Below are 72,089 nucleotides of genomic sequence, written 5' to 3' on the forward strand. Positions count from 1 at the left end.
AAAACATGATTGTGCTTTGAAGACGGGGACATAGGAAGGACAGACACCACAGAGTGCTAACTTTCAACTGATTTAATTCAAGAACCTCAGCGTAGAAACACAATGCGTCACCGCACCACATCTCAACCAATCCGTGGCCCTGCCACGGACCGCAAGTACGCCAACTCCTTATCCGCCAAGTCAATTGACGCCGCACTGACACAACACATGCCGGAACTATTTATAGCATCAGCCTCCATAATCTCTCTAACAGTCATATCTTTGTGCCTAGCAAGAACAGTAGACTGAGCAAATAATGGTTTGCACTCGCAGTCATGATCTGTCGTGTCACTGTCATGACTGCGGGTGCAAACCATTATTTGCTTCGTCTACTGTTCTTGAGAGGCACAAAGATAGGACTGTTAGCGAGATTATGGAGGCTGATGCTATAAATAGTTCCGGCACAAGTTGTGTCAGTGTGGCGTCAATTGACTTGGCGGATAAGGAGTTGGCGTACTTGCGGTCCGTGGCAGGGCCACGGATTGGTTGAGATGTGGTGCGGTGACACAGTCCGTTTCTACGCTGAGGTTCTTGAATTAAATCAGTTGAAAGTTAGCGCTCTGTTGTGTCTGTCCTTCCTATGTCCCCGTCTTCAAAGCACAATCATGTTTTCTACCGCACTTTTTAACACTAATAGAAAGCCTGTAGTGGGCCACAACTTAAGCAGTTTTCACTTCATTATAAAGAGCAATCACACATATGTGAACCATGAATATAGGCCTGCACTAAATTTTTTTCTTAAACTGAACGTGCTATGCTCTGTTTACTATATAAATCTTTGCAGAGCTTACAATGTGCAAGTTCCTGTTTTTTTATATTTCACATGTCCCGACTGGTGGGTGTGGTAGGGACATAAGATTGATGACACCAACAAAACACAATGATTATTTTAAGAATTTGTTTGGGTATAGCACGAGCAAGGCGATCTGCGGGAAGTTATTTCTGTGACACCGTCGAACCTACATCTGCGGGCTTTAAGGTCACATGATAATCATGTCTGCAGACTCCTTTTTGTAATTGGAATTTCATCCAACCCAAGATTTGAATATGTTTTTTTTGCATTTTAGGCTTAGTAGTGCTTTTACTGTTCTATTAATAGGTAAGAAAAATGCTTATTTCAAGTGGCATACCTAACACCTGGTGGCACGAGGACTCCCCTGTCGTGACGCTGATCGAAAGTCACAGCCAGGGAGATACTGCGATGCTCTTGTTGCTGGGATTACCTCCACCATGGTCCTGGCCAGACCACAGAAAAAGATTGAGTCCAAGCTTGTGACCACTAGGATCTCCAGATCTTGAGGCACCCAAGTAGCTGAAAATAAAAACAAATCACAATCAAGTACTTGGCAGAGCTACATTAGAATGGCTAGCATATTCTTTCGTGATCAGCACATAGATCCTCTTATTTTAGTCATAGTCACCCACCAGGACAAGGCTACGTAGGCGTTAAAATGATGGGTACCGAATTTAGGCGAATGATCAAATGCATTCATTTAACCCCCTTTCGCCCCAACCTGAGAGACTTCTGTCAAATATTCACATTCAACTGTAAAGACTACAAATAAAACTACTACTGCAATGCAAAGCCGTATAGTGGGAGAGTTTAGCCAGCGGGTGTGGCAACGAAGGCGCCGGAGAGGAGGAAAGGGAGGACAACGCCGAAGGAGGGATAGAGAAGGCAGCAAAGAGGCAAAGAGATGACCGCCATTTTGACGCAAAGCTGTCGGCACGGAGCACTGTTGAGGCTATGAGTCGTCTGCTACGGGCTTATTTATTTTTTTTGTCTAAATAAAACTGCGTTCAAACATAGAGGAACTTCTTTCTTTAGGTTTTTAAGCCACCGAGGAATAACACTATATCATTTTATTGCCAGAGCCTGCCAAATAAAAGGAAAGAACCGAAATTTGAATATCGATCCCATGCCGGGCGAATGAATGAAAATGGCGGCCCTCCCCGCTCAGCTGGGAGCAGCCTAGAGTTCACGCGCATGCGCTCACACCTCTTGCTCTGTGCCGCGGGCTGATCAGCTCACTCGGAAGGAAGACGTTACGGCAGCGAAATCATATAGACCTTTTCATTTTAGTAGTTGCCTCACCGGCGGATAGAGGGCGCTGACGCACTCGGCGCCATTAGGTTGCTTCAATTTGGTTGGTTTCGGTTTCAACGTGAACGCGGCTACGTTACTGTTTTACGTTGTTTTGCTTAATTTTGTGATATGAATATTTTTCCTGTAGCACAGACCCAATGAAACACAGGTATTGAGCCACTTTGAGGACTACGAGGTGTATTTTAGCCTAAATTGCGGGCTTTTTTTGACGAGCTCCTTTGATGTATCTCATTATGGTCGGTTGCGAAACGCCTGACTGGTGTACAGGGGAGATTACCACCGTCTACGGCGGTACCCGATGACAACAGTGTCCAGAAAAACAAACTAATGAAGAGACGAACACGTGAATGTAAAGAACCATATCGACAGCTTGATTAGCAACGTGCTGAATAGACCAGTACAGATGAACTCGAGAATTTACTACTCACTGTTTTTTTTTTCCGTGGGCACGCAACCTTTAGTTAACTTCAAAGGCTAAAACGTATCGTGTAATGACGCAGATAATTGATATAAACAAGCAGTATCGTCTCGACCTCTTTTTTTAAATTTTTATTCAGTACTTGAGCATGGTTTTGAGAACCCGAGTAGGAAATCTCTTAAATTATCAATCATGCTAAAGTATTCATAAGCAGATAATTGATATAAACAAGCAGTATCGTCTCGACCTCTTTTTTTTAATTTTTAATCATTTTTTTAATTTTTATTTTTTAATTTTTAATTTTTAATTTAAAATTGGCCATATAAAATTAAAGGGCGCAAGAGGAGAAATACCTCGGAAAGTTTGGGTGAATTCTAGCGCTAGGCACCACTTCACGGACCTGTGTGAACAAATATTTATTTGTTTGAACGGATCCGCTTTGTAAATTTCGGCGTCGCCAGCCACGAAAAGTAAACCTCTATTCACCATCGACAATCCTGGACTCAAGTAATTGTTATGCAGACGGCTTTTTTTTTTCGGCGTCAAATATTGCGATTTTAGATACTGCTAAAAATTAGAACAGCATTTGCAAAAAAAAAAAAAAAAAGAAGAAGAAAGCTCGTCATTATTGCGCATGCGCCGCACCCAAACCGCGTTTTGGATTTGCAAATAGAAACGACGTTATTTTTTTGTGCACGCTATTCTAAAATTAGCTACTGCTAAGTGTCTGTGGCAGTTTCTTACACCGAAAGTCCCAACCTTTGTGTTAAAATAAACTAAGTGGATGGCACTGGCTATCTAATCAATAAATCGCTTAAATTACTGTCGAAATGGCAACGAGCACGGTAAAAATTTCTTAAACTCATAAGTAACCAACCAACCAAATGTTTACGTCGCAAAAAAAAAAGATTGAGAACCTCATACACATGTAGGTGTGATATTATGAACAAACAAATCACCTGATGTTGACGTGCCATTACTTCCCTCAAATAAAATACAAGTTAAACGTTCGTTGTCTATCTACTCCACGAGTTTCCTCACATAATCAAAAGAATCTGTTTTCGATATATTATGAATACAAAGAACGAAACGATACTTTCAGGAAATAAAGATAGTCTTCATTGCGCTTGACGCCTTACGATTCTAAATATACACGATTCTTATTGCGAATGTTCCGCCACTATTAGCAAAGAAACCTGAGTTTTCATGAGGAGCTTTGAACCCTCGTGTTGTCTTAGTGGTCGAGTAGACATATCGGACAATAGTTTCCGACGTAAGGCAAGAAAGCGCGGTGAAACGCGACGCACAAATACAACGCATCCGCCAAGGCGCGGAGGGGAGAGCGGAACAAGCTGAAGCAACCTAATGGCTGCTGCGTCACGTGATTCCAAGATGGCAGCGCCCATGCGGGGGAGAATGAAACGGTCTATACTGCCAGACTCTCCCCATATATGGCTCTGCTGCAATGGAAAGATCTTCCTACCCTCGTGCTCAGCGAGTGTCGACTGTGGATACAACTCCAGTTCATACACTCGCTGAACATGAGGGTAGAGTGTACCAGCAGAGGGCAGGTGTCTGTATACAAAGAGTTTAGTTGGCACACCAAGAGGCTAACGAATAAGAATGGGTACTACTCTGAGCGAAATGCCAAAAAAGCGTGGATCTCGGCTTGACACTAACAGCGGCACACAGTATCTATTTTACTGACAAAGGGGTACTAAATCATTACTTTCAGCTACCTAACTAAACTAAATATTCTTCCCGGCTTGCTTTTTAGGAAAATCTCTAAATTTACAAGAACAACTAAGACAACGGCTAAAAAAAAAAAAAGCAATGGCAAAACCAGCAATCGAATTCACCTGCTCTCCAGTAGCACGACATCTAAGGCAGGCAGACCTGCAGAATGAGCAAGCAGTTTAAAAAACAGAGTATGTCCTATGTATAATTTTTTTCTTTGCTGTAAAGCAAGCGCTGGAAGGAGGTTTCACGACATTAACGAAATTTCTTGCAATCAGTTGAGAACAAATTACAGCAGTGAACTTGTCCTTGCTTCTGGCATAACGTTTTAGTGTTGCCCATGGAAACTTACATAAATTTGTAAATAAAAACAAAAAAGACTAACCTTAATAAAAAAATCTTTAACTTTGGCAAAGAAAAGTTACCTTGAACAAAATATGTACAATACAGTTGTACAGCGTCCATTTGTGTGCTTAACCAATTTTGAGGCAAATCGGCGACAATGAAAAGAAGACGTTTGAGTACAATTAAGGGAAAGACAGAAAGGATGCTTACCTACAACAAAAAAAATTTAGAACGACCACGGGCAGGAAACTCTGGTGAGGCTCTCGGAGCGACTCCCTGATATGGGCCTGCGCAGACCAGAGAACAAGATCGGTCAGAGCTTGCAGCCGTAAGGTGCTTCATACCATGAAGTTACAGAAGCGGGTGCAATTGGAAGCAAAGTGCATTTCATTTCTCCGAAAAACGAAAAGTTTAATAGCTCGTATGCATTCATAAGGTGATACAGTCATGAATGCACAGACTTTTCAATGCAGCGCTATATCATCAACTTGTTAACCATGCCGGGCAACACTAAAAACTGAGAGCATTATTTTAAAGTATCTCAGCTTAAAGTTAACCACGACAGTAGCTTCAAGCCATCCTTGCAAATTCAGTGCACAAAGCAAGCCATGTGACCTTCTAGTTGGACGCCATGGTACGTCTAGCTTATAATCATGTGTCATGCTGTTTTAGCTGCAATGGCTTGTAGTGTCAAAAGTGGTCCAGCTTAAAGAGACTAAAAGTATAGACGTTTATGAGTGGGGCCCTCACCTAGTCTGCAGCTACATTGCGAAATAGGACGTTCCAACCGGGATGTTTGCTGCCTGTAACCACACGATCAGCTTGTGCCCAGCGATTGTTCCGAGCTGAATAGATATCCTCGACAGTGCCATTATTTGACAAGCATTTCTATGAATGTTAAACATGATTGACTTACAGAGAGACTCCACCTCAACGACTAATGACTTGGGATACCTAACTGAATACTGATATATCAACTAAATGCAAAACAATTACCTGAAGCATTAAATTTTTCGAGAGGCTGGGTCGACTCTGCATTAAGTTGAAGGAGTCGATGTGTAATAGGACAATACCAACAAAAATATGCCTTAGAATTCCTTTTGCACCCCCAAAATAATGTGTTTTTGAAGGTAAGGTACACAATGTTCTTGATTTAGAAAGTGCCTCAGCTGTACAAATGCATATGCAATAAGGGCACTTGCCAAGCCTATTCTACTCAGCTCTGTGCAGGTTAAGCTAAGTTAGAGTATAGAAGTACACGCTCACTGACACCATCAGAAAGGCAGGGAGAAGTCTCCGTTGTTCCACCTCCAGCCCGTCCGCTACCTTCGATGACGTTTCAGCGCCTGATGAGCCTGGAGCGAGCACATCTGTCCAAAGCGGGGTGAAAAGCACAAGCACGTGCTGGAGGACGCCCAGCCATTCTCTTTTTGTCATCGGCTATACTACATATTTTTAGTAAGACATATTTTTAAGTGAGGAAAAGTACTGCAAATATGCAGTCCACCTTAAAGATAACAACAGTTGCCATTCACCATTTTCCAAATAAGTGCTCCCACCTATCGTAACATCTACACATATGGTACGTGAGTAGGTTCAGGACTGAGAGGCTAGAAAACGAAGCACTCACAAGGCTTGTCTGGCCCTTCCAACCATGCGGGTATATTCGTTGCAAGTTCCCGATTTGTAGACAAAATGATTTAGAATGAGCAAATCTTGTCTACGCCCGAGGTAGAACATTGAATTGCGATTCCCCCATATTGTGCAAACCATCCTTCAAACTGCGGTACCACCTGCAAATGAACTATGTTGTGCTGCGGCACGCGTCCATGCTGCCTGCTTCAGAGGAAAACCACTGCTCCTGTTGAAGACGACATCCCACAGTATACAGGCAACAATGTTTAACGAACTAAAACAAAATTGATATCATTCAATAGACACAGATAGGCTCACAAAGTGTCGACACCATGATTGTTGTTGTTGGTTTTACTCTTGCATACAAACAAAAGTGACTTCCTCTCTCCTCCGATGTACAGTAAAACCCCCTTATCTTGGTGGCCCCTATTTCTTCTCGAATCGGTCACAGAGGACATAATCGCAGCCACTGAATTCCGCAAAATTACAGGCCACGAAAATTAAAGGGTCGCCAACATTAAGGGGTTTACTGTTCTTCTGAGTGTCACATGATGTTAACATTTCAAGGAGGCTGAAGGTATTGCTTTAAGAAAAAATTGACCTATGAAAAAAAATGCCCTTCTCCAGGTTAGGCACACCGAGGTTCTTTTGCACTACCTATAAGGCCGCAAGTTTGTTTCGGCAGAGCTTTTGGTAAAACGGAGTCACAAAAGCAGCTATACTTGGCGTCAACTATTTTGTGCTGCATTATTTAGCTAGAGTAAATTCCACAGTGTTTCGGCACACCGCTGTTTGTTGCGAGAGCACATGTGGTTTATTGCTGCATCCCATTTGCATGATCTAGAGAGACTAGCGCTGACAGAGTTGGAGCACTCTAAATATTAACAGCCGACTGTAAATCATTGAGAGATGCACACATGCGAACTGTGCATTACTTAAAGGTGGATTCGAGCAAAGGTAAAAACAATATCTATACTTACGGTGGCCATACTTGCCTTTCCCAAGCACGACCACTTTTCCCTCGGTAGCACCATCCAGTAAGAAGCACCAGCAACACGCCCATGAGACGCCGCCGACTCCTGGATTGAATGACGACCCGCCTGAGGTCTTGGAAGGAGATCCGGAACACTGCTTTAGGTCAGATGTTGTATCTGGTGGGGCAGGGACTAAAAGTAAAAATTAACAAATTTATCTGAAGCGCTACATTCCTATAGGATGGCAGTATTTCTTTTAGGCCAGTGATGCGCTTTAATCATACACAAATGGTTGGTTTATATGATGAACCAGCAGCCCCTATTTTGCTTAAGTGTAACGCAGTGTCTAACGTTACGTCCGACGGAACCCGAAATAAAAATTAAAGTTACGCCCAACGTAACTGTCAAGCATTCGAGTTACGTCCGACGTAACCCAAAATAAAAATTAAAGTTGACATATTTACTCGAAAATAGGTCGAAGCCTATTTGTTGGACCCACCGAAAATAAAAAAAATAAATAGTTCAAATATATGTCGACTTTTTTTTATTTTTAAAAACGGGGGAAATTTTGGGCAAAAGAAACAAACCTTTATTTACATCACTCTCAGCTAAATCACGGGGCGATGCCAAAAACTTAATCACCGTCAGAACTTCTGGACATGTCATCGTCGTCCGAAGCTTCGTCAGCTTGGTAGGCATCCTCGCAAATTCGCAACAATACTTCACTGACACCGTGGTAAAATGACGACAAGAAGAAACGAAACAAGGTGCGACGCGACGAAAGACGAACTACAAAGACGCAAGCAAAGCCGCCGTGTCGCCATGAGCAACACGCGAGCCGAGCCGCCTCAAACAACAAACAAAAGTAAATTTTTTTTTTTTTTTTTTGTGCGCGTTTGCGAGGATGGAGGGCAAAGTGCATGGCGCATCGCGTTTCTTTCCTTCCCCGTTGCCCAGCAAGGGGAACGGTAGTGGCTAGAGGCGCGATGGCGTAACCAGGTGCCCGAGAGGCGCGCGATAGCGGCACCTGCCACCGCGGTTGTTTTCGTGCACCAAAAGCGTTTTGAAACAAGAAGCGGCGCGGCTCTACGGCAACTCCGGCTCGGTGACTCGATAGCTCCATGCCTCCGGTAGGATCGCAAAATTTGGTCGCGAATGTAGGTCAAAAGTCTTTAATCGCAATTTCCGAAAAAAAAATAATGGTCGATTTATACTTGAATGAACACGGTAGTCAGCCGCGCGACCAGACACACATTATGAAAGCGATTGGTGCGAGCGACCAAGGCGATGAGCGACGTTTTGAGAAGCCCAAGAACCGAGCGGCGCAAGCAGCGAGAGTGAGAAATCTTCGTCGCTCGGCGCCGGCACTCGTAGCTTCTCGCCGTCGCTCGTCTCGTTGATCGCTATATTGCTTACATGCCGTTCAGAAAGGCGCTCTAAGTGCTTATCATTGCATTGGGACCAGCGTCGCATCCAACCGTAACCAGTCTTGACTTTTTTTCAAAGCCGCCGAGGTAGAAGTTAACATCGTACATGCATCGTTTTCAAGCATGGCTCCTCGTTCATTGCTCGATTTATATTTTCCGTAAATGACAAACCGCAATGAAGCACAATTATTCTAGTTCAAAATTGTTACGAACACTTGGCACGCATGCTTACACTGTAGCGCACCTAACGTAATTTAAAAGTAGAACGAAAACGGGACGAGATTCGCTTACCGCTTCACGGAGACGGACGTCTTCGGATCCTAGGCCTCACGGCCGAACTGGGAAGTCGCCTGCGGTCCGGCGATCGGACGAGTCGAGCCGGCCTGACACAGGTTGACCACGCCTGGTTGAACTATGAGAGGCGCCGTCGAGTTGAGAGCCAGAGACGCAGTAGAAACGGACCGTAAAACATCTGTCCCCCAAAACGCAGAACGAGCCAGCGATGCCAAAACCGCCAAAACCACTACGTCGCCATCTCCGCGACGACCGGAAGCGTGGAAGCCGGGAAGTCAGAAAAGGCGCGACAGCGGAAGCCACTGGGCGGAAGCTTTACGTTTCGGTTTCGCTTTTCTCCGACGCCGGGTTTGCGGCTGGTAGCGACGACGCGAGGGGCCACGAAAAGACGCCGAGTTGGCCGAGTACGAGTCACGGCCCACGATATGAGCAACGGGCCGTTTGCCGCTGTCGACCGGTGATGCGGTACCCGCGGCTTGGTGTCACGATCGGTTTGTTGCCGTACACGCTGACTCAAAGCTCGAAGTTACGCAGTTCCGTTCCGGCACCAGCCGCACCACGTTTTCCGGTGCATCGCACGTGGAGGCCTTTCGACGCATTTAGTGACCGTAAAGATGGTGCCCGTTGTCTTCGGTGCTGTAGAAGAAGTTGCGAGACGGAAGAAGCATCGAAACCAAGGCGTTTAGGACTCCAGGCCGGGCCGCCGGTTCACTCTGAACGAGAGGCGACATGTGTGTGCACGCTTTGAGGAAGCCTCGGTTCGCCGCGCCAGAACTCGCCGATCGCGACCGGACCAACCGGACCCCGAGTCCGAGAGGCTCTTGCGCAGCCGGGAACGGCACCGAGGTAGGAGCTGCTCGTTCTGCGCTACCATGCAGTGCGCAACAGTGCTCGGGGCTCTCGGTGTCGTTCGTGCTTGCACCGATGTCTTTGTGACTCCTTCGGACACGCAAGTCGTACTTCGCAAAGGTTTGGACGGGGCCGCCCACACCGAGCAGCTCCGCTATATTCCGCTTAGTTATGATCACAATAAAAGCTTGCGTTTGTTCTCGGGAAAAAAATTGCGGGACCGCTCTCCGCGCCGCCGACGAGATTGGACGCCTCCATGTTCTCAGCTGTTCACTCGCTCCCGCAGCGAGCGCCTTCCGATAATCCTCCCCGTTCCAAAATGCGATGCGATCTCCGTTTACATGGGCTGAATGAATGCGCACTCGACATCTCGATCCACCTCTGTCTAGCGACTTTAATGCGATGCGCTTTGCGCATTATGCCGTTTACATGACCGCATATGGAATGCGGCAACTGGATTCAATACGACTAAGTCGCATTCATGTAAACGCGGCTTATGTTCTTTTTCGACATGTATGGTGTATGTAACGATACCGGTGGTAAACGATGGACGTTATGTTGGAAGATGGCGGTCGTCTTTCTGCATGTATGATTTGGATATAACGGTGGTGGTGTGGTATAAGCGTTTTTTGTTGGAAAGATTGCGGTCGCCTACGTCATCGGCCGCAAAATCATGCCAGCACACCGAATCATATCGGCAAGCAAACTGGCTGCCAGTATAGACAGACCCGGAGCCATAGCGGTGCCGGTATCTCCAGTTATGCAGAAAGCCGAACCAAAGTAGCTGCATATATAATAACAAGAAATTACGTTGGTGTCATACCCGAACTGTACAAGCAGCAGGTTTGTTTCTTGTACGTTTTTCCAATAGGGACTAACACCTTTATGCGCATGTAAAGAAATATTTAGGCCCCAATATGTAACATTATTAGAATTTTTTTTTCAGTAAGGCAGGAGCAGGGGGGAAAAATCACCTGACCTTATATAAAGCCACGCAATGTGTGCAAACAAGTTACTCAACTTTTACCAAAGATGTTGATTGACAAAACATGCGAGTACGACCAAGGTGTTTACTCTAAGTTACTGTAAATTATTGAAGGCCCAGTATTTTTGTCACTCGAAATGTTCTCGTTTAAAAAAAAAAAAAACAGAAACCGCACGGGGGGGAAGGCAATCACTGCCAGTGCGCCAACATAAATCCATCATTTCACTACACAGTACACAGGGACCGAGCAAAGAATGCACAATTCTTTGCTCGCCGAACATAATGTGGTCGCCGCGCGAGACAGAGAGTCATCACCTAAATGTATTTCTTCCACCGTGTTCCAGACAGATTGGGGAGATCTGTGGCCGAGTGAGCTAGTGCACACCAGCTCGGACTACGTAGTGCGAAAGCTGGCGCTGCAGAACCAAGGAATCCTGGGTTTGAGCCGCACCCCTGCCCATTTCGATATGGATGAGCATATACCGGCGCGCGGTTGTGTATCACTACTGCGTGGTGCACGTTAAAGACCCCCGGCTAGTGGTTGTACTGCACTGGCTAAATTGCTCATATACAGCTGGGAGACAAGTCGCCCGTTGAGGCAGGCCTAGTTCTAGGATGTATAAACATACACACACCCCAATTTGTTTCCAGACAGGTAAGTACGTAGCATCGCTTCATTCCACCCTGTCATAGTAAGATCACTGTTGAAAGAGGTGTTTATAAGGGACAATAGCATAGTGAACTCCCGAGGTTACTTATCAAGACACTAAATTTATATAGAGGTTTATTTGATTTTTAAAAAGAAACGTACGCCTCACCTTAGGTAGAAACGTAATTTCTACCTATTGATGGCCCGTTTGGTTTTCTTAGTAATCCGCAAAACGGGAAGTGTTAAATTTAGAAAAAAAGCACCTGTTTGTTGGTTAATAAAATATATTGTAATTGTTCAAAATAATAGAAATCATGCTTCTTTTTTTTTTGTTTTTCATATCCCCTAGCCACCAAACAAAGTCTACAGGGAATGAAAATATCTGAAATAATGTTTCATAAAATGAATATAATTCGGAATATGTATTTTAGCCTTCTTTGCAACTCATTCAACCATTTTTTTATTTTTTTTTTAATTTCCACATACATATTAGTAAGGTGCCTTCATGTGTGCTTTGCTTAGGGTGAATACATCTGGCCTAATCTGGCCATTTTGTCCCACACTTTTATTTTTCTTTCTTTGTTCAGAAGCGCGTGAAAGAGCGTGTCCGGGCACGCGTGTGTGGTGCTGACTGTGCTATGGCGACATTTTGTTTTTGTCAATTTATTCGTGTTTTAGCCGTGAGCGCGTGCTATCGGCATCAGATACTACAAAGGGTGGCATCACAATAAGCAGAAGGACATTGAGGCACCATACATATTAGAATATCTCTGTTCAACCCTGAACGATTTTAGGGTTATAACGAGCCACGCTTCTAGCGTATGCAAGCGTTTGACCATGCGCGCTGACATAGCACACACAAAAAAAAAATCATCAAAAGTATTGCCTTCAGAGCCTTATCAGGCCTTTCGTTATGAGTCTGCTAATGACTAGTTACACTTTTTTGCAACGTTCAAAAAATGCCGACCAACGGAGTCATCAAGTGTAATTCGGTTGTGTCTATGTTTATACAGCGGGAAGTTAGCCAGCCCCGAGGGCGTCTGATGTCTTCGTTGGAGTTGAAAGGCAGTGCAGTATACCGCTGCTTCTCTGACGACTTTAACGTGCATCACGCAATAGTGATACATAACAGCGCGCCGGTACGATGCTCATCCAGATTGAAACGGGCAGAGGCGGTGGATTGAATCCACGATCAGTGAGCTTTACAGCGTGAGCTTTCGCTACACGTGCTACCGATCCACGAGCAACGAGACATCGCGGTGGAATTCGAGCTCGAGACAAAAAAAAAAAAAAAACAGCAAGAAAATCTCCGGTTTGAGGCATTTAGTACTAGTGTCGCCATCTCGTTTAACAAGTTGGAAATAAAATTGACAAGGTGATTTTATTTACACAAATAAGCAAATACAACAATTGTTTGCACTCTCGTCATGGTCTTAAAACGTACGGCCAAGCGTTTTGTCACGTTTCACTTCTAAATAATTGTATTTTCAAAAATACCTCAGAACGCGCTAAAAACAGTCAAAACGGTCATATTTCTGGATTTTATTAAAAATCTCCAGAGCTCTAAAAGAAAAAGCCAAGGGCCGTACAACCTTGATTACGTTATCATAAGTAGCCTCCAAAAGAATGAATACTATCGTGCATTTCTGAAACTCAGGTTTGTGTAGCGAAATTTGCCCATTGAGTGACAAGCGGTTGGGTCCCCCTTAAAGAGCACAAATTTACACTCCTTGCCTTTCCTGATTTTTCTTACTATGTGATAAACACCACAATGAATATCCAATTACAACTTTGATGTGTTATTGAGAACAGCCCGAGAAAACCGCGGAGACACGAAAGATCCCTGCGGCGGGACCGCCTCGTTCAGTTATGGTTGCCTTGCGTCGAACCCACCGAGCTACACGCTCCTACCCTCTTCGTCCCGGATAGGGTCGGACGGAGGCCGGGGTCCTCTTCCCCGCAGGTCCTTCCTGGGTTGTTCGCTTGGCGGTGCCCAGCTTTATTTTTACCATACTTAGTCCCCAATTGGCTTTTTCCTGAAAACTCACTCTTCTTCGTATGATCCAATTAATTTTTATTAAATTAGCTTTCAGTTGCAGTGCCTCAGACGAGAACGGACGCAGCAGACAGTTATTTTACAGTCTTTTGTATGGAGCCCCGACCTCAAAATATGTCCAAACTTGGCCCCGTTAAGGGGGAATCAACCGCTCGTCACTCAATAGGCAAATTTCCTTACACAAACTCGAGTTTCAGGAATCCACGATAGTATTCATTCTTTTAGAGGTTACTTATAATAACGTAATGAAGGTTGTACGCCCCTCAGATTTTTATTTTAGTGCGCTGAAGATTTTTAATAAAATCCAGAAATATGACCGTTTTGACTGTTTTTAGAGCGTTTGGAGGCATTTTTTGAAAATACAATTATTTAGAAGACAAACGTGACAAAACGCTTGGCTTTATGTAGTAGGGATGCCTCTAATCGTAATTTTAAGTCCATGAGGAGAAAGCAAAATATTGTTGTATTTGCGTATTTGTGTAAATAGAATCACCCTGTTAATTTTATTTCCAACTTGTTAAACGAGGTGGATACACTAGTACTAAATGCATCAAACTTGAGATTTTCTTGCTGTTGCTGTTGTTTTTCTCTCGAGCTCGAATTCGACCGCGATGCTGGATAGTGCTTAGTGCTTTCCGAGCCCGGCGCAAGTGAAGCCACCGGAAGTTCGGTGCTTGTCCCGGAAGTCGGGCGTGCGCTGGGCTTCCTAGTGCATTCAGTCGATATTTTGGGACTTATTCACAATTTGATCAACTAGAATCTCAAAATGTTTACATTGCATGGCTTCCCATGATACTTCTGGGGTCCGCATGCGCTCTTACTGCGCAACAAGCAGGCTTTCTTAAGGGAACAAGCGAAAATCCAGCGCCCTCGACACTTTTCGAACCAGCACTCGAAAGGGTGCCAAGCGCTCACTTCCGGGACAAGCCGCTCACTTCCGGTGGCTTCATACCTGTTTGCTTAATGTAGAGTGCCTTCATACACACGCGCTTTTGCTTGAGTGGTGACATCTCAGCCATTTTTCCGCTCAATTGTTTTTTTCATGCCTTTTGAAGTGCGCGCAATCCGGTGTCACTCAGCTCGAGCGCGTAGCTTTGGCTAATGCATAGACGCCACTTTACCGCCCAAGTCATGCACCGAGTGCGCGAGAGCGTCACGGGCTGGCACATTCAGTGCAACAATGGATGTCTTCACCCTGAGACAGACAGACATGCAGGCACCCTAGCTTAATGTAGAGTGCCTTCATACACACGCGCGCTCTTGCTTGAGTGGTGACATCTCAGCCATTTTTCCGCCCAATCTTTTTTTATGCATTTTGAAGTGCGGGCAATCTGGTGTCACTCAGCTTGAGCGCGTAGCTTTGGCTAATGCATAGGCACCATTTTACCGCCCGAGTCACGCACCGAGTGCGCGAGAGCGTCACGCGCTGGCACACTCAGGGCAACATGGATGTTTTCACCCTGAGACAGACAGACATGTAGGCACCCTAGCTTAATGTAAAGCCCCTCGATGTGTTTGCGCTTGTCTTGCAAGTAGCGTCAAATGCGCGAGTGCATGAGGCCCATGTCTCGAGCGGCCCTTGGAAGCAAATGGCGGCGCAGCACTGAAATGAGCGGGCCTTGGAAGCGAATGGCGGCGGAGCACCCGCTCATGGCACGTCTCTCGAGCGCTTCCACAACAATGGTTGGCGGTACTTGTAAAAAACGCTTTTATCAAGGGGCTTTAGCTTAATGTAGAGTGCCTTCATACACACGCGCGCTTTTGCTTGAGTGGTGACATCTCAGCCATTTTTCCGCCCAATCTTTTTCTTTATGCATTTCGAAGTGCGCGCATACCAGTGTCACTCAGCTCGAGCGCGTAGCTTTGGCTAATGCATAGACGCCATTTTACCGCCCAAGTCATGCACCGAGTGCGCGAGAGCGTCACGCGCTGGCAGATTCAGGACAACAATGGATGTCTTCACCCTGAGACAGACAAACATGTAGGCACCCTAGCTTAATGCGCCATCCAGCCCCCTCTAGTGGAGATCAGTGACCGCGATGTCTCGTTTCTCGTGGATCGGTAGCATGTGTAGCGAAAGCTCACGCTGTAAAGCTCACTGATCGTGGATTCATTCCACCGCCTCTGCTCGCTTTAGTCTGGATGAGCATCGTACCGGCGGGCTGTCATGTATCACTATTGCGTGATGCACGTTAAAGTCGTCAGACAATCAGCGGTATACTGCACTGTCTTTCATCTCCAACGAAGACACCAGATGCCCTCAGAGCTAACTTCCCGCTGTATAGACATAGTCACAACAGAATTACAATGATGGCTCCGTTGGTCGACACTTTTTGAACGTTGCAAAAAAGTGTAACTAGTCATCAGCAGACTCCTAGCGAAAGGCTTGATAAGGCTCTGAAGGCGATAGTTTTGTTGATTCTATTTTTTTGTGTGTGTGTGTGATATGTCAGCGCGCGTGGTCAAACGCTGGCATACGCTACAAGCGTGGCTCGTAAGCACCCTAAGATCGTGCAGGGTTGAACAGAGATATCCTAATATGTAGGGTGCCTCAATGTCCTTCTGCTTATAGGAAGTAATCACTTTCGGCCATAGCTGTGTGCGCGACTGCCGAGCGCGTGCTGATGACGAGCTTCCACAGTTCTCTTGTAACGTGCATTCCGCACCCTCAAGATTGCCGGTCTCAGCAGCCTATTAATGGGCTCGTTCTGAGCATGCGCTCTAGACAGCACCCAAAAATATGGCGCCCAGTGAATACTCCTTATAGGGTGATGCCACCTTTTGTATACTCTGTTTCACCTTGTGTTGTACCGCAGGAAAGGCTACAAGCGCGAGCTCCTTGCTCTAGGGCACATCTCGGCGGCACAAGCTCTCGTGCACCTAGGGCAGCTGCCAATGCTATGAGCTCGCGCTTCTAGCCTTCGCAGCGGTACAATGTAAGGTAAAACGGAGTATAGTACCAATAGTACCCGATGCCGACAGCATGGGCTCAAGGGTAAAATACAAATGAATCAACAAAAACAAAATGTCGCCATAGCAAAGTCAGCACCACAAACGCGTGCCGGGAGACGCTCTTTCACGCGCTTCTGAACAAAAAAATAAAAATAAAAGTGTGGGACAAAATTGCAGATATGTCTCCACCCTAAGCAAAGCGCACATGGAGGGACACTACTAATATGTATTTGGAAATAAAAAAAAGAGTTGAATGAGTTGCAAAGAACGATAAAGTACTTATTCCGAACAACATTTATTTTATGAAACATTATTTCATTTATTTTCATTCTCTGTACACCTTATTTGGTGGCTAGTGGATATAAAAAAAAAAGAAAAAAAAGAAGCATGACTTCTGTTATTTTGAACAATTACAATATATTTTCTGAACCAACAAACAGGTGCTTACTCCGAGATGCAAATTGAATTTCGACGTTAGCGTTTGGCGCCCGAAACAATTTTTTTTCTAAATTTAACACTTCGCGTTTTGCGGATTATTAAGAAAACCAAACGGGCCATCAATAAGTAGAAAATACGTTTCTACCTAAAGTGAGGCGTACGTTTCTTTCTTTTTAGGGGCGAAGCTCCTTGGGGGCTATACTCCGTTTAACCTTATGTTGTATACCCCAGCGAAGGCTAGACGCGCGAGCTCATAGCATTTGCGGCTGCCCTTAATGCGCGAGAGCTTGTGCGACGAGATGTGCCCTGAGCAAGGAGCTCGCGCTTGTAGCCTGTCCTGCGATACATCATAAGGTGAAACAGAGTATAGCCATGTCCGTATGTCCGTCCGCCGTCCGGCGTACCCCTACTCGTGCGCTCACGAGCAGGAGCTTCTGCTCGGGAGTTCAGCAACGAGAGCAAGAAAAAAAAAATAGGGGGCTCTGAGATGCCATCTTATCTGTTTTCTGTAAAAAAGAAAGAAAAGAAAACCACACATTCTTCTACTGACATGAGTGAAAACGGCACCATCAGCACCTATGACCAAAATCAGTATCACGAAAAAGAAGAAAAAAAAGAGTAGGGTGTTCTGAGTTGCCATCCCATCTGTCTTCTTAAAAAACGAGAAAGATGAAAACCACACATTCTGTCTAGTTTCAAGGGCGACAGGCATCCCCTACCCTCGGTTCCACAAATAAAACATTTTCTCTCTTTTACTGACATGAATGAAAACGGCACCATCAGCACTACCTACGACCAAAATCAGTATCATCAGCACCACCCGAGCTTCGCCCCAATCAACACCATTCAGTACGTGGAGATGCGGTCATATTTTTTTCTCTCTTCACCTTTCTAATTTTTAGGTAAAATCAAATAAACCTCTAAATAACTTAAGTGTCTTCATAAATAACCTCGGGAATTCACTATTCTATTGTCCGTTATGATTACCTCTTTCAACATTGATCTTACTTTGTCACGGTGGAATGAAGCGGTGCTACCTTACTAGAGCCACTAAATGAGCTGCGCTTAGAGTATCGGCACTCGGTTCCCCGACATTGTTGTGGGCGCCGCCATCTTGGGGCTTGTGTAGAGCCGACTCAACTACCGATCCTCATGATTTAAAAGGTACGACTTTCTCAGCATTAAATTCGGTGTTAGGAAGCTCATGTAATATTGCTTTGCTTTTTCGCGAACTGCTTAAACATTTTTGAAGGACGGAAAAGCGCTTCTTGTGATTTCAGATACAGCTTCAGATAACTGGCAACATGATTTTAAGCCACAATATGGCAAAGTGTTGTTACTCTGAAGCGTAGCTTATTTAGTGGCACTATACCTTACCTGTCTGGAAACAAATTGGGGTGTGTGTATGTTTATACAGCCTAGAACATAGTTGCCTCAACGGGCTGCCTGTCTCGCAGCTGTAGGTGAGCAATTTAGCCAGTGCAGTACAACCGGTAGCCTGGGGTCTTTAACGTGCATCACGCCGAAGTGATACACGACCGCACGCCGGTACGATGCTCATCCAGATCGAAACGGGCAGGCGTGGGGATCGCATGTTATACAGGATCGCATGTTATACAACGCGAGCTTTCGCTCCACGTGCTCCGAACTGGTGTGCTCTAGCCTACTCAGCCATCGATCTTTTTTTTTTTTTTCTTTATTGCACTTGGCCACCGATCCCGCTTTGGCTGTCTGGACTAAAGCCCTTCGATGTGTTCGCGTTTGTCTTGCAAGTGGCGTCAAATGCGCCAGTGCGCGAGGCCCGTTTCTCGACAGGCCCTTGGAAGGAGTTGTCGGCGCAGTACTGGAATGAGCGGCCCTTGAGGGGATTGGTGGCCGAGTGGGCTAGCACACACCAGCTCGGAGCACGTAGAGCGAAAGCTCGCGCTGCAGAACCCAGGGATCCTGGGCTTAATCCCCACCCCTGCGCGTTTCGATCTGGATGAGCGTCGTACCGGCGCGCAGCCGTGTATCACTACTGTGTGGTGCACGTTAAAGACCCCAGGCTAGCGGTTGTACTGCACTGGCTAAATTGCTCGTCTACAGCTGGGAGACTCGTCGCCCGTTGACGCAGATCAAGTTCTAGGCTGTATAAATATCCACACAACCCAATTTTTTTTGAGCGGCCCTTGGAAGCGAATGGCAGCGGAGCACCCGCTCCTCGCACGTGTCTTGCGCGTTTCCACAACAATGGTTGGCGGTACTTGTAAGCGTGAATTTTATCAAATGAATTTAGTCTGCACTTGCCGGCAGCGCTTTCAACTTATGGAATTTACGAGGATAACTCGAGTGCAACATGGCTTTGTGTATTTGAGTGGTTCTTTATCGCTGACAGGCAGGCAGACGCAACGTGTCCTTTCTTGCCATATCCGTTGCCAGTCTTGTCAGCTGATGTGCACTTGGCGCGCAATTGTGGACGACTAGTCTGTAGTGCCGCGCCACTTGCTTGGACAGAGAGCTCCTTGGTAGAGTTCACGGCTGGGAAACGGTTGCTTCTAGTTTCTTTGGACTCGAAGCGCAGAAGTGGACCTCTTCGACGAACTCCACACCTCTGGACATGAAGACGTGTGGACCTCGCCGCGCAGAAGTGTGGACCTCGCCACTAAATGAGCTATGCTTAGGGTCGGTGGTCTGTTCCCCAATATTGCTGTGGGCGCTTACATCTTGGTGCTTGTACAGAGCAGACGCAACTGCCAATCGTCATGATTCGAAAGTGTGACTTCCTCGGCATTTGATTCGGTGTTAGGAATCTCGTGTAGCATTGCTTTGCTCTGTCGCGAAGTGTTTAAACATTTCTGGAGGACGTAAAAGCGTTTCCTGTGATTTCAGATAAATATTTAGATAACTCGCAGCAATGATTTTAAGCCACAATGTGAACAAGTGCCGTTACCCTGACGTATAGCTTATTTAGTGGAACTAGGGAAGATCATGGCGGAACAGCGCAGCACTGAGCTAGATTTCAGACACCATGTTCTTCTATATATAGTGCCACTAAATAAGCTACCCTTCAGGGTAACGAAACATCTAGTTCTTCCCAGGAGTGGCGCGCGGCACGTGTCTCGAGCATTTCCACAAAAAATGATTGGCGCCACTTTTCTCAGGAGTGAGGAGCTTTAAGGCCGGTTCTCACATGCAGCGAAGCGCTGATGTAGCGCTCCTCACGTGCCGTCAGCTACTTATCGTCTGCCATGAGCAACAGTTTTGACGGTGCGATACAAAGCTGGTGAATGCTCCCATCAGCACGCGCTGAGCGTGAGGTCAGCGCTATGCTTGTAGCGCTCCACTGCATGTGTGAACAGGCCTTCACTCCACACAACCTGAGAGCGGATTTTCAAACCAGTATTCAGATGAAGAGCAGGCCGATATAGGACATAGGAAGTGCAAAACTGCGACTTTATTTTCTTTTTGTTTTCTAACTTTAAATTAAGCTCCTAAACATTTTTTTTTTTTTTTTTTGCAAATCGGCATTGGTGTCAAATGCGCTGGTCCAAACGGCCGCACCGCCGTACCCTGAACTTTCGATAATTTGGAACGTGGTTGGAACCTCGAATCCAGCCGGAAATCGGAGCTTATTCTACGTTATGTAAGCCACTATAATCTACATCTATGCTGGCTCGTATCTCGCGCCGCCCGTTGGCCGCTTCCGGCAACGGCGTACGCAGGGCGAAGAAGATCTAGCTCGAGATCGGCGGCGAACAGCCCGTGTTCCGAGCCCACCTCGAGCGCCCGACATGCAACTCGTTTGTTCCGGAAAATTTCTGAGCCATCTATGAGGAAAAGGGTACAAATAAATAGCGGTTAAATCCCCCTTAATATCCAGTCAATTGTCCAGCTAAAGCGCCGGGCTTCTCTGTCTGACCGCCGCCAGTGAACGGCGCGACGCGCGGCTCGCCCGTCGACTTTGGCTGGAACGAGGACGTCGCTGCTAACCAACCTGGTTGTAGTGGTCGCGTGGGGCCATTACGGGTGGGTGGTAAGAGACAGGGAAAGCTAGGATAAAGACAGCGCCCCGAAAGGCCTGTAGAGATGCTGGAAAGGCTTACATTGCCGTGGCGCGTGGGACGCGAGATGGTCGGTGGCCGAGGACCAAGCGGGCACACCGGTAAAGGAAGACACGACACGCCAGCTCGGAGTTTCGATCAAGACTGCTTGTATTTACAATATCTACATCAATCAGCGCGTGCCGCTGTCAAGCACGCGGCGCGCGGCACCATCTCAAATGCAGCTGAAAACGCCATCTAGATTATTTACAGCACACTACATCTTCTCCTTCCTTAATAGAAAAATAAATGTTGGATAATTTATTAGGGAAGAGAAGAAAACAGCTTACTCCTTAAAGAAAATACAGAGTTCACGCACACACAAAAATCCTACCAATCACGATAAGGGAAAAAAATAAACAGAAGCTAATCTAGTAACGAAAGGAAATACTGTTAATGGTGCAGTCGTTATCTGGGACACTGCTCTTTGTCGAGAAACATTAAGTTAGACTGAAGCGTGTACACAAAAACACTAGACTTATAAAACAAAATTCTGCATACGGGGTAACACTAAATGTCAAATGTTCTACCCGTTGTGGGACTGGGTGAACAAAAATCTAACACATAGTCTCTCAATCGTGCCGGCAGACGTCTCTGTCGCCTTGGGCGATGATTGTCCGATGGAGATGCCTGGGGAGTCGTAGGCGTGGATGGCTCCGATCCATCACGATCACTTGCTGTTGGTGACGATTCTAATGTCACGTCAAGAATATCTCCAGAGCCCTCTGTTAAAGTATGGTCCATTGGAGGCTCGGAAAGTGTGGCGACCTCTGGTCCCACGGAGTTCAGGGACTCCGCCGAGACCGTTGCGGAGCTAGATGATGGCAGCTCGCTCCAATACCCGAGTCCCAGTTGAGATGAACTTGATGCGGTGCTCAATATGGCACCACTTGAAGGAACGGAAGGTTCAGAACCCTCCTGGGCAGCGACCCTGGGGGCCTCTTGGAAGACTGCAGCCGGGGCAGCCGGCGGGACTGGTGGCTGGCTGCTGGCTTGATTGCCTGGTATGGCGGCACGGAAGGCCGCTTGGAAACCGGAATCAGGAATGGCACCGGGGACTGGGGTGGCGGGAAGGCCACCGAAGACCACCGCACCTTGCACGGCACAGGGTGCCGCGGGAGCAGGAACGTGAAGGGCACCGGGTACATCCGGTACATGTGCAGCGCCAGGCACCAGAGCTACATGGCCAGGACCGGGCGCCGTAGAAGCATGGGCGGCAACAGGGTCCGTCGGGACAGGACCGGCAGCAGAGGCCGCAAGAACCGGAACGGCAACTGGGGCCGCAAAAACAGAAACGGCAGCAGGGGCCGCAAAAACAGGAACGACAACAGGGCCGCACTAGTTGAAGTGGGGAATATGTCATCGTCCATAAGCCACAACGGCTGACGTTGGCGCGGTTTCAATGTGGTACGTGTCATTTTGGCTGCGTTCCATGTGGTTCCGTCATCTAATCTATATGTGGCTGGCCCTACTTGTTCCTGTATGCGTTGCGGTGGATCATACTTGTTTCGCATCTTTCCTCTTATGTTGGGTTTGAAAACCTTTACTGATTGACCAGGAGCAAAAGCAGGGTGCTTAACTGCTCGCCTGGCATCTGAATACTTTTTCATCTTTGTTTGATACTCTTTGACTCTGTCAGGAAGTTTTTCCTGAATGACATGTGAAGGGACGGTGGACTCTGGGGTCCCTCGCCCTTGGAGGTGCAGTCGCGTTCGGTGAGTGCGACCATGTAGAAGAAATGCTGGTGTTTCTCCTGTCGCTGCATGGCGAGTGCTTCGGTAAACACTGAGATATTCCGTAATGGCTTCAGAAAGCGGACGATGTTGGACGAGTGCCAACTGAATGACAGACTTAAGAACTCGATTAAATCGCTCTACCTGCCCGTTAGCTTGGGGATGGTAGAAGGATGACTTTGCATGCTTGATGCCATGCGTCTTTAAGAAATCGCTGAACTCCTTTGAAATAAATTGTGGACCATTGTCTGTCGTGATCTCTTGCGGCAAACCCTCGCGGGCAAAGACAGACTTCAAAAACTTTATGACTGTGGCAGTCGTGACGTTGTGGGCTGGTGCCACTTCAGGCCACTTACTGTGGTAATCTACCAGTGTAATGAAAAACCTCTCTTGAGCTGGGGCTCGTTCAAAGGGACCTACTATATCTATGCCCAGTTTTACCCATGGACGGTTGGGGAATTCAACTGGTTGAAGAGGTGCTGGAGATGCCTTTGCAGGCTTGTCTGTCGACTGACATACCGAACAGTTCTGAATTTTCGTCCTGACATGTTGACTTAAATGCGGCCACCAGTAAAGGTCCTTGATGATACTGGTGGTGCGCGAGATACCTTGATGGGTTTCGTGAGCTACATCAATCACTTGATCGCGGAGAGTGGACGGAACCACTATTTTCTCTCCTTGGAACAACAAGGCATCGGTGACTGAGAGCTGGTCTCTTACAACGAAATACGGCTTGAATTCTGGAGGCAACTTGTCCTCTGAAGGCCATGTGTTGGAAAGATGTGTCATGACAATAGGCAATACAGGATCTTTTGCAGTTTCTTCCTTGAATTCTTTTTCTGTGAGGCATGCACAGACGATTGAAACCACTTCCTCCTCAAAAGCCATGCCTTCTTCGGTATCTGAGACCGGAAGGCGAGACAGAGCGTCGGCAACTACATTGTCGCTTCCTTTGCGATACTTCATGGTGAAATTGTAGTTGAAAAGTCTAGCCGTCCAGCGACTGATGCGCCGTGGACGGACACCTGTCCCTTGAGTGGACATTAATGTGACGAGAGCTTGATGATCGGTGTGAATTTCGAAATGTCTACCCCAAAGATAAACGTGCCATCTCTCGCAAGCCCAGAGGATTGCGAGAGCTTCTTTCTCTCCTGCTGAGTACTTCCGCTCTGCTTCGGAGAGAGAGCGGGAAGCGAAAGCAACAGTCTTTAGTTGCCTCCCATGCTGCTGCTGGAGAACAGCACCTAGTCCGTAATTGGACGCGTCTGTGGAGACGACAACTGGAAGATTTGGATCGAACATTGCAAGAATGGGAGCCTGCTGAAGGCAGGACTTGACACTTTGAAAACTGGCCTCTACGTCGGTCGACCAGACAAAAGATGCGCCCTTGCGCAGAAGCCTTCGGAGGGGTTCTACCAGAGTAGCACAATGGGGGACAAACTTACTGTAATATTCTACTAGACCTAGGAAGGCCTTCAACTGCGAAGGTTCCGATGGAACTGGAAAATTTAGGACCGCGTCAATCTTCAACGGAAGGGGTGCTAGACCCTCCGCAGACAGACGATGACCAAGGAATGACAGTTCAGAAACATTGAAAACGGCTTTCTATTTAGCTTCATGCCGGCCTCTCTAATACATTTGAGGACTTGTCTGAGATTTCTATCATGTTCCTTCTGGGAGGAGCCATAGACAATGACGTCGTCCAGATAAAACTGGACTCCTGGACAATGTTTTAATATCTTAGACATGATCTGTTGGAAGGCCGCTAGTGCAGACGCCAGACCGAAACAAACTCGTTTGAAACGAAAAAGCCCTTCATGGGTAATGAATGCCGTTAAGTCACGACTCTTGGGGTCGAGACGGACCTGGTGATAAGCAGAGGCAAGGTCTAACTTAGAAAAATGGGAAGCTCCACTGAGGGAGTTCAGAAGCTCATCAATGTGCGGAAGTGGAAAAGAATCAATAACGACAGCCTGGTTTGGCGCTCGCAGATCGACACACATACGGATTCCACCGTCTTTCTTCTTAACTATTACAATGGGGGATACCCATTCCGACGCGTTTACGCGCTCGATAACGCCTTGGCACTCGAGCTTCTGAATTTCCGCACAGACGGCATCACGCAACGTGATCGGCAAGCGGCGAAGTTTAGCCTGTACCGGCGGGACATGGTGCCGGACAGTGATTGTCTGTGTTTGGTTTTTAACTAACCCTAATTCAGGGGAAAAAAGATCCTCAAATTCTTCAGAACCAGAAGGTAACTTCGATGCATCGCTCACCGAGGAAGGTTGCAAAGACGGTCGCGACGTCGACGGATCCCTTGAAGTCTGGTCTCCGAAGACGCCTCTACTTGAGTAGTACTCAGACGACGTGGATGGCTGAGAGCCGTGAACAGTGGACGATGATAGAGGGTGCTTGCAGGGAGCACTTGAAGTACTCGGCGGAGGACTGGGCTCCGCCGCACCTGGGGACTGCGGAACTTCGGCCGACCTTACATGGCCTGAGATGGCTGCGCAAGAGTCCGCAGAATTGACATGGAAACATTTGAGTGGAGCACCCGACAAAATGAGACGAAGTTTATGCACGGCATCTGTCCCAAGCAGGGATCGGCCATTGCGAACAACGTAGAAAAGTAGCTCGGCGGATCGCTCTTTGAAGCCGACTTTGGTCTGGAAACATCCCGCGACTGGAATGGACCCTTGGAGGTAGTGAACAAGAGTGCGCGGTGGTTTCCTTAGCCGGATTTGCTGCTGGGAGTTAATTTTATTAAACATGCTTTCGGAAAGTATTGAAACTTCGGAGCCAGTATCAATGAGTAATGGTAATGTAGATCCATTCACCTGAACATCAGCGGTGAAATTCCGTGGGCGACTGTCGGCGCGTCCATTTGGAAGGACTTCCGTTGACCCGACGGTGCAAATTTTCGGCTGTTGCTCCTCTTCGTCAGAAAATGCCATGCTTTCATGGCTGGTTGTCTGGTTACGGCCAACCCCAAGCCGCTGGTACCGGCGACCGGCGGCCCGACCACGTCTCGGCGGAAAGGCCAGCTGACGACGATCGCTGGCAGCGGACGATGGAGGAGAACTCCGGCAAACATTTGAAAAATGGCCTAGTTTGCCACAAGAAAAACAAGACATTCCTGAAGCAGGACATTCCTCACGTGGATGGGGTCGGCGACCGCAGAAATGACATAACTCTGCCCCGTGCCTAAGAGCGCTCGCGCCCGGCGGAGCATCACGCGGTAGTCGGCTCACGAAAGTGCGGGTGTGTGCGCGCGACTCGCGCGACTGGTGTTGCGGCGAGAAGGAAACATTTGCGGGGGGGCAGGAAATGGCATGCCGCCGCTCTCCATTTTGATCTTGGATGTTCAAATTCGAATTCGATCGTCGGCCATCTTGTTCACGCTGAATAAAAACCCCTTGTACGACCTGAACGGCGTGCGGCGTTCCAGAACGCGATAAACTGGAGGGAAATTGGCGGTACCGATCGCAATCTCGAGACGCCTGTTCGAACTGCTGTGCTAGAAGCACAATACGTTCGAGGCTGGGTAGTCCAGCTTCCGCAGACTGTCGGATTACCCGATCTTGTACCTCCGATGAAGTTAAACCGGCCAAAAAGACTTCCGCGATGCGGTTTTCAAGGGACTCTCCGAAATCACAAAATAACCAACTTGCCTGAGTGCGCTAAGGTAGTCGAGGACGCTCTCTCCCGGTGATTGGACGCGGTTGAGAAATTGCTTGCGTTCGACGACAACGTTAGCTTTGGCAGCAAAATGCTCATCTAGTGCCGCTACGAGCTCATCAAATTCAGAAACGGCCGCGCTGCTGGCGGGGACTGTTGAAGGAAATGTCGAAACTATTCGTTGGCCTTCCAAGCTAAGCAACGCCCACAGTAGTGCGCGCTTGCGCTTAGGAGAGCTTTCATCTGCCTCTATGGCCACAAGATAATTGAAAAACGACGTTTTCCAACTTAGCCAAGGCTGCGCAGGGGCACCTGGCGTGGGAAGAAATGGTGGTAGCGTCGGTAAGGAAGCCGTCGCCATCCTCTTACCGTTGCGAGATAGTTTGAAAGATTGACAAAAATAATAGAAAATTCACCCCAAATGAGAACGGGAACAATTTTCTGAGTTACGAAAAAGAGATGGACGCTTCCGTGCTGTGCGCACTACATGCGTAAAAGGAAAAGAACCATTCGAACGCGTTACGCGTAACCACTACTGATTTTTGAAATGGAATGTTGACGGACGAAATGGAACGAGTGTCGCGATACGTCGACATTATTTTATGTACTACATTTCGCACGGAAAAAATGTGGTGGATGCAAATATTCCAAAAGGACCTAACATTCTGAACGCTACAATATTAACTAACACACAAAAAGAAAACCATACATGCCGGTGTTGCCACCACTCATCTCCGGCACGGAGTCTGATCAAATGTTCACGAGAGGCGAAAATGGAAAAATGAAAGAAAAGACCTCGTCGCCAAAATGTAGTGGTCGCGTGGGGCCATTACGGGTGGGTGGTAAGAGACAGGGAAAGCTAGGATAAAGACAGCGCCCCGAAAGGCCTGTAGAGATGCTGGAAAGGCTTACATTGCCGTGGCGCGTGGGACGCGAGATGGTCGGTGGCCGAGGACCAAGCGGGCACACCGGTAAAGGAAGACACGACACGCCAGCTCGGAGTTTCGATCAAGACTGCTTGTATTTACAATATCTACATCAATCAGCGCGTGCCGCTGTCAAGCACGCGGCGCGCGGCACCATCTCAAATGCAGCTGAAAACGCCATCTAGATTATTTACAGCACACTACACTGGTGACATTACACGCAGAGAGTCCGCCACCAAAATTACTTGGCTACTCCAGGACTCGATTAAAATCTGCGTTTTCTTTCCGAAGTTTGCCATTTGAGGAAAGCGTGTAATGTTTCTTTCTTGTTTCGTTTTGGTTCATCCCAATTTAGCCGATTAACTGATAAAACATTTATCGCGATTAAAGCATTAATCGATTGATCGGAAGGTTACTCGATCAGTCGCCCAGTCCTACTAGTTATATATATATGACATGTAATATATATTTTGTGCCCGGGAGGCACACCAATTCATGAACTCCTTGTTTTCTTTGTTACGTCAAACCTGATATTTTTTTTTTTAATTTTTAAGCCAAATAATTTTACGTTTCTGAGATTTTCAATAAGAACCATGATCGACGTGCATCCTGGAAAGACAGTGCCAGTAAAACACACACGTAGTCTTTATTGAAACCACTTTTTTTCGGTAATTAATATTTTATTCCGAATAAAAGCCAAAATCTAATTAACACTTACAGCAGTTTTGAAAACAACAAGAACATTCATATAGTATTTTCGTTAGTTAAAAATAAGGTCCAAGATCCACCAAGGAGAAGAAGCAATATTGTCAATAAAAAAGTGAAAGCCGTTTACAACTCTCTGTAACGCCGAATTAGAGCGCAGGTCTTGAGGAGGGGTAGGGAAGGGTAATGAGGGGGGGGGGGGCTCACATGACCTTGGGGGGGTCGCGTGACCTAGGGGGTGTCACGTGTCTTCGGGGTGTGTCACGAGAAAACTTGCCGCCAGATTTAGCGGACAAATTTTTCCACTAGATTTAGCTGGGAAATAATCTAGCGGGGAAATTTTTCCGCTAGATTTAGCGGGGAAGTTTTTTCCGCTAAATTTAGCGGGGAAAATGTTTCGCTAGATTTAGCGGGGAAATTTTTCCGCTAGATCTAGCGGGGAAATTTACCCATAATGCACCGCGCGGTTACGCCGACGCCGACGCCGACGTCGCTCAAGCCGGAAACGGGCGCCTAAGAGCTGCGCTCTAAAACACAAAATAAGACATAAGGGAAAACGTAAGAACAAGTGAACAAATAAAACAGCTTTCAAAAAATTATTCAAAGTTAAGCAATAAACTCATAGCCCTGTTTTTGCGAACAATTCACCGGTCTTCCGATCCAGCTTCTTTATTGGCGACTCCAGCAAAACTGACACACCTAGCGGCTAGAAAAGAAAGCAAAGCAGCAGCTTCGTTTGCCAGCCTTCTCGAGCGAGTTAGATATTCCCAGCTCCTGGCGGTCTAAAGGTGAAGCCGTTAAAGTAGGTTCAAAAACAATAGATAAAAACGGCCAGCAGAATAGACCGAGCTCACACAGCGTTCGGCGCATGCGTGACGCCGCCATAACTTTAGTTTACAAGAGTACAGTAAATTACTAGAAGTAGAAGTAGGGAAAAAAGCAGCGGTGGAACCAGTGGGCCTTGTGAAGCCAAGGGTGCTCAAAGTCGCGGATGGCGCTGGTGTGTTGACATCACGATGGCCTCCTGCTGCTCGTGCTGTGCCCTGGTGCCTTTCTGTGCCCACTGATTTCTACTATAGACGCTTTACAGCAGTGTGGATGGGCGGCGCCATAACTGATTTTCAGTTTCTGTTTCCGCTTATTCCATTTTCTTCACTTCGTCATTACCATAGCAGTCCAGGTTTTTGCCATCTTAGATTCCATTGTGTTCTTCTTCCCAGCATTGGCCTTTCTTGAGGCTTGTCAACACCCGTTCCAGTGGCTCGGTATCTCCGTAAGACAAGAGGTCAGCAATGGCGGCTGTATTCTGGCGCGTGTGTAAAGCCTCTACTCTACTAATCTCTACTACTACTACTACACTACTTTAATACCATCACTCCCACTATTTTACCCCTAGTACTACTAATATTACTACTACTAGTGCTACAACTAGTGCTACTATTACTTCGATTACTGCTCTACTACCACAGCCGATTCTACTGTAGTGAAAACCACTTGCTGTGCCTGCTAAAAAAAAAAGAAAGAAAAAGAAACGGGAACGCTTGGCACAGCGCTTGCGGCACGTGGTTTTCGTATGCCGGGGGTGCAAGGTAGTGCTCGGGATAAGACCGGAAGCACCACGTGGTAGGTTGAAAACGGTGTGCCTCACGCGGAGAATGACCTCCCAGATTCTCGGCGAGAAAAGCTCTGCTCCGGTAGAGTGAACTAGAAACGGCAAGCTCCGGCACTTCCGAACGCTCGTTTGCCTCAGGACCTCCTCTATACTTAGGACCACGTCACCCGGAGTGCGCCTATGTGGAGCGCTCTCTCCTCGTGCTGCCGATATAGTTTCGAGCCACCCCACTGGATGGCGCCATTACTCAGCTGTTGAATGAGTGTTAGAAACGCTTAGAATAGTGGGCATGTTCCTCTCCGGCGCGGTTGCAATGTTTACGAACGGTTTGCTTTTTTCCCATTTTTTTATACGAATTTACCGAATGAGGACACTGCCCTTAAAGCACCCCTCAAAGGGAAACTGAAGCGCTTTTGTGGTTTAGGAAAAAACACTAAAATCGTCTTCATTTGCCCACATGATCCCGAATATCGATATTTATTTCCAATTTGATGCACCCAGGCTGCTGAAGATCTTTTTCAAAGTACCCCTGAAAGCCGCCCCCCCCCCCCCCTTTTTTTTTTTTCGCGGAAGTGACGTCATATCAGGAATCTTCGCTCTCGCGCAACTTCAGCGCCTATCTAAGCTATGCACGCGCACCCTTGCTTGTATTAATAGGTACAAAAAAAAAAAGACGTGACTGCTGATGTTAGTGAGGGGGAACATACCTGGCAAACTAGCAACTTCACGCGTTGCACGCACGAGCGACAGAACTGGTCGGAGTTTTTGTTTTTTTGTGTTTTCCCGCGTACAGTCACATCTTCGTGGAAAACGATTAAATTCAGATTCACGCGAAAGAACTTCGCTAAAATGAGTTCCTATGTATTTTTAAAGAACTCTTTCAGCTTCTTTCTAAGAAAATTAGGCAATTTTCTAAGAAAGTAGGCAAGATAACAGCACCTAAACGAAGTTACATTTTACTCTATAAGGTGTCCTAAAAACTCGCCTAAATAAGCGAACGAACACACTGCCATGGAACGTTTCACATCGGTGTCTTCAGATCGTGCATTCATCGCACTTAAATGTCGTGAACGCAGATTTCTAGAAAAATTTTAAAAACAAACTTTTTTTTTTTTTTTTTTCTAATCGCGTTACAAAACTGGAAGCTAAACATCGGATAGACGCTGCTACTCGTTTAGGGAACCACACACGCTGGGAGCCTCTGGACCTGTTTTAGCGTTCTAATCTCTAAGAGAAATTTGTTTTTGCATCATACGGTGCCATATGTGAGTAGCAGCGAGAGCCCAACGGTTTAATGCAGTTTTCCTAGCGCACACAGGGAAAAAAAAGTTTTTATTTTCTTGCATGTTTACCCAAAAGCCGAAACTCCGAAATGTTGACCATGAGCAACGTAGCCCTAAAAAGCAATCCTGTGAAAAGTTCAGTCTTGCTCTGTTCTCTGGTCATTTCATAAATCTTGTGCGTGCGCAGCAGAGACGAGGACGAAGGGAGGACAGAATACAAGCGAGGCGCACCTTCCAGTTCTGAAATGCGCCTCGTTTCTGCCCTGTGCTTCCTTCGTCCTCGTCTGTGCAGCGCACTCCAAACCTTTATGTTATTTATATACAAATCGCTTACGCCCGAATCGTCTCGAGAGCAGGCTGTAGAGTGAGAGATGAAACTGAAAAAAAAAAAACGCCTATCTAAGCTCGTGTAGAATCCAAATTTTGTGAAACCAATGTTTCAGAGATTCTGTAATGAAAAAAAAAATGTTCACCTACAGTAATGTTTGGAGGTGGGCTAGTCGGTGATGCATTGTAAACATGGAAATAAAACAGCGCAAACGAACACAAGGACAAGTAGAAGAAGGGACACAGACACAGCGCTGACTCACGACTTACTTTCTTTCTCATCTTTTTAAAACATATCAACATAAAAAAACAAGAAATGAAAAATAAAAGAAGAAGAATCCAGCATGTAGGACATCCTCTCTGTCATATGCCATCTGAGGAATTTTTTACACAAACTATACATTATATACCATTAAAAAAAATAAAAAATTAAAAAAAGCCAAAAACCACAGCGCGAGCCCTAATGCTCTGTGCGTACCTGTCTTGCACGCGGACTCTTGGTATGTCGGAACCCTTTTCTGGCTGCATGTAGGCACGCGCCTGTGGTTATAGGATCACTCCCATGGAAGCAGAAAGAAAGTATTAAAGAAACGTGCCCAAACTCCGAAGAAACTCGCACTCTTCACTGTATAACGTCACTGACTCTGAACTGACGCATAGATCGGGACCGTGTTGTCGAATGTAAAACGCTTCATGAATTTCCCTTGCCATCTTTTGTGAATGTTTAGCCAAAATTTCAATGTCAACTAACCGAGGGGAACAACCAGACCTATCACAATGAATGGCTAGGTGACCCGAAGGTGAAGACCTCAAAGACAGATAATGCTCTCGAGCTCGAACATTAATACATCTGCCCGTCTGTCCAATATACACTTTACCACATGAAAAGGGTATTTTATAAACGACCCCGACAGCACAAGCTACATATTTGATGCGATGGTTTATTCCACACCCTACACGCTGAAGTCCTGCGCTCTCAATGGACGCACGCAAACGGGATAGCTTGGAAGGTGCTGAAAAGACTATGGGAACTCCGTATTTAACAGCCACTTTTTTGATCCTGTAGCAGACGGTTCACACCCATGGCATGTATGAGCAGACTTCGTGAGGCACCACTTCTTCGTGGAAAAGGCACAAAACATTTTTATAACCTTTCTATTATATAACGGAACGTTTTGAGAAATTGCCGTCTTTTCCCAACGGCACACTGATCGTTCCGCCACGCGTAGAATATTTTCGCAGTAAGGAAACCACGGTTCACTTTTCTCCCCAGCACACAATATGTTTGTAATAAGTGCCATGAACGGAGGATGCAACGTTACTGGAGCAAACTCAGTTTCGCAGATGCCTATTAACGCCTGCAGAGACGAGTGGCCCAAGTGGCGGTTACGAGAACTAGCGGCGCTGCAGTCGAATGTTGCTTCCCTGTCTCACGCGTTGTCTGCTACCACTGCGTTGAGAGCTTACTTTTTTTTCTTTCTGTTTTTTTTTCTCCTTCCATGTATATAATAGCAAAAAAAAAAGATGAAGATGAAGTGTAATACACCACAGAGATCAAAGTCAGCGCATTGTGAGTGTTCTTTTTTTTATTTTTGTGTACGTCTGCTTCCTTGCGCTGTGAAGTCTAAGTATGAATCAACAACTCGCCCAAGTTCAAGCATCGCTATTCAAACATGGCGGGCCAGACAAACCGGAAGCAAGACTCGACTGCAGCGCTGCTCGTTCTCATGACCTCCACTGAGCCCACGTCGCAGGCAAAGCTGTGAAACGGAGCTTGCTTCAGTAACGTTGGTAGGGTGCTGGTGCTTAATCAGTATTAAACCAACATACGATTTAAGAAAACGAAGGTAAAAGAGGAAAGAAATGCAGCAGCAATACGTGTAAAGTATCCGAAGAGAGTACAACTGTTGACGATGGTAGCGGAGGAACAGCTAGAGTGACTTCATACACAAACGCGCTTCTGCTTGAGTGGTGACATCTCAGCCATTTTTCCGCCCAATCATTTTTTATGCATTTTAAAGTACGCGCATCCGGCGTCACTCAGCTCGAGCGCGTACCTTTGGCTATTGCATAGACGCCATTTTACCGCTTAAGTCGCGCACCGAGTCCGCCAGAGCTTCATGAGCTGGCACATTCAGGGCAACAATGGATGTCTTCACGCTGAGACAGACAGACATGTAGGCACCGTAGGAACAGCTTTAGGAACAGCTGAGATGCACCGCCGTCTCTCGAAGGCATTGCGAAGCAGAACGCGACCATGGTGGGCGCCGTCCGCCGACGAGGTCGTAAGTACAGAGGAGGTCGTGGTTTACCCAGCCAGCCCAGCAGAACGAGCGTATTGCACAGCTTCTTCTGAGCTCCCCAAGACCGGGTAGATACCGAGCCGTTTATGATGCTAATACCAGCACCATGAATGATGATGACGACGATAACAGGAAGCATTACAGGGTGACTGCGGCGCTACGTTTTTTGCACTGGACATGAATGCCCTGGAGGTGGCAGTCGTCTACTTTGACCGGGCCACCTCATGCAGCTCGCTGCCTTGACCGAAGCGAGCGAGCTCACTACCAGACCGAAGAGTCTGCCAGTGCGTTACCTTCTAAAACCTCCATTGAACAGCCGGCAAGGTCACTTCGGCTCGCTGGCTGACTCGCCTCAGACGTCCCCGGACTTCTGAAACTTTGGAAGCGGTTTTCTCTATGATCAGAACACGTCGCCCTCATCTTGGATATTATATCGTCACATAATCACCATCATCTGGATGCAGCACCGCGAGCCTCCGTGGTAAGGGCTGTTGCTATTCTGCGTTGCCGCGGCTCTCCAGAACCAATATTAATAATGATTGATAATGTTATATACTAATGAAACGTTAAATTCGTGCACGCGGTTTGAAGCTCGTGTTTTCGCTAAGATTGCGAAGGTTCAGTCCCGCGAGCGGGTAACTATAAGCGATTCAAGTGCCGGTCAGCTGACGCGCTGGCTCTTGTAGTGTTTTCTTTCAACCAGCCTTTGCTAAGGTGCGATTTCTAACAAGTCAGTCCTGATCAATGAGAACGAATAAGGCAAAAAATTCCACTGCGGCTGAAGGGCCGAAACCGTGAACGCCCTGGTGGCAGCAAAGTTAGAGCGAGACGGAGTGCCAGTAACACTTGAGAGAAACGCGAAAAACGACAAAACGAAAACGACAGGTAAAATTAAAGGAACAAAGGTATCACAAAAGAAAACAATGTAATTTGAAGTCCAAAGCGAATTACGAGATTAAAGTACTCAAACCCCTCTTACGTCTTGTTCAGTAAATTTATTAGCGAACGAATAACGAGCATGGTCTTTCGCCGGTTCGGACTCGCAAAGAAAATGGTATTTTCGGGACAGAAACTTTACTGAGACTCGTCTTTGACTCGCCATTGTCTTTTGTTCAATATGACTGGACGCGTAGTTCAGCTGAAGACAATCAGGCGTGCATTTTTATATTTTTTCGGTTTTCAATGAGAAAACACTCGGGTTTCAACATACGTCTTCCTGAAAAAAGTAATGTTTGTTGTGGTGGGAAGCAACGACTATAATTCACGCGAACAGGCGCCTTTTTGTCTTGGCAGGAAGCCAAGCAAGCTGGACGATGATTATTCTTACCCTTCACCAGCGCCACCGAGATGGAGAAACAGCTTCGATCATTTTAGTGTCCTTCATCTCAGCATATCCCCACGAATGGAATGACCGGAGGAGACATTTCCGCGCCAAGAGTCTCGGGGGCCACAGCATTGCGATCCCCGTTTTCGGAAAAAACGACAAAAAAAGTACATCCACGTTTGCGTTTTTGTTACTTTTTGTAGAAGTATCTAGGTCAGTGTTATTGCCTGCGAGTATATGTGGATGACACTTGCAGGTATATATGTGAAAAGTGAGAAAAAAAAGTTAGAACCCAAAATTATTGCATATGGTTCCTTCAAAGAGGAAATCCAGCGTCTAGCTTATTCCCTATGTGTGTGCGAGAACAGAGAATATTAGCTTTGTGGAACTCGAACCCAGAGGCCTTTCGTGGTCAGTCCTAAGCAGCGGCGAGACGGCGAATCCGCGTCGAATGCCTCTTTAGGGGCGTGAAGCACAGCCCGACCAGCGAGGCTAGAGGACCTGCAACAACCTCGCAGACGAACGCCGCGACAGCCAAGCCAAGGCCGACGGCCAGGAGCACAAATACGGAGCTGATGTGGTTGAACTGGAGGGTGTCCAACTCGCCCGTGGTTTCCTTGGGACATTGGGAGAGGTCGCCCCCTCGGGTCACCATGTCCGCGTGCCACTTGTTCATCAGGCCGGTCTCTTTTACCCATTTCAGCCTGAACAGGAAGTACAAAAAGCAACGGCTATTTAATCAGTGACATTTACGGCGGCTCTCAGAAGTATACAGTATTCTACAGCACAGCGTTTCAAAAGACGGCTTTCCTGGAACGCGTTGCTCTTAGGAGTAACGGAGGAACGCACCATCTTGCTTTGGTGGAACTGAAACGGGAGCTCGTTACGCTTTCGATGGCTGTTGGAACGGCCTTCCATTTTCGCCTATTTATTTGCCGCCTTCCTCGAATTTAGTAATAATTTGGGCTTTTTTTTTTAATCATCGACTATTTCATCCTCTGATTTGAATGGAGAAGAAAGTGTCAGTGAAATAGTAAAAAAACTTAACAAATGTGATTGTGGCCACACGACACGTAGTTTGATATGTTCACTTATTTGCCTTAATAATTAATGCGTTAGCACGAGTACCCACATGACAGGGGGAACCTGACGGCGTCCGTCTGTCGACAAAACAATCGAAAGGGAAGCGCGCCGCGTAGAGAGCAGGAGAGTAGTGAAGAACAAAGGCGAGAGGGAGGCGACGTCACAGGGCGGAAACCAATAAGCGCGCGGGAAACCAGTGAACAGCGAAAGCAGCGTCAACCAGTGGATGCCGCTGCTAAGCGTGCAAGGCAGGCGGACGAGACGGAGAAGCGGAAGTAGCGCCTAGCCCGGCTGGCCGAAATGCGGCGCAAGACGGAGGTTTGGGAGAAGCGGACTCGGCGAGCGCGCTTCGCCGAAAAAATAAAAGAAGATCCACTGATGGAGCCCTAGGGAATGAGTGCGCATGAGCCTCGGGAAACGCCACAGACGTCCTTTGGAAAAGGCTAGCACAGAACCCCGTAACGAAGCCAAAAAGAAGGAGCAAACAATAGAAGAAGCAAAAGAGAGAGCCAAAAAAGTGAAAGCCGTTTACAACTCCCTGTAACACCGAATTAGAGCGCAGCTCTTGAGGAGGAGGAGGGAAGGGTACTGGGGGGTGAAGTGACCTGGGGGGGTCACGTGACCTTGGGGAGTCACTTGACCATGCCGATGATGTCATCAGTGACGTCACTGATGACGTCATCAGTGACGATGACGGTGCGTACTCCGATGACGTCATCAGCGATGATGACGATGATGATGCGGATGTCGGTGACGTCATCTGTGACGTCACTGATGACGTCATCTGTGACGATGACGATGCGGATGCCCCCCGAAGTCACGTGACACCCCCAGGTCACGTGACCCCCGCCGAGGTCACGTGACCTCCCCGATGACGTCATCGTCACTGATGACGTCACCGGCATCCGCATCGTCATCGTCATCATCACTGATGACGTCATCAGTGATGATGACGATGACGATGCGGATGCCGGTGACGTCATCGGGGAGGTCACGTGACCTCGGCGGGGTTCACGTGACCCTGGGGGTGGTCACGTGACCTGGGGGGGTCACGTGACCTCGGGGGGTCACGTGACTTCAGGGGGGTCACGTGACTTTGGGTGTCACGTGACCTTGGGGGTCACGTGACCTTGGGATGACCTTGGGGGCCACGTGACCTTGGGATGACCTTGGTTACGCCGACGCCGACGGCGACGGCGACGGCGACGCCGACGCCGCTCAAGCCGGGAACGGGCCCCTAAGAGCTGCGCTCTAAAAGGAAAAGTGAAGTGGTCAGTGCTAGCTTGTTCCAAAGGGAGACGTGAGTGGCGTTTCCCAAGGGTCATGCTAGGGCCACTAAATAAGCTACGCTTTCAGAGTAGCGCATTCCTTTTCTTTGGCATTTTTCCGGCAAAACAGTCGCCCTATTCAAGAATATTCTGGTTCGCTGCGGCGTTATTGGACACCGGCAGTCACGTGAGTCACTATCATTATCATCGCGTTTTCTCAACGCCACCATCTTGGGTCCGGCGGTTCTCTGCCTGCTGGTGTGTACTTTTTACTGCGCGCGTACGCAGAAGTCCGTCGCTCAGCACGTGCATTATCCGTGTTACGTCGAGATACGAACAACACAACCTTGATACGCTGCCACAGCTGCGGCTGCGGCACCTGGCGAAGGCGACGGCTACAGCTCGGCTTGGCTCGGCTAGAGTCACTCCTCCATCTGCGCGTGCACCCAAGATGGCGGGGCCTGACGCGCTTCAGACGCGCAGTTTGGGAGTTTCGGTCCTCTGAGAGTGTAGCTTTATTTAGTGACTCTAGGTCATGCTAACGCGTTCTCTAAAACCGTGATCAAACTGTTTATACATCATACCAAAAATAGTCTGTATATATACAGATTCCAACGCAAGTCACCGCGAGATCGTGCTTTTAATGCCGCATGGCATTGAGTTCGACGAGAACACTCGGCACGAAGCATTCGAACTACGGATATTACCGTGACTCGTGTTGGCAGACTGTCGTTTGTATGATGCATGATCAGTGTGACCCCGGCCTAAGGATATGCCGATGAATTTTCTTTTCATATTTATCAGCGGATTATTTGGCACAATATTTAATTAAAATATGCAAACTTAAGGTTCTTTAACGACCATTGGGAACAACTGGGAACTTGTAACGGGGACTTGTTATAAGATTGCAAAGAAACAAGGCAGGAGCTTTCGGGCCTGTTTTAGAGAAACGTCTACAACACCCATATTGGAAATTCTAGTTTGTACGAAAAATTTATGTGTTTAATAAACACATATGAATCATACAAGATATATAAGAACATATAAGAACCATATAAAAACTATAAAAGAACTATATAAGGACTATATAAGAGATATAAGAACACAAAAGCGCATATAAGAAACTTGTGAGAAGTTCCCCGTAGGTTTCTATGGTTGTTATATATCTTATATGGTTCTTATATAGTTCTTATATGGTTCTTATATGTTCTTATATATCTTGTATGATTCATATGTGTTTATGGGACACAAGACATTTCTTATTCAAATGACTTTTTTCACTAGGAACTGGACGAATATCCCTATCAAATTATGAAGCAAATATTTCGAAACGGTGCTTCCCTATGGGTCTAATTACGTGCAGCGCGAGAGGGGAACCTGGAAGACCTTTTACAAATGGCTATTAATTAACACTCAAGGCCACCATAGTATGGGTATCGGATCGTAGTGCAAGGCGCGGAAATGAATCCCAGTTTGCGCCGAGCACTGGCGCTGCTCCGGAGTCGAATTGAATTGTAACGGATTGCATTCCGAAGGTTGACGCTGCTCCCGTGTCCAATGCGTGCCAGCACTGAATGCCCAAGGCGTGCTTTCCTCGGAGACCAGCACAGTGTTTAGAAACAAGCCTGGTCTGTCCGCCCCAGGTGCGGGCGCTGCGTGTGCTCAGGGAGGAGTGACGCGTCTGCGCATGCGCAGGGCCGACAGCTACACCGTCACAGTAGGGTGACGTCAGGGAGTTGATCTGGTCTACACCTATTGGAGGGCGTCTACTCTTGAAAAGAAAAACGACTATTTTTTCTTAATGGAGCGAGCTAAATTATCGTGAACAAACGACACGTCTGATGCAAGAACAAAGAAGCAGGTTCGTCTCATACAGGGGGATTTCCCCAACTAAATTTAAACGAGAGAACGCCTAGGGGTAATCTGTTTATAGGACCAGAACAAAGTTGAGTCGTCAGATAGGAATTCAGCACCGAGGCGAAGTGATAGCCCGCGAAAGCTGAAATGGTGATCTGCTATTTCACGTCTGAATTGATTGCCTGCCTTTCCTTTCTTTGCAAATCTACAGTTGCGCGGCTGCCAAACATCGACCGGCATCTACCGGTTGATGAAGAACAACTCAGAAAAGTACATGAAGGGCAGCGAAACCCTTTGAAACACCCAACATTCTAAATGTCTGGCAGAAAAAAAACGTGTTTTTCTCAATGAAAAAAAAAAAAATTACGTATCGCCGGATGTTCAGACTCCGTCCAAATATAGTCAACGGTTGGTACCTGATGCCAAAAGTTTAGTATTTATCGTTATCTAAGTGAAAAAGTTACGAGCCATTTTAAAACGATTTTGACTGAGAAAATGGCGACAACGAAGCTCGCGAATACGACATCAGCTGTAGGAAATGGGCTCCATTTTCTCATTGAATATTTCCGAAAATTACCTATAACTGACGAACTAGGTAACGGTAAGCACTAAATTTATGCCATCTCCTCCCAACTAGAGCCCCTCTATGTGGCAGTTTTAGTTGCCAGGGTAGCGACACGACGCAAAAAGCCCTCTATGCACAACGTCAGAAGCGCCAAGAGTGATCCCCATGCAGGGCAGAGAGGTTTCCATGTTAACCGAGCTGCTAGCGGTGCCTGGCGGCTTCTTTACCAGTATGAATCGCAAAAGGGAGTAAAAGCCACATAAAAGTGAGGTTGGCACACCCGCACGGGCATATCTTAACTTTTGAACGCCTCACTTTCCCTATTTTCAACGCACGCAGAGACGCCCACTGACAATTTGAACTTCGCTCTACTCGGGAGACGGAAAAAGCAGAACGACAGGTACACGGGTGGCGATCCGAAACATCCCAACTCTACTTATTTATTTATTTATTTATCGTACATACTCTCAAGCGCCGAAGCATCGTAGAGGGGAGGGTCAAAGCAAACAAAAATAAAGCAAACTGACGAAAAAAAACATTCGGGAAGAAATTTTAATGTAAAAAAATACACTGCGATTGGCAAAAGTAGTAAGCAATATCTGTTACGAACAAAATAAACAAAATGAAATCACTCATGTTGGCTCATCAAACAGATATGTAAACAAAAATTGGCGAAAAATAAAATAATCGGGTATAGTTGCGATATCTGCTGGAAGGTGGTTCCAGTCGTTTGATGTATGCGGGATAAATGAAAAAAAAAAGTGTTTGTTTGGCAACGTGTTAATCCAGCTTTATTCAGATGGTCCAGACGGGAAGAGTAATAGTTAGACAATGTAAAGAAATGGTCTCGCAGCGACTGATGATGATACACTGTATGAAACAGGCAAAGGCGAAAAAACGTTCTGCGCAATGACAAAGAGGGTAACAACAAACTGGACTTCATTGATGATATGCTGGCTGTGCGATTATGATTAGACACAATGAAACGAACGGCGTTATTTTGAACTAGATTGAGAGCTTTATGTAGAAAGGCGTGGTTAGAATCCCAAATAGAGGCTGCGTATTCCAATTTTGACCGTACAAGGGTTTAATAAAGAAGACATTAAGTTAACGGGGGCCGTTCTGAAGCTTCGTCGTAGGTATCGTAACATGCGGTTAGCGTTGGCGATTATTATATTGATATGAGGTTTCCAGGTTAATGTCGAGGATATAGTAACACCCAGATGGTATAAGTTTACAAATTCAAGTTGAATGTCGGTTAGTGTATATGCTGAAGGGCGTGCGCCTTGGCGGCAAACGCGCATTAGTTTGCATTTGTTAGGGTCTAGTTCCGTGCGTCAATTTTTGCACCAAAGAGTAATATTATTTAAATCAGATTGCAAAATGCGTTCACCATCATTATCATGAACTTTCCGATAAATTACAGAGTCATCTGCGTATAAATGCATGGAGGAAGAAACACAACTTGGTAAGTCATTAATAAATATTAGAAAAAGAAGCGGGCCTAAAACCGAACCTTGGGGCACGCCCGATACCACATCAGTCAGGTATGATTTAATGCCATTTAGAGTTACATATTGTGAGCAGTTGGTAAGATAGAATTCCACCCAGGTTAACAAATTAGGATCTAGGTTTAATGAAGAAATTTTAAGCATTAGTAACTTATGATTAACCTTGTCGAATGCTTTAGAAAAATCGAGAAAAATACAGTCAGCCCGATGGCTTTTGTCCAGTATAGCATGCAAACAATGACTGAAATGGAAAGTCTGCGTTTCACAAGAAAATGAGCGACGGAAACCATGTTCAGCAGGGGCGAAAAATAAATTTGATGCTAGGTAATTAAAAAAAATAAGAGTACAGTATGTGCTCCATTATTTTACACGGAATACTTGTTAGTGAAATAGGTCGATAATTTAATGGAGAGTGCTTGTTACCGGACTTATGCAGTGGAACCACCTTCGCAGTTTTCTATTATATTGGGAGCGTTCCACACTCAAGAGATTGCTGGAAAAGGTTTTTCCAAAAAAAGGATGAGTACATTTTAGTTTGTCTTAGAAATTTTGAGTTAATATTATCGCTTCCACATGACGATGATACTTTCAAAGACTCAATTAACTTTACAATTCCAGTAGGCCCCATGGAAATTGGAAACATAGGACTGACCTCACAACGTGGAACGTGATAAAATACAATTCCATCACTCACAGAAAAACTATTTAAAAAAAAAACATTATTAAACACTGATGGATATCCTGCGGAGGGATTAACGCCCCAGACTCATCGCTAAGAGAAATTAAGCCACCGTCATTCCTATTAACAGTCTTCCAGAACATTTTGGGGTCATTTAACAATAGACTCGATAAAGTGTTCTTAAAAAAAATTCTCCGTGACGTCACATACAGCTTGAGAATATTCGACCTTAGCCGCAAAGTATGCTTCCCACCGATCAATCGTGTTACATAATTTAGCTAAACGAAAAAGTCGCGGTTTTTTATTGGAAAGACGTTTTAAGGTGTTAGTATAACAATATGCCTTGGCATCAGATTGAATACGCCTGACGGGTACATGCGCATCAGTCAGCTCGTTCACTTTTGAACAAGATAATCTCCAATTTTCGTGCACGCTTCGTTGATCAAATTGTGGCAGATATGTGTCCAGATAGCTGCACAGGATATGGTTAATAATATCAAATTTGGCTTTATTTTAGTCAGAAATAAGCTTTACTTTTTTAATATTGATTGGACGAGAAACTTTGAGATCAACATTTAACAACGAGTGATCACTTAAGCCTGGAAGATACGTAAGGGAAGATAGAAGGTCAGTGTGTGTCGACAGAATTAAATCAAGTGGGTTCGCTATATCATTGGCATAGGCTGTTGATTTCGTAACCAGCTGTGTCAAATTAAAACACGAACACAGATACAAAAAAATGCTGACTCTGAGTTGAAACAGGTTGAAAAGAACGTGAGTCAGACCACATGATATTAGGAAAATTAGAATCTCCTAATAAAAAAAAAGGAGAACTGGGATACTGACAAACAATAGAATTCATAACGTCATGCAAATCATCAATAAATGTCACTGCGCTGTTTGGGTGGTGGTAGCAGACACCCAGTAAAATTCTTGCGTTATTTAAAGTGGCACAAGCCCAAACCATTTCTAGATCGGAAGCAACATCCACGCAAAATGAAGGTATCCTCTGTGATACGGCAATGAGTGTGACACCCCCATGTCTACTGTCTCTGTCAAAACGATATACATCATATGTTTTATCTCCTTGGAAAATTTCAGAGCTGCAGACATGTTTACTAAGCCATGTTTCCGTAAGAAAGATTAGGTCTGCGTTCGTTGAGCTGACAACAGAGTTAAGCTGATCTCGCTTATACGTGAAACTTCGTATGTTAGTAAACGTAACTGAAACAGATGGAAAAAAGTGACATGTTCGCCACTGCTTCTTGCACGTAGCTATGACGCTTCTGACAGTGTCTGCGAATTCGAAGATGTCGCTGCCTGATTTCTACGAGCACGGGTAAAATAGGCTTGCTCATATGAACGTACTCGGTCACGGTTGCCCGAAATAGTTTTGGCACCAGCCAGTCTTTCGCGTGTTTGTTCACGCAGCCTGTCACCGGCCCTACCTCTTCCGGACTTGGAAGTGCTAGCAAAATCACCTTGTGCCTCGTTCACGTCATCAATCCCTAAGCCCGTAAGCTTGCATCTTCGACAATTTTCGTCATCCCACACATACACATGCTGATTATTAATCAACTGATCATACATAAGATATACTTTATCGTTGGGTTTTCTTTTATCTAACAGTTGCCCATAACTGTTTCTGGATGTTCTGAATTCTAAGCAAAAAATCTTCTTGTGATGAAATTTTCATTCCCTTAAATTTTCTTGCTTTTCTTAGTAGTTCAATTTTTTCTTTAAATCAAACAAACGCAAAATTACAGGGCGCGTTTTGTTTGGTGTCATTTTACCCAAACGATGGATACGTTCAAGACGACTGTCCTTAATGCCCAGCTTCTCCTCAAATATTCCTGCCAAGACAAACTCCCGAAGAGAATTTGGCGTTTCCATTTCACGTTCATTGACTCCATATACAATCAAAATATTTCGTCGACTGCGATTTTCGAGATCATCTATGTTGCTCATTAGCGTTGCAACCTGATGATTTAGATTGTTTTACTGCATGCTCGCAGTCATCCACTCTTTGCACTGTACGCGAAAACGACTCCAGCTTTCCTTCTGTAGAAGTCAATCTTTTATCTGTTTCCGATATGTGTGAGTCTAATTTTCCTTGAATTGACTTTAGTTCTTTTGAGTTTTCTTTTTGACTTTCAATGATATGGGCCAGCTGCTCGTTGGTAGTTGGTCCAGGGTTCATTTAGATATCCCCGCTCAAAAAGAAGAATAAGAAAACAAAACAAGTCAAAACAACCCGCTATGCAATCACACAAGGCGCCTGGGCAAGGCAGCACAATCAAACATAAACAATCACTTTTAAATTCTTTAGTAGAAAGCTTTCTACTAACTTGGACGAAAAAAAGCGAGGAAATTGAGCCGCGGCTGCATCGCTCGGCTGCTGCCTTGCCCACTGACGAAAAAAGCCTGAGGGGCGTTGCTCGCCGGTCCTGTTGACGTCGATGTCGCTTGGGTGTTGCCTCGAAGAGGATTAAGTTCGAAAAACCGAGAGATGCTTCCGTTGTGTACCGCTGGGTCACCACCGTCGAACGTTGTCATCGGTACTGGTTGGTGGCACTTGACAAAGCAGGAATCACCCGCGCTGCCGACATCTCCGAAAGAAACCGGGTCGATGCACATGACGCAGCAGGAATCATCCGCCCTTGGGCATTTGTCGGCGTTCTTCGGCTTTCTCGGTTGCTGAGCCAGCTGAGCCGGTTGTTATGCCACCGCGCTATAGTCGGTTGCAAGCTAAGAACAATCTTTTAGCTCCACCCACAAGCGCATTGCGCCCATCTGAAGTGCCTCCACCGTCGAGAAAGTAGTTCGCTAGCAACGTTGCTTTTCCTTCCTCCAGGAAACGTGTCTTAAACTACTACAATATTTATTTATTTCATTCAGGACATTTAAATAAGTTAGAATACGTTTTTGTCAACGAAATAGCTGTTTAGTAAAGAAAGAAAGTCATGTACAATGTACCGTCTTCCCAATTCATTTTCTGTCCAAGATACTGTCTAACATACCGTCTTCCAGCTCTCAGCAGTGCTAAGCCTTGCGCCCGCTTCGAAATTTTCGTTGGCGATAGCGTCGCTGGATTCTCACGTTGTCGCGCAAAAACTGCTGCAAACGCAAGCCGACACCATTAAGATTTCGTGGCGTAACCTTGGGTGCGTAAAACACGGTGCAAAAAAGCAGAATAATTGTCACGAGAAACTAGCGTCGCGTTGCTAAGGCCAGCAGCCATGTTGAGCTTTTTTTTTTTTCAAAAGGATCGCGATTGGTCCACGGAATCGTGCCTTCATGAAAACGATTGGCTGGCGTTTCTCGGCGTAGGATTACATTTTCCTCTGAGAGGCATTTCCGGTTTTTTCTTAGCTTGCAACCGACTATAGGCCAATCGCGGTGAGGCAATGAGAGGAAAAATATAACTCTACTCTCGTAGTGGTGACACAAACTCTTCATTTTCAAAGGGGGGGGGGGGGGGGGGGAGGGGGAGGGGGGAGTGAAAAAAGCTACTTATTTTATAGCTTGTTATAACTAACGCGTGCACTTTAGTCGTTAGTTAAGATAACGTGTTTCATGGATGCCAGTCCGTTTACCCAGAGTGTTCTCTACTTTTTCTTCTTCAGCAGAGGAAACGTTGTAAAGGAGGTGAGTATAGAGGAGGCAATACTCAGTCTCAACGGTAAAACACTTTAAAAAGGGCTTATCCTTCTGCACGGGACCAGTTCGCGTCCTGTGCAAACTAAAACCCCTCTCACACGAGCACCTAAAAACCGTTCAGAAGAAACTCATTTAAAACATGGACGAATCAGCTCGCGATCTCTCGTCGATCGCCCTGCGCGGGTTTGCTGATCTTTCGAAGTAGTTCCTTCTGGACGCCTTTAGCGGGCCTGCCTGACAGTGCGTCGTGGTGCACTCTATTTGCCCTGGGAAACTAAGAAGGACTTACAATGATAATTTGAGACGTACCGCGAAGGTAAAACAAGAACAATTTCGGGCGAACACAATTTGTGAAACCAAAAGTTTTTGTTTTTTTTAAATTTTAGTAGCATTCGAGATGGTAGTTCTGATATTCAGAATATTTTGAGGGAAGGGGTGGTGTATTAACTCACATAAAAAGAAAAATACAAGCCGCACCACTTGCGTTTACCGCAAACTGAACCATCAACAGCTAATCGTTTTCGCGAAAAAATATATTCCTTTACGTTTTGTTCCTGTATTCAGCAATACGTTTTTCTCAGTTTTTGCAGAAGTATCCCTCCCGTTACATAAAAGACAAATGTATGTCAGCATCAGCTATTTAGCGTTAAAATGCGTTAAAATGCAGTACCTTATTAGTGGTGTCCCGGAATACATTTTTGGGGTATCTCTGTCGAGCTCTGACGATACGGAGGGTGCAGTTTGTGGCAAACGCAAAAGGTGGCGTGCTTAGAAATTCAAATGCCAGCCGCCGTCTTATCAGCCGATTGGTAGCGTCTGGTCGTCGCGTCCGAATAGCTGACTTGAACGGGAAAATATCTACGCCAATTTTAACGGAGAAATTTAGTTTCCAACAACGATTGTGAGACCAAGTGATTAGAGTACCCTAGGCGTCAACTTAGCGAACTTAGGCTCCGCTAAGTTTAGTGGTCGGTACTCGCGTGACGTTGTGATTTTAAGAAACACCGTGAGGTCACTTGACAGAATGACCTCACGGCCTCAGGCTATGCACTTAATTTGCGCTAAGTTTAGCGGCAAATATTTCTTGCAGTTTCAAGCTCAATGGATGAGATCCATTTTGCACGGTGGGTAGTACGATACGTAAATAAAACAGCACGGCTGCCTTCGCCGCTTGATTTGCAGGATACGGCAGTGGGCGTATACAGGGACCTTTCATAAGTTTAGCGGATTTCTGTACCGAAAATCCCGGTATAACTTTTGCTATCTGGATTATGAAACTGGAAAATGAAACTGGAATTGCTTCTGGAAACCCGAAATTCAGGTTGCAGACAAAGAAAGAACTTCGGAAAACCTGAACTCCAGATGGAATCAGGATACAATTCCAGTACCTTAGTCCAAATAGCGGAACGTTAAAATGGGTTTTTCAGAACAGTTGTTTATAAATAGCCGTGAAATCTACACTAATGTGGTTTGTAGAAGTGCGTTATACGGTCAGGGGGACACAAAAGAGAGGGCTAATTATAAAGATGTATGAAATGATTACTTATAATATGATAATTACCTTTTAATTACTAAAAATATACATGTGGTTCCAATTAAAACCTTGCTGGGTATCACTGAACAACGATAAATCAATATTTTGAGAATTCTGAGCAACTGGGAAGCGCAAGAGTGCGCTAAAATTACCACTCGTACAACGGGCACAAAACGCGCGGGTGACACTGGGGACATCTCGGGGTACCAATCCTGCCGGTTTCGATTGAGATGAGCATAGTACCGGCGTGTGTTCGTCTAATCATTACTGCGTGATGCGGGTTAGCGACCGCAGGTTAGCAGTCGTACTGAGCTCGTTAAATATTTCACCCGCAGAAGGGACATTAAACGTCCCTTGATGTGAGTAAACATCCCGCCACCTCAACAAACTAGAAAAACAAAATCGACACTTCGTCAACGTTGTGATCCTTAATGTTACTTTGGCAAGTTTCTCAAAGGTGACACAAAACGAAATAGAGATTCCGCTTCATTTCTTGAAATTTCATCGCGAAATAAAAAGGTTTCTGGCAGAGTGACGCTGTCTGCGTTTGTACTTGGCTCGTGTGAAGTGCGTCACTTTCAAACTCCTTATTATTTTATGGTCCTTTAAAGTTAATTATATATTTGACCCCGGCTTACCTCGTGGCACTTTGAGTATTGGGCTGCAACTATGAGAGCTGGAGCGCATCTCCTACTGTTATGTTTAGCATTCTATTCCACGCATGCATCCGGGGGGTGGTCGTAGAGAACCTCTGCGACCAGCCGCCTGGATGCCAAAAAGTTTGAGCGAACACGGGTGCCACTGTCATCGTCGCGTCCCAAGTCATGGCACGGCCGGACTGGAAGCGTGCGTTCTCTTTCTCTTCTTACGGCCTTTGCAATCTCCCGGGAGTCAATGGCATTTTTTCCCCGTATGTATAGTTCACTTTCTTGCCGCCAGCTGCTCTGCGCTGATGTTCGAACTTCGTAGGTTGTTTTTTTGGCAACTTTGGTCTGGTGTACGTCGAAGTTCGAACACCAGCTGCTCTGCGCTGGTGTTCGAACTTCGTAGGTTGTTGTTTTGGCAACTTTGGTCTGGTGTACGTCGGTGGCTATCTGGTTTGGGTGCGACGCCTGTGTTATGCTGTTGACTACAAGTAACAGAGGTGATCCTCTGTTCGTCTTATTGCAAGGCCAGGATAAAAGCGGACTTCATTAAACAAATCCTAGGTTCCTCGCACTTCTGGACAACATTGTTGCCTTTTTTTTAAAGGCGGTTAAGCACCTTCCGCGTACAAATCTGCACAAAGTTCTACGACTAAAAAGGGTGCACCTTATTGCACCCTATCTTGAAGACGCGCCAATCCTAAGTTGCCCAGAGAGCATTGACTACAGTCACTGAAAGCGCTTGGCTGGTTTTATTTGCAACAAACTCCTCAGAATACTTCTGACTAACCAAGCAAAGACGGTCACGGGCAGAAACGAAAAATCAGCTGGATATGTGTACAAGCACTCGAGGAAGCACTTTAGAGTATAATATGCACTGAGCGAAACTTATGCAGACTTCTACACCGTCCTCTGGAGCAGCTGACCGACTTCATGTGCAGCCTATTAACTGATGATGCAGACCACGGCAATAGATAGATTGGGCCTGCTTACATTTCACGCGAATGTATGAATTATTTAATATTTAAAGTTCCTCCATGTAGAAGGGGTCCTCCTGTTCTTGAGCTGCAACAGAAGTCCTGGAGGTAAAGAGGAGTATAGTTTTTCCGCAATTGCATTTGCTGAACCTTCTTACTACTTTTTACTCCCGAATCTCTCGGAGATGTGCGTCAAATATTCACCGTTTTGGGCTCATCAGAAGCGCATTAGATAGTAGTTGAGGGTCTAAGCGTAAGGATCAGGTGTCAAAGGCTACAAAAATTTCGGCCGCAAGTTGCGACAGCGCTGAGATACACTGTCAGAGGCGCTCTGTGCAAACGGCAAAGGGTGGCCCAGGGGTGAGGTGGCAGCGCCCCCCGCGAATGCGGCGGGAGGTGGCGATTGCCCCAATTGCAAAGGCCGTAAGAAGAGAAAGAGAGCGCGCGCTTCCAGTCCGGCCGGGGTCATGGCTACTGAAGCTTTGGCGGAATGTCAAGCTGGAGAACGACCAGCGTCAGAACAGCTGTCTACGGCATCCGCCTCCGTTGCTGTGTTACCGGAAGGCAACAGCAGGACGCTTTCATGGCGTCATTACGCGGAAGTAGATGCACCACCAATGAGGGCGCGGAAAACTCATCAGTGGAAGGCGTGTTCCCACAGCGATATTAGGGTGGAATGTGTGACTCACCTCTTATCAAAAGCCAGGCCAACAGAGCTTGCTCTAGCACGGTTGTAGTAGACCACCAGAGGAAACCACATAAGCCTCTCTTTCATGACGTAGATCTCGGTGTTCGGGATATCTCTGCAACGCATGGACATCTGGTAGAGCGCCGAAGTGCGGGTCGCTATGATGACTGCTTGCCCGTGAGCCACCTCGCGTAAGATCTCTTCGGACCACAGGCGGTCGTTGCTGACGACTGAGTAGCCCTTCAGCATCCGGTAAAGACGACGATAATCCTCGTTTTGGGAAATCTGTAAAGAGTCAAGTGCAGTCTCGGACATCTGAAACTGCTGCCCGCTGGTGGATGGAAATATCTGTCAAACCCGTAATTCGGTCATACCGGATGAAAGAAAATCCCGCTTCGAAACCCGGTATCGTGTTGTCCTGATTTTTGAATACGAATAAACCGTTTGGTAGACAGTTGATTTTGTTTTACCTGGTCTACAATAATATAGAAGATTTTATTTTATTTTAGTTAATGTAGTCCTAGAATTACTAAGAATGAATCACGTTCATGTGGTAATTAGAATGCAATAAATTTACTAATTTCAGTACATATGGCGAGCCCCGCAGGGGCACCTGTGAAAGCAGGTGTCTGGAGAGTGGCGTCTCCATGGACCCCGAGCCCCGTAGGGGGCGCCTGCACCTTGTGCGCTAGGTGCTTGGTGAATAGCGTAACCACGGACCCCAGTCACGTGGGCGACCATACCCGCACGCAGGGGGCACCTACTTTAGTAGGTGCTTGGTGAGTGGCGTCACTACGAGCCCCGAGCCATGTGGGTTCGCCCACCCACGTCTGGCTGCTTGTGGCTCAACCCGTGTCCGGGGAAAAGGGGACCCTGGTGGTTGAGCTAAGCCCGGGGTATGTTTGGACCCTTCGGGGCCCCGCGGGCAAAGCAATACACCGCTTCGACCCCTGCTTCTCGTAGACTTGTCCCGACCAGGATGATTCAGTCAGTCGCCTCTTCTACCCTCTTCTTCCTTCTTTCACTTTTCCTCCCACCTCTTTCTCTTTTCTTCTACACTCCCTTCCTTTTTTCCTTCTTAGGCGGCAAGGGCTAACCTTGCGTGGAAACAGGTCCTGTCCCTGCATCCACACTCGGTTATAGTGCCCGGGCGGCACTGGTAGAGTAATTGTGTCAGCCAAGCCTTTCTTGCTATGGCACATTACCAAACCCCTCGTTGGGCTCCATGGTGGGCGGTGCACCCGGGCACTGAAATTTTTTCCCATCTTTATGGGTTCTCAAACTGAACCAACTGATCGGGCCCTGGAAAGGACCCGCACCGAAGTCCTTGACATTCCGACTGAGATCCCTGATAAAGCAGGCTGCGGGCTGTGACCACCACTTTGGCAGCGGCGGCAGCAAATCGTCCACATCATAATTTAGACCCATCAAACATCAACAGGTTGGAATCAATATCTTTTTTAACACGTTTTACCGTTGAGCAATCCGCTGAGGCCGCTGCCTTTAGCGTCTTTAGCGTGTTTTTGTCTCTGTGCTTGAAGCATTGAAATGAGTGCTGACCTTGCAAAACTCTGCGACGATCTGAAAAAAGAAATTAAACAAGATCTACGCGAATTTCGTAGCTCCTTTGAAAGGGACCTACGGAAGGAATTAAAGAAATCAAGGCTAGTCTTGAAAACTTCAACAAAGATTTTGAAGATCTGAGAAAAGAGGTAACCACCGTTAAAGAAGAAAACACTGGCTTGAAGACTGAGAACACTGCGCTGCGACGGGAATGCGAGAACATAAAAAAACACGCTGAGCAAAACGTCCAGAGGCTCACACTCTGGGAACAATATTCCAGAAATCTAAATATTGAGATAAAAACGTTCCCGAGGTTCGAGGCGAAAACTTGGCCGCTGTTTTGCAGAGGATCAGCAAGCTGATCGAGAAACCGATTGCGGAAAGTGTCGTTGACATTTACCACCACGTGCCAGCAGGCAAGCAATCAGCATGTCCCAACGTCATTGCTCAGTTCGTTGTTCGCTCAAAAAGAGACGCGGTCATCGAAAAAGCACGGAAGAAACGAATGACAACTACTGACCTCGGTCATGCGTCACGTACCGCTATCTACGTTAATGAGCATTTGTGCCCCGAATTAAAAAAAGCTTCTGGGAATGACATTTGCGAAAAAACACGAGCTGAAAGGGAAATTTGCTTGGGCGAGGGGAGGCAAAATATATATGCGCAAAACGGAAAACTCCAGGATTGTTTCTATCACTAGCACCGATGACCTTGGTAAATTAGTAGGACATGTTTGATTTTATTCTGCCCGGTTTACAAAGCTGTTTTCTTTTTGTTTTGTCTTAATGATAGCTTTCTCAGCCGAACTAACACCAAATCAGATAACCACAAACTTTATATCTTGTAAAGGTAGTAAGCTATCTTTTCTTCATTCGAATTTATGTTCCGCGCGGAACAAGGAAGATGAACTTTGTATACTTTTACAGGAGTTCAGTTTTCAGTTTGACATCATCATGCTAACTAGAACTTGGTACCAAAATGAGCTAGAGGTACTTCAAATGAATCACTACAAGGCATATTTTTTAAACCGTGAAAGCAAACGTGATGGGGGAGTGTTGATATATGTTAAGAATACCCTTTGCTGTGAGATTTTACCATGTTTTTCATTTCTTTCCGATGACCTAGAAGTATTATCGTTGAAATGTGAACAACAAGTGTTTAGTGTTATGTATAGACCCCCAAATGGTAATATCGAAGGTTTCTTTTCACACCTAGAGAGGTTTCTCGATTTCGTAAATGTCGGTCAATATGCTCTTTTTCTTGGCGGCGACTTTAATATAGATATGCTACGTCCCTCAAGTGCGCAGTGCTCATTTTCATCTATACTTGAATCTAGTGGTTGTGTGAATGTTATTACCTCACCTACTCGCATAACAAGCTCCTCATCAACACTGATAAAGTTGTTCGTTACTAACAATGATACACGCAACACGCTTGGCGGAGTTATCAACGCACAGCTAAGCGACCATCTGCCACTGTACATGTTTACAATCCACGCCACTCCGAACAAAGAAAGTAAGACTGAAGATCTACCAACGTTCCTAAATGTAAACGCAACCACCCTCGAAAAATTTAGGTGCTTAGTAAACACCACAGACTGGAATGAAATTTATAACTTGGGCAATCCTGATGACGCATACGATACCTTCTTAACAGAATTTACGCGTATATACAACATAACATTTAAATACCAGCCTATTCGCCCAAAAAGTTCGCGACAAAAACCTTGGATAACCAGAGAATGCGTAAAAATAATAAGGAAAAAGAACAGGCTATACGGAAAATTTTTAAAGACGAGAAATTCTGATGATTTATGCTGTTTTAAAGCCTATAGAAATCGGCTGGCAAAGCTTCTGGGAAGGTGAAAGATTACTATCTTCTATGCTTATTTAATGGCCACTCAATCTCCAGGCCAGACCAGACATGGAAAACAATCAATAAATTATTGAACCAGTCAGCACAGCTAAGCAATGTAACCGAGATAAAGGTCGGAGAATCAACCTTACGAGAAAAGGCCCTAGCCGATTCATTTAACAATTATTTTGCAAACCTAGTACAGGGCACACAAAACTGCGATGCACCAATTTACTTAGGAACGCCGAATGAAAGCAGCGCTTTCCTCACCCCCACTGATGAACATAAGGTTTATCATATGTTTAACACAATTGAAAATAGCAAATGTACTGATATTGACAACATTCAAATCAAGCCTGTTAAATATGTACTGGACATACTAACACCCATGATTACCCATATTTTCAACATTTCAATTTCATCCGGAATCTTTCCTAAAAAAAATGCGAATTGCGAAAGTTATAGTTATTTCCAAAGGAGGAGACAAAAACGATCATTCAAACTACAGACCAATTTCCATTGTTCCTGTGTCTTCGAAGTGCCTAGAGAAAATTATTCATCGTCGTATGACTTCTTTTTGCGACCGTTTCTAGCTCATAACCTCATCACAATATGGTTTCAGGAAGGGTAGATCAACTGAACTTGCACTACTGAATCAAAAAGAATTAATCTTAAAATCATTCGAACAAAAACTTTGAACTCTTGGTGTCTTTGTTGATTTCTCTAAAGTGTTTGATGGCATAAATCATACCACCTTAATTGATAAAGTTCAGTTTTATGGTTTGCGTGGACTAACCCTAAACCTGTTAACATCGTATTTAGAATTTTGTAAACAATCTGTTTTTATAAACAACTATTCTTCAGACTTTCAAGCGTTAAAAACAGGTGTCCCTCAAGGAAGTATATTACGCCCACTTCTGTTTAACATTTATATAAACGACATTGAAACGATTAGCCCAAACACCAAGCACAGTTAGAAACAAGCAAGAAAAAAGGCGACACAGTGGCACAGATAACAGATAAACACTGACACGCACGTCTGTGCACGAACGTAACTACACGAAGAACTCGCGCTCAAAGAGCCATGCAGGGAACGTAGTTACACGCACTGCGCATGCTCGAGTTACATGTATTAATGATTCGAAATACATCACAATAAAAAGACATTCTCAGACGCAGATGCGAGGTGCCACTTTAGATTTTTGCGTTAAAAAGCTGCTGCTGCCAACTCCGGAACGCGCAGCGCGTGTAACTACGTTCCTGTATGCTCTTTGATGCTCGGGTAGTTTTGTGAGACGTCTATTGACGCACGCTGAAGCACACGTTGCGGCATGCACGAGAAGAAGCACCCACATTGAGAAACACACATCGAACGACATCGGACGAGCCGATTTCCGTCGAACTATTACGAGTCGCCGATCAGATGAGTCTAAAGCCGACGAACGTTGCTGGTCGCTAGCTGTGCACGTAATTGATACACGCGGAGGCACACGTTGTGGCACGCACGAGGAAAGACGAAGCGCCGACACTGAGAACGCACGTCGAACGACACCGGGCGAGCTAAGCCAAAGGCGTTAGCGAAGGGAGCTCGTAGCTGACTACTGTGCAAAAGGCAGAACTTCAGACCAGTCACCAATACGTGCTTATGTTTCGTTGGAAGCAACGCATCCTTGCCTTGCCAGCCTTGCCGCATTGAAGCGCGAAGCGATCGATTAAACGATGTAAACAACGCGACGCACATCAGCCACGGTAGCTACAGCCACGACATCTATTTTCACACCCGCACCATCTAGCGAGCCAAGTTTACAGCCCGTTCGCGAAAGAGGCTACCCAGTGTTGTCTGCCTCAAGTCGTACAATATCAATGCTGCTCGGACGTTTTAGTGGAATGTAGCGGTTACAAAATTGCGTCGGAGAGGATATGGGAGAGGGGAACAGGCAGTTGGCACAACCCTTAGCGAAGCGGGACATGAAGGCACCCTAGGTCGTGTTTTTCGCTAGGAGTGCTACTGACGTCTGGTGCACCCGCGGCGACGGCATCAGGGACGACATCGTGAGTGTGCCCGGGATTTCTAAACGGCGGCGGATGTTCGCTCCGCGCGGTCGTGGTTTTCGCTAAGCGTGCTACTGACGCCTGGTGCACCCGCGGCGACGGCATCAGGAACGACATCGTGTGTGTGCCCGGGATTTCTCAACGGCGGCGGATGTTCGCTCCGCGCGGTCGTGGTTTTCGCTAACCGTGCTACTTACAGTATGCGTGTGTGTGTCCGTGTGGTGCACCGGCGCGGTTTTATTATTTGAACTACCGTACGTCTAGGAATTTACCCAGCCGCATTGTGAGTACCTTGAAAGATATCTTTTGCGGCAAAGAAATTGGTTGTTCTTATTTGGTCTAATTGCTTTTGTCTACAGCTGTGCAAACTGTTTCACTGGTATAGACCCTGTTAAATAAATACATAGAACCTCCAGGTCTATATGAACTAACCACTTTAATTGCTACCGAATCCGTTGACGTCCAAAAAAAGAAAGAAAAAACACGGTAAATTTCGGTCAATCTGGTGATCTTCTGGTGAACTCTGGCTTTACTGAAGGTGAAAACAGTCCCATAATCCAGTAAAATAGACTTTTACTGGAAATGACATTCCGGTAAAAAGTATTTTTCAATAGGGTTACTTTTAGGAATCCGGGTAAGCTGGGTGTGGAACGCACAGCGTGTTGCCAAGACGTTCTTGGATGGTCAAGGTTGGATTTCGTGAGTAATTGAACGCCAACTGGGACATCATTTTTAGTTAGTTCGACTAGATAAAGGCTCTGTGCGTCGACATACGAACCATTTACGCCAGCCGAAGCAACAGTCTGATTCAACTTCATTATGGGATATCAATTTTGATTATGACCTCGCTCTACCCCCGGATCATAATTATTTCCTGCTCCACCGCCTACAAGTACCGGCACCTTGGTATTCTGCGCAGCATTCTAAAACGAAACTCACCTCAAAGATAGGGACACATCATCTAGTGGGGGAAGTTTTATGTTTCGCATGACACTCGGATGACTGCGGGCTTCGTCCTCTTCGCTTCGAGACTGGATTCTGTCGTGCCAGCGCGAGAACACGCTGATTCGGCATGCTCCGATACAGATCGGCCGCCATGGCCCCGCCACAATGAACGCCCAGTGTCATTGTTAGGTAATCAGCTCCTGATTACATACGACTTAACATTAACTTTCGCCCATTGTGCCCGCACTGCTCCGGGAAACAAAATGGCGGCACCCCCAGGACAATCACAGAGTGCACGTGGAGTTGGGATAATTTAGGTGCAGCTTTTGACTTGACTGGGGTAAATCTGGAAAGGGCCTTCCCCAGGCTGTGGACGCTCCTTACCGCCAGCAGGAGAGGCAAGGGTGGTCCCTTGACCAGGTAGACCTTAATGCCCTCGGTACGGACCAGCTGCGCCACTGAATCGATGCGAGGATGCGGCTGGCGCACTGTGAGGCCGGCTTTCATGTTGCCCGTGAATAAGTTAGTCAGGATGATGAGCGCCAACCACCAGGCGGCCATCAGGGTTCTTGCGTAGGAATCCCTCGGTGGGGAGTCAATTGCTGAAAAGGTAAAAAAAAAAAAACTTGTTGAGCAAAAATGAGCGACTGAAATTTTATTTTCACGTTGTCTCGTCTGGTGTGTTAGCTTACCACCAAACCGATCAAAATAAAAACGTTCACTCACAGCATATGCGCATAGGTACTTGTTCAATTTCAAAATACTAGCGAGGTCTACAATAGGGGGCCCCAAAGCTTTGGGTGCCCCACACAGCTTGGGGCGTCCCACTGCGCTGCGCAGAACTTCTGCGCATGCCCACTGCGATGTCCCGAGCTGTTTAGGGCAACCAAAGCTCTCGGGCCCCCTATTTTAAATTTGCTACTCTCCTTACATGGGGCGTAGCGGGGTTTTACGTGATGTACTTGTGAGTCAATCTTAGGCCGGACTCCACTCAGCAACGCATAGCTTGATGTGTTTTAATGCAAAAAGGCACTGCCCTCAAGCTCGCTCAACTTCTCTTACGTTATAATTGAATGTGTCTGCCAGAGCAATAGGCGACATAAAAAATTATAGCTGGTAGAGCATTTCAATACGCCAAGGAAGTGTTTCAAGAACTGCCTTCGTTTTCTCGGAACGCAAGGCTGAGAACGCAAGGCGGAGCACGCAAGGCGGAGCACTGCAGGGAACGCGTGCAGTGACGAGGCGGACAACCGCGCGTCGTCGTTGGCTCAGGTCGGGATTTAACAAAAGCACTTGGACGCGTTTGGAGGCCAACAAACTCACGTGGTGTGCAAGAAGCAGACGAACTTACACGCGCTATATACGCTTTGCAGCAGCTGTCCATTGGAGTCGCCATTACCTACCTTCAGTTTTTGTTTCCACTTATTTACTTTACTTCACTTCATCATACCAGGTCATTGTAATTTTAGATACTACCGTAGTCTCCCCAGCATCGGCCTTTGTGTAGGCTCTTCAACGTCCTTTTCAGTGGCTTGGCGTCTTTGTAACACAAGAGAAGGTCGGCCATGGCGGCTGTAATCTGGCGAGGGTTTAAAGCGCCTATATCTAGGAGTCTTTACTCTAAGTTAAGAGGAGCTGGCGCTCAGGATATCCTGTAACAGTATGCTGACATTGTCGCAAGAAAGCCCGCCGAGGCTATTGAGGGGGAAAAACGGAATAAGCGAAGGCGTATGCGACACAAATACTTCCCTGATGAAGCATTTTGAGTTGTGTTGTCAGCGCAGCCACGGGCCGGTGCTTGTAAAGTTTACCAACAAATTTTGTCGCCTGTATGTGTTTATGCAGCGGGCATTCAGTCAGTCCCAATAGGCGTCTGGTGTCTCCGTGTGAGAACAAGCGCCCTGCGACTGCCAGCCTGGGATCTTACACTTGCGTCACATAGTATCAATACACGGCCGCATGCCGGTACAACGCTCATCTATACTGAAACGGTCAGGGGTGTTCGTTAAATCCGGAATATGTACCTTAATTAAACAGCGCCAGCTTTCGCTTTGTGCTTGCTATGAGCTGCGATAGATTAACACGCTCAGTTGCCGATAGATCGACAGTAATAAATAATCGATTACCCGCGAACAACCAAGGAAAATGTTTCAAGACGTTTAGCAGCATGGTCGCACGCCACTCACCGGAAGTTAAAAGGCGTTTTGTGAATCTCTCGATACCCGGAAGAGACGTGCGCACACCAACAATCAACAAAGAAAGACGAAATTTTCACTGCTCCGGTAAGAGACAAAAAAGTGACCCAGCAAACGTAGTTTTGCGTACCTTCGAGAAACGTTGCCTGAATGTAGTCGAAGACGTTTTCGTAATACGCCCATAGAAAATTCTTGATAGATGTCGCTTTCAGGGTATTCAGGAATGTCAGGACAATCAGGGACACCAGAAGTGCTGCCCAGACCTGCATTATGTGGAAGAAAGCCAGAACTCTATGACGACGTGCATAACAGGGTCTGTCCAAAAAGCATCGAAACTACATTCACAAAAAAAAAAATATATATATATATATATATATATATTGCAGATACACGTAAGAGCCGTTCAACGTTTTCGAAATTAAATTCTGCATTAAAACAGCCTGGTCAGCACTTCTGTATGCATGGTATCCCTCCTGGAGGTCTGCAATCAGAACCTCCTTGAGTCACCGAGCCGAAGCCGCTTGCACTCTTTCCACCCGTCCCATAAAATATCATTCCAGACCTTGTTTAATCAGCGGGAAAAGGAAGAAGTCGGGCGGGGCCAGGTACAAACTGTAAGGAGGAGAGGCGCTGCCACGTTGTGATTCGCCAGAAACGTCCTTATCCATTGTGACGTGTGACTCGGCGCCTTGTTATGATGGAGAATCCAGGTATCGATGAGCTCCCCCTTGTACGCGACGGTCCCTTAACCTCAACCGGTCGAGCACTTTCAAATAGAATTGACCGGTCACTGTTTGAACCTGCTAGTAAGAACTCGCTGTGAAACACTCTTTTAGTCAAAGAAGTAGATGAGCATTGGTTTCACTTTTGTTTTGCTCATGCGGGCCTTTTTACTCCACGCTTTGTCTTTTCGTCTCAAGATCGTGCTGGAGTTCGATTGTTTCATCACCGGTTATCATGCAAAACAGTTCTTGAAAACTCGATACAAGGGTTTCCTTCAGCTGTTCGGACAAAACCATTGGGAAAACAATTTAGCCCACGCTTTTCTCTATTGTAAATCATCCAACACAATGAAATGCTCACTGGATTTTTGTATATTCACATTTTGCGCAATCATCCCCAAATTTTCACGCCGATCAAAGTTCAAAAGGTGTTTCGCTTTTGCAACATCTTCATTATTTCGGCATGGTGACGGACGTCGTGCGCGTTGTTCGTCCTGGACAACGTACCGTCCACCTTTAAACTTCATACGCCACTCGAAAACTTGAGTTTATGACATGGCATCCTCACCGCAGGCTTCACGAATCATGTTGAGATTCAGCACCGGATTGACTGAGTTTCATGCAAATCATGATCGCGTGCCTATGTTCACTCGCGCGCTGCATCGTGACTCTGACGACACGACAAAATAGCTGTTCACTCCGGGAAAGATCCAGGCTCTGCAAAGGCTCACAGGCAACTGAGCCGGGTCGCGTCATACACCGAGATTCAACCACTAATGCCCTTATCTAGGGAAGCAACCCTGCATCCGCTCCACTTCGCGAGCTAAAATCAGTGACGATATTTTTTAGGCAGACCCTGTATACACAAGGTGTTTAGTACACGTGTGAGCTTAAATCGAACCATATTTTGTGTAGGCAGTGCAATTTCGACAAGTGCCATCTTCACAATATATATATCTACCAGGTTCGGCGGACATAATATGAGCTGCGTAATCGTCACACGTAAATTGACTAATTAACTAAAACTGTTCATTTATTTTTTATATTTGATTTTAAGGCTAATGTAGCATTGCAGATTTTACGGCAATTAAATAATTTGCGAGTTGAAAATTATCTTAAATTAATCGATAAATCTTCGCGACGTTTCCCAATATAAAAGTTGTGCTCAAGAAGTGCGCCTCAAGGCCTTCCCGGAATGAAGTTTAGAAGCGGAACGTAGCGTTTCAGTCACGTCGACACTTCTGTCGTCGGTGCAGAGAGGAATGACACTCTGCCAAGATAGTCGCAAGATGATTCAAACCAACACGTCACTCGCTCAACCGTCACTGTGTGACGGTCTTGCGGCGTTCTTTTGCAGCGAATTCTTTCAATTCGGGGAAACACCTAAAAGTGATAGACTGTTATCACAAAAACCATTACCTTTTCGCATTTTTTTTTAATTTATCTGGCCCCTAATAGTAATTGTCAATACAGAACTTTTCACATAATCACAAAAAATTTATAGTTTAAATGTTAATTAACAAAATTGAGGACATTGACCAACTTACCATAATGATGATCCCCACATATAATGTCCACCAGGCCAGAGCCGTGCATTACGAGAGTTTGGCCAATGGGCGGAGCAAAGGCCGCCGCCAGTGCCGAATACTTCCCCCGCCGTTAGAGCGTGAACTAAAGATGCGACACAGCGTCGACCAATTAGCAGACTGTGACGTCACATTATTGAAAATAATATTTAAAGCGTGAAATAGAAGCGTTCAACCTCGGCCTCTCGGTGACAGTTTGCTCCGGGCCGGCTAGGGCCGGCTAGCTAGAACAGCGTCTCAGCTGAGACTAGCTGAAAAAAAACTGTGCAAAGGGTGGGGCGTGCGAGCGTCTCGAGACGCGGAGTCCCGCTCGGCTCGTGCGCTGACTTCGGCCAGTGCTTTCTTTCCCCGTCTCAGCTGAGACGCTAGGTCTGTTCGATTCGGCCTGAAAGTTCTGAACTAGTTGTGTCCGAGTTCAGACGAGTGCAGGAGTCGTGCAGCGGCGGCGCAGAACCAGTGTAGCCGCCGCGCTAGGACTGGTGCTGTGATCGGCTTTCCGAGCGGAAGCGCAGGGTGTCGTCTGCATCTATTGGCTTTTGTTTCTTCACGCCACATTGTATGCTACATTGAATTAGTCGCGGTTTGATGAGACCATTCGTGTTTCTTCAGTTTTAAAGTATAATACCGGATTCTTTTCTGTGAATATTTTTCATCCGAGTGTACTAAAAACGTTTTTTTGCACGAAATGTGTTTCTGTCTGCATTTTTAACGGCTTTTTGGTTCCTGTCGTTTCCGTAAGCGTTCGTGTCCTTCACATTCATTTAGCAATAGTAGATTCACTCCAAGTCTCTCGAATTTCGCATTTCGATGATAGGTTCGCGGCATCAGGATAATTTTGCGTCGGGAGTTACTGGCGGCAGCGCGCGGTCGGAAGCGGTCACCTCAAAGACGAAGGCCTGACGATAGAGTTTTCGCAGAGACACTTATCGACCGTAACTTTGGCGTCAGGCTGAAGCGTTTATTCTGACTCTCTAGATAGACCTGCATGGAACTGCCAAGCCAATGCCGATTTTCGGCGTTTTTCTCAGGCCCGTTAGTGGGCGTCCACAGATACCAGTGGACAAAGCATGCAGTATTATGCTCAGCTACGGGGACATGCGGGTGCCAACACACTAAATCCCAGACCTCTGCATTGTGTTGGAGTTGTCAATATGCATCTAAGAGCAACTGAAGGCAAGGACTATCAAGAGGGCAATACCTTTCCCGTGTATGTAAGTAAGAATATGAACACTGTGGATCCCCACATACCATCAAAAAGAAACAATTTACGTGAGCCAATATTTCAACGCTCGCCACAGGGAGCCAAACCTTGGCGAGCAGGTGTCTAAAACGCTTTCAGAATATCATAATCAAGCAAACTCCTACCCTGGGTTATGATCTAAATTCCGTGTCCACCGCAGGTACGTTATTATTCTAAATGAGAGGAAAGGCAACCTCCGTAGCGGCGTTATTATTAAACATCGCCAATATTTGAGCAAGAGCAGCGAAAAATTGCACCGCAAGCAGGGACGGACGAGGAGTGTCGTCTGCTATAGCCGTCTGCTCTTGTCGTCTGCTTCTGCACGGACGCTGAACTGACTCCGGAGCCGGTGCAAGATTTTGAGGAACAGGGTCTGAACTCGTTCAAAACTAGGATGAATCGAACGCGCCAGTGCAGCGGCCGTGCAACTTCTGGTTGAATCGAATGCACCAGTTCCTGCACTGCTGAACTAGTTCAGCCAGTTCAGGCGAATTGAACAGACTTGCTGTTTCTAGCAAGTCAGCCTGGGTTTTGAGCGCACGTTCGTTTATTCTACCCTTGAATATGGGCGTGACGAAAAGCTTACATGCGCCAAGTTTTCAGTCACCAAGAGTTATACCTTTTTACTCGAGCGACGCTAAAACGGCTAGAACTAGTCGAGTCGCGTTTTTAGAGCTCATGATCACCGTTAGGGGCTATATCGCGGCCTGTGGTTGGCCCTGAGATGCTCGCGTATTCGAACCGACGTATGGCCAAACTCTCCCAATACGCGGCTCTGCCGCAGGCTTACTGCAAAATCGATTCTCCGAACCTCGTCTTGTTGCCGCCAAGCATACGTTTCCTTCCCCTTGAATTTGAAACGTCGAACTGCGAGATGCACTCCTGCAGGCTCTCGATTCCAGGCCCATTTGTTGTCCCTTTCTTTTTTCACCGGCCTTGACTCCCGTCACCCACTTGCACCCACTTCCTCGCCCCATTGCTCTGCGCCTCGGGCCCCGTCACTTGAAAAAGAGTATTTGCCCGAAACGGCTCTGTCGTTCTGCTTGTTTGCGTGTGTTCCCAAACTTAAAAGACCGCCTTTAACCGGGACCGGGGCACTCGGCCTCAGTTGATTTATAGATATTCACATCGCAGGTTTTTCGGGCGGTCTCTTCTAGTTGGGGTGGTGAGATGGAGGAGCGCAAATGTGTCCGATCTGGTTAGGAAGTGGCGTAGGAAAGATCGCAACAGCCGTTTGAAATTCTACACGCACTGGTCGTTTTTATATCAATCAGTTATTCTTTTAAACCGCTGCCATCTTTAGCGGGTTTGACAAAGGAATGTTGCCTCAAAAGTGCTCTTTATATTTTCAAGAGAAGCTTCGGGTTTTGAGAAAGATTGTGCGCACGCAGCAGAAAACGATTCGACCGACGAGTGGTTGGAGTGGCATAAGAAAACATCTACACAGCTGATTGCAGAGTACGAAATATATTATTACTGACTTCACGCTAACGCGATTTTATTGCTTCCGTTCCATTTCACCTCAGCAAAGAAATCCGAAATTACAATTGGCCGATTGTAAACTTGCCCCATGAAAGGATATAACCGAGATCTAGACGCCTGATGTTGTATTCGTTCATGTCATATAATGGTCACGCTTAGTTTAAACTTCTTCATGGAACACCAGCAGGTATCTGCTAGCTTAATATTTCGAAAAACTTAAGTCGCGTGTCGCGAGACATTTTGCTGAGAAAAAAAAAAAGATGATAAATGCTCTATCATATAGTGGATTACCCCAATACTGTTTTTAATTAGGATATCATTCTGGGAGCTATTCATGGTAGAAATTAGAGTACAAAGAACCAAACATATTATATTGATTGTTGAAAAAAATGCTATTTTCTTAAAAAGTCAATTCACTACAGTGATCCACACAACGTCTTGTGAAATATCTACGCTAATTTAAAGGTCTATTAGGAAAGGTCCGTTCCGAAAGATTTCTAATATTTTTTTTGTAAAATAACGAAGTAGTAACGGCGTTATTATAGCGAAGTAAGTCTTAATTAACAAGTTACGCTTTCCATTTTGTAACTGTAGCACGGTTACATTTTTCTCCTCAGGAACTGTGACACTGTTACATTTTAGCAGTAACGTGTCCATGAGTGATTCCTGTAGAACGTTTTCTAATCGCAGTAGAAAATAATCTCAAAAGCCTAATTTTGAAAGCTTTGTTAATAAATTCTGATGGCTAACACTCTCAAACGCCTTGCGGACTTAAGAAAGCAGCGCGCAGGCAACTTGATTCCATTCAAAAGATAAATTGAGCATGTCAGAAAAATCCTCAAGGAACATTTGGCTATATCAGCCTTTTGCGAATCCATACTGATAAGGAAATAGTAAACTGTATTTAACTAAAAAGCTATGCATACTTATTAACATATTTTTTTCCAGTATTTTAGCACAACAATGTAGAATAAAATTACGTCGATAATTGTCGAAGTTATTTCGCGCGCCTCCTTTGAACAATGGAATAATCAAAGTTGTTTTTATCGCCAATGAAATGACACCATTAGGTATAACGGGATTAAATATTGAAAGCGAGACAGCCCTAATCACTTCAATGTCTCTGCGAAAGTCAATACATGAAGTACAGTCGATACCTGGAGATTCGCTAGGCCCTAAAGGTGAATTCCTTCGTTATTTTGTGCTACCCAAACTGGCTATATTTTCTGAATCTCCGACCTTTACACTTTTCGCTATGCTATCGAGCATCACGAAATAATAATGTTACGAATAGTAATAACGCCCTATTTTCACTCCCTGGAGTGTGGACGGCAAGGAAAAAAACTGCAGTCGCAGTTTGACAAGGCCACCGCCCCCCAGTAGTCCACATACAATGTCGAAGTGACAATTCGAATGAAATACGCACTCAAAATTATATAAGATTTGAAATTGAAAACCAGATAGCAGGGGAAGTAACTGTAATACATATATTATGAATACTTACAAATATAAACTTTGGTTTTTATAACAATATTACAAATATCGAAATCGCTAATCAATAAAGAGACCGTACATTTCTTTTTACTGAAATATATCGCAGGTCAAGCAACAAAAATGCAATTATACCGCTTGGGTTAAACAAAATTAGGTTTGAAGACACTTCAATAATAATCAACCTTAAAGTGTGAGATAAGTGACTGCCGTTATAAAGCTTCGGTGGTATGTTATGCTTTGTAAGGTTAACCATGTTGAAATTAAACTGAGACTGGGGTAGAGAAGAAACGTTAAAACGTAGAAGGAACAAAATTTTGGAGTGTGGATTATAGTATGTAGGTCAGGCGTCACGCTGCATAAATGACTTATTAAACGAACATAAAATAAATGTAAAGAACAATGCACAAAACTCGAAATAGCAAAGCATCTTCATGAATGTAACAACTCCACGGCACTCTGGTCGGAGACGGAAATGATTCACAAATAGAGAAACGATGTTAAGAGAGTAGTAAGGGAGACCGTGCGGATAAAGTTTCTAGGCAACTGCATAAGTCAGGCTTCACCACAGTTTGGAAGCAATCCAGAAAGCTTTCTACAAATGTAATTTTTTACTCACCATTTAGGTTTGAAGTGCGACCTGCTTGTGATTTTCCAAAAACCTGTCAAACATTTTTGCTTTGTGTGGTTCTCTACGTGTATTGGCCAAACTACGGTTCGAATGTTTTTTTTTTTTTTTAATGTGGAAAGGTGCGTGTTATGATTCAGAAGTATGAACGGTGTCTAGAATAGCAGGGGAAGAGATCCTTTTGTTCAAGTTTGAAAGTGGATGAATGTTGCCTTATCGTGTTGACCTGTAAAGGTTGTCAACGTTCTTGTATTGTGTGATGAAGACTGTGGCGCTTAAACTGTATAGATTTCGTCCTTTTGTGATGGTGAAGATGACCTTGAGATTGATACTATATATGGAAGCGGATTAAATAAACGAGTTAGCTGAGTTTGAGACGTCGTCCTGTCTATTTTATTTCCCTTCTACGTTTTGATGTTTCTTCTCTACCCCAGTCTGGGGTTAATTTCAACAAGGTTAATACTCACCAGGTCGCCTGCACCCTTACGTTTTTTTTCTATGTAAGGTTATTTAGTAGAACAGGCATGTAACGTTGGTATTTTCCACCTTTCAGGTTGAGGTACATTCACTGCTGGAACGTGCTTATTTAGATTAAATGACTCCAACAATGGTTCAGTTTTGATTAGCACTCCACTTCTATAAAGAAATTTTTTTCTGAAATCATACATTGTGAGCACATTAAGTATGTTTAGTGAAACAAATATAATAGCGCAAAAAAAGACGAGGACAAGAACTAAACAGAACAAACGCTACCTTTCGACTAGTTTTACTCAGGAACAGGAAAGCATATATAGACAACACAGGCGAAGCACCAACAGATAAAAGCTATCAAGTCAGTATCCGATCATGCAAAAGCTGAAATTCATTCCTATGAAGCACAATCGACGTGTCACTGACACATGCCCGTCCCACTTTTTTTTCATAGAGACCACTTTTAAACCTTTAGGAGCGAGTCTCACGGCTTCTCTCCATAATCCTTACCTGCTGAAGTCACGCAACACAGCCACAGGTGTTGCAAGGTATAGGCAAATACAAGCCATATTTATTTTTGCGGATAGTGCGTGCTTCCTTGCTCTGACATTGATGCTCCACCCCGTCTGGGCGATTTAGGCTTTACCGCAACTCAGTGGGATTTCGCAGAGCACACCCACTGTGCAGGCCCTGTAAGGGTGACGTGTTTTTTATCACATGGTCTTTTTTTCTTTCTTATCAGAAATGCGGGAAAACAACCCAGTCAAATTCTTTGCGGCAGAGAACACAACGGTTGTCCACAATCTTCAGATTGTGGACAACCTTCTGGATGTGCGGAATAACGTCTAGTCTTTTTGTTCTTTGCTCGTTGGGACTTTTTTTAACTCCTTCAATTTTTCGTAGGGCGTTCTCCGCCGCAGGAATAAAGACGGAACACGAGAAGCCAGCCAATTCCAGTCTAAAAATCTGGTAATTAAAACTATCCGCCTATTGGTCACAAGACTTCAGCAGTGCAGACTCCAGGCACGAAGTCGCAATAGCTCTCTTAACCGTCTTCGAATAAGCTGAATCAAAAGGAAGTAACTGTTTTTGTGCGTGAGGTCGATACATTCAACACACATCCATCTTGCCCTGTTTACTTTTTGTCCTTGTCGTTTTTTCGCTATTTTATATGTTTAACTAAAATGAACCAAGTAGCCCAACAACATTCCCTACTAAGTAGGTTTAGTTCTTAAAACTAATTTTCAGCTAAAGTGTACCATGGAACGTTAGTTACATTGCGTATCACCCTTTTTGCGGTGAGTAGCTTCAGGGTGTTTTGGTTAGTACTCGTACCCTATATGATATGACAATACCTAAAAGTAGGCATAAAACAAAGCGGTAGATGGGAATTTGTTTCGTTATTTTGTGATAAAACATGCATGTGCTTTTTGCGGATGTGATTGAATGAATAGTCGCATGTAAGTTGTTCAAAAAATGAAAAACGCCCAGTAATTATAATTCTTCAAGAAATTCTGTTGTCGCTTCCCAAACAAAGGTATGTGGAGAGACGTATTATTTTAATTCTAGGCCTAAAAAATACTGCTTACGTTTTGTTTGCATTAATATCTAGCAATATTGGTTCGCCCACGCTTCAAAAGAACAAAAATTGGTTCGCCGTAACTATTAGCTTGTTGGGGTATAAATTAACATTTCGGACATTGTGATTGTGGACGAAGCAATTATAGCACAATAAGGTTGACGCGTAAGCCAACGCACAGACGTAGTTGTGAAGCTTCTTTTCTCTAACTTAGTACGCAATGTATTTCCATTTTTTTTTCGCTATGTTCTTGCGATAATTGATAACCGGAACTGTTAAAATGAACTCGTTCCACTAAAGAGGCGAACGTTCGCGAACATGTCAAATTATTGTTGTAAGCAATCATGTTTACCATTGATTATCACCAACCGGTAACACATCATTCCTGTTCGGCCCGGTCCCATCAGAGCGACAAACAAAAACAGCCGAAATTGACAAGTCTGAAACAAGAGCATCATGCACACGTGGGTTTGTTAGGCAGGTTTGAAATCACTCGTGCTTGCTTCACGAGCAGCCTGCCAAATGTATCATCGCGTGCACTGTGCAAGTGTTTTAAGCTTGTCGGTGTCGTTTTTTTTTGTTTTTGTTTTTGTTTTTGTCGCGTTGGAGGAATTTGTACATAAAAAAAAAAACGGCGATGTATAAGGTCCGAAGGGTAATTCCGGTTTGGCGGTGGATCATCGTGGGCGTTTATCGATCCAACGGTACTGCCCTACACATGTTAAGGACCTGGAATGCGGATGCAAAAGACGAAAATGAGACAAGTCAGCACTTGCATTGACGTCGAAGACAGTCAGGAAGCCAGCGACGCTGCTGCCACCCCGGGCATCTTGGCGGTGGCCCGCCACGACGACCAGGTCTTCGATCAACATTTCGGTGGTCGGTGCAGCGATCCGGTTTTGAGCGTTGGAAGGAGTAAAGAGGCAAAAAACCGCATCGGTTTCCTGGGAGAGCAAGGAACAAGCATTCGTTTTCGTGGCTAATCTTGGAAACGTAGGAGATTCCTGACCTATTTGGCCCACAAACTACGGTACCATAAGCACCCCCTGGAGTGGGGGTTCTACACCTCTTTTGGACTTTGAGCGAAATCCCGGAGTTGTTCCGCGTGCAGTTCGTTGAGCGCAATGATGGAAGGGGTCTCTTGCGCAATTCATTAGGCGAGCAAGCATTTATGTTCCTTAAAGATAACAGGAGGAAGGGTGTGCCGGGCGAGTGCTATTGAACTCTCCTCAAAAGAGCAGGGATGTATTGACAGGCTAAAGGACGCAACAGCCAAAGTCATGTCTCGTTAATGCGAACCGCGTTACAGAAGCGACAGTTTCGGGGACAAACTGGAAAAGCACATGCATTTTGGTCTTGTTATTATGAACAGCTCAAAAAAAAAGTTGTAGTAGATAGTTCTAGACCCTCCGATACCCCCAGTAGCTATACGATGCATGCGGAAATGTGGCGGCGACGTGTCGGATGTTGTTATCGGAGTCGTCTGAACGATCTACTAAAACTATCTTTTAGGAACATTTTTTGCGGAAATGGAAGTGTCTTTTGCAGTAAGATATAGACCAGACGTCGGCCCACATGTAGCGAGACACTTTGGAAGAAGATTTTGAAATCAGAGTAAAACTTTCAGCTTTTCCACTCTGGTGCAGAAGGAAGACCAGCGGAGCTGTACCATGGAAAATAATGGCCGGCCGCAAGTTGGAAAGCCCGAGTGGAAAGGCTGCCGCTATCTATGAACGACGGCGGCAACCAGATACGTTGCTTGCCGCCGTCGCTCATAGATGGCGGTAGGTGTCCAGAGTTCGGTGTCTTCATTTCTTTGCGGGGGACACGATTATGGGGAAACTAGCCCTTAACAGCTCCGCTGTAAAAGCGCAGGCGAGCTGGTTCACATCAATGTTATTGTTATGTTTGGGCGCGAAACCGCAGAATTGCTCCGCTTGTTCAAATTGCAATTGTCAGGGAGGACGACGTTGAAAAGATTCGCTAAGTTATTTTTGTAGCTTTTATGTTCCTTTTTTTCCTTTCAATGGAATACTTAGATCCTGTTTTGCCCGAAAGCCTCAGTCAGTATTTGTCTTCAAAAGATTGTGCTCACGTCTTTCACTTAAATGCTCGTTCGGCAACAAAGAAACATGGTTCTATATTATCCCTTCAAGTTCAGTGTCGGGTTTATTTCGATCTAATAATGCTTACAGATACGTGGTATCAGCAGGACGCTGATATGATTCTCATATAGGGTTACAAACATTTCTTTTTAAACCGAAAAGAACGACGTTGTGGTGGTCTGGCTGTTCACGTGAAAAGTTCTATTAAATGTGAGTTGAAGGAAACCTTTCTGAAAGTTACATATGATTATAAAGTATTAAGGCTAAAATGTGGAAACAGTATTGTTACTGTTTTGTATCGTTTACCTCGGCATACTTTTGAAATTTTATTTCTTTTCTTGAAAAGTTCTCAGATTACGTTTCTGTAAATAACTATCGCATGGCACTAGGGGGTGATTTTAATGTTAATTTAATTGAAATTAAATTTAATTTAGGGACAAGGTTTTAACCTGTCATTGGACCCCTATTTACTCTATGATAGATGCGGATGAACCTTATAACGAACTCTAACACATTTTCAAAGACCTTTATGACTTGCATTTTCCGGTCAAAAGAGTAACTGTAAATAGGAAGATAAAAAAACCATGGCTAACTCCCTGTATGTAAAAATGATGCAGAAGAAAAATCGCTTAATTATATAGGGAGTTTGTAACTTCAAGGAATCAGGACAAGTTATTGCGTTTTAAGAAATTTAGGAACGAATTGACGTCCGAACTGAGAAAAGCGAAATCGTCATACAATAAGCAAAAATTCTATGACGCCACAAAACAGCGCCCTGAGGTTGTCTGGAAAGTTATAAATGACGTTCTTCTAATCGCAATGGGGCATCTTCTTGTATAGGAGAATTAACCGTAGAAGGTCGATCTATGTCGGGAGAGTGTCTGGCAGATTGTTTTGACGCCCACTTTACAGATACGCAGACTACTACCTACGATGACAATGCCATTCCTTAGGTCAGTTCATGTCGATGACACTTCTTTCTTGAACCCCACCGACGACGAGTCAGAAGTTTTTAATACATTCTTAGGTCTCAGAAAGAGTAAGACTAGTGATATCGACAAGCTTGAAATAAAACCAGTTAAATTTGTAATGAACATTATTGCACCATGCCTAGCGCATATATATAATTTATCATTATCTTCCGGAATATTTGTTGAGAGTATGAAGTTTGCTAAAGTCTCAGCCGTATGCAAAGGTGGTGATAAAAACATGATAAAAAACTATAGGAAAGGTAAGACAGACGCAGACGACGTTGCGAGCAGACGACGTTGCAAAGGAGCAGACGACGCTCAGATAGGGGGTCGCGATCAGCCAATCAGGACTCGGCGTTCTTACGTCACCGCTACCCCCTGCGCAAGGAGCAGACGAACTTGGCCTCCCCGCATAACCGTGCTGCCTGTTTTCTCTAAAGCACTCGAGAAAATTATTCTTACACATCTCGATAACTTTTTGGAAAACATTGCGTGTTAACAGACAACCGGCTGGGTCTTCGAAAAGGTAAATCAACTGAAGCTGCATTGCTATTTCAAAAGAAAATTACTTTACAAAACATAGAAAAGAGACTTATTACATTAGGTGTATTCATTGATTTTAGCAAAGCGTTTGATGTTTTAAATCACAAAATTTTGCTTGCGAAATTAAATCTTTATGGCGTCCGTGGTGTGCCACTGGCTTTACTGATATCATCTTTACAAGATCGCAAACAGTGTGTTATTATTGATGGCCATTGCTCTTCTTTTCGAAATGAATAGCAAGGCGTGCCGCAAGGTAGTATAGTAGGACCTCTTTTGTTCAATGTCTTCATCAATGATATTGGGAATATTAATAATAAGCACAGTTTATTATTTATGCAAACGATACAAGCCTGTTTTTCTCTGGTTATGATGCTAATGCAGTAAAACGCAAAGCAAGCTCTGTTCTTGAAAAGTTTTCGCAATGGTCTGAGATAAATGGGCTCAACGTAAACGCAACAAAATCGAAGGCTATTTTATTCAGGGCTTTCAACAAACCAATCGTGGTAAATCATACTATCCAACTTGGCACTTCGGAAATTGAACTTGTAAATAAACATAAAACTTTAGGTGTATTTTTTTCGGAGCAGTTGACGTGGGAATCTAATGTCCACCATCTAGTTGGTAAACTTTCTCGAATTGTCGATATTGTTTCCCGTTGTTGGAGTACACTAAGCTGCAAATTTACCACGCTCTATTTCAGTCTCACTTAAACTATTGCCGTCTCGTGTGGGCTACAACGACAAAAAATAATCTGCGAAATGCACTACTACTGAAAAAAAAAAAAATATAGTACGTTATACGTTATGTTTCGTATACAGACCACACGGAACCTTTGTTTACAAAATTTAGAATACTTCCTGTTGCGAGCATGTTCGAATACCGTTTACTGTGTTCGATTTGTTTTTCATCTCAAGCATTTGTAGATTTTTTGTACATTACTTCAGGGTAGCCTAACTCGTCGAGCACAACTTTGTGTCCGAAAGTTGCGGAACGCGCTAATTGGACTCTCGCGACGCTGACATCAAGCCGAGCGAGGTGTCAATCATCCAAGCTCTCTCGGTGCTAAAATTCCAACGAGAATGAAAAACACAAAGTCGTAGCGAGCTCCATCGAAGCGCGTGCGAGCAACACCGTGGTGCCAGCCGATTGAACGGCTGCATTGATGACGTCTCGCCCCGAGTGTCCCTACATCCCTACGCCGCGTTAGAGTCAATGATGCGTTCATTGTACCTAGGCGGCCGGTAAATACTCTGAACTTTCTCGTCGCAAGATCGTCGTTTGTGGAAGTTATTGGTGACGACAAAGTGACGTTTCACAA

General features: G+C 45.6%; 1 protein-coding gene across 1 annotated transcript; it reads right to left on the reverse strand.

The window, feature by feature from the left end:
- Positions 1 to 34,657: 34,657 nt before the first annotated feature.
- LOC8030316 lies at positions 34,658 to 54,487 on the reverse strand. The gene is made up of 3 exons (XM_042291312.1): positions 54,073 to 54,487; positions 49,346 to 49,629; positions 34,658 to 35,582 (listed from the first exon to the last, which is right to left on the reverse strand). The coding sequence occupies exons 2-3, from the start codon at positions 49,591 to 49,593 to the stop codon at positions 35,297 to 35,299; spliced, it is 534 nt and encodes a 177-aa protein (XP_042147246.1). The 5' UTR covers positions 49,594 to 49,629; positions 54,073 to 54,487; the 3' UTR covers positions 34,658 to 35,296.
- Positions 54,488 to 72,089: the final 17,602 nt, after the last annotated feature.

Source organism: Ixodes scapularis, unplaced genomic scaffold, assembly GCF_016920785.2.
Source record: "Ixodes scapularis isolate PalLabHiFi unplaced genomic scaffold, ASM1692078v2 PGA_scaffold2__306_contigs__length_199485367, whole genome shotgun sequence".
In the NCBI taxonomy this organism is placed as follows: domain Eukaryota; kingdom Metazoa; phylum Arthropoda; class Arachnida; order Ixodida; family Ixodidae; genus Ixodes; species Ixodes scapularis.

Excerpts from the sequence above, each read along its gene's own strand:
- LOC8030316 (XM_042291312.1), bottom strand. The coding sequence starts at position 49,593 with ATGCTGAAGGGCTACTCAGTCGTCAGCAACGACCGCCTGTGGTCCGAA. Across the intron at positions 35,583-49,345 it reads GGCCTGGCTTTTGATAAGAG|GCTGAAATGGGTAAAAGAGA; the intron begins GTGAGTCACACA and ends CTTCCTGTTCAG.